The sequence below is a fragment of the Wolffia australiana genome, chromosome 2 (assembly GCF_029677425.1).
Source record: "Wolffia australiana isolate 7733 chromosome 2, ASM2967742v1".
NCBI lineage: Eukaryota > Viridiplantae > Streptophyta > Magnoliopsida > Alismatales > Araceae > Wolffia > Wolffia australiana.
In genome coordinates, this window is record NC_135836.1 from 1562819 (window position 1) to 1634907 (window position 72089).

A 72089-nucleotide genomic window follows, 5' to 3' on the forward strand; every position below is an offset into this window, starting at 1 on the left:
TAAAATTTAACAACTAGATTGGAATTTTGTGTTGTGCTAGTCATAGTATTTTATATTTATAAAAAGTTCAACAACATGTCAAATGTATAAGTTCAAGATTTACAAATAAAAGCTGGATTTCAAGGGATTTTAAAAGATATTAAACTTATACTTGTAGGAATGTCAAGATGAAGCTTTTAATATGAGAGTATACGCATATATTCAATGTGATTGAATCCCAGTCTTTTTAGTGAAATTATGAATACAATAAAGTGAGAGAATGTATTTGGATATTGTAAAATCTTTTAGTGGAAATTTTTGAGCATGTCCAATGAAAATGAGAGCTAAGTGAGAACCTTTTGAATGATAGGTGAAGGATAAATTTTGAACATAATAATTTTTGTAATGGGAATGTATTAAACCAGCGTTGGTGAGGCAAGGTGTTTGCGCTTTAAGGAAATGAACTCAAGATTTTTTTGATTTTTATCTTTTTCTAATTTTAGATTCACGGTATTTTTGGTGTAATCTTTTAGATATTTACCCAGAAAGTTTGTAACGAGTGGATTATATGAAAAAATTTACTTTATCATTCATTATCTTATTTCCTCGTACTCATCTAGTTTTATATCCATAAACATGTATTCATTAAAATGATGGATATTCAAAGAAAAGCTAAAAAAAGTGTTGAAATAATTTAGAACTTCCCAAATTTGTTAAACAATTACACATTATGATGAAATCCCTTATTACTTGAGGGTAAATTGTCCTTTTTTGCAGGCAGTGGGAAATAAGAGTGAACATAATTTTGTGATTTTTATATTGTTTTCATTCAATTTTTTTTAATTAAATGTTACATTTAATTAATTATTTTATAAATATTAAAGAAGATAACTACTATAAAGTCCGCACTTAGTAGAAAAATTTTTAAATGCATAAAAGGTAAATTTAGTGAATGATTTTATCCATAATTTTGAAATAAATTTATGATTTGTAAATATATTTGTGGTTATTGATGATAGATATTGTGTGTCCTTAAAGCCAATCAAAATCAAGTCTCCCGTATTGTTTGATTATGTGTCCTGAAAGTCTTATTTATATTAATCTCTTATGATGTTTATAAGGACACTTGTCACTAAAAAGCTGGCAACTGAATCTGTCAATTGGATTAAATCGATTCATCATTAATTAAATTATATGTTGATGTAATTACTTAATAAGGCTGATGAATTATTATTATTGGACCATTAAATCTATTAAGTACATATAATTTCCCTAAGAGAATCACATTTCAACTAGGCTAAAATACCAAAAATTTGATAATGTCCACAGTGAATATAACAAGGGAGTGCATTCTATATTTTAAAATCCTCTATTCATGGTTAAAGATGACATATTTAGTTAGATAATAACTATGTAGGACGTGCAAAATTTTATTTATAAATGAAGAGAGAATATAAGGGCGGGCACAATATTCTTACTTTGATAATTCCTTAATCATATCTTGCATACTATCTAAATTTGGGTTCTATCAATATCTAATGCGTGAAAACCCAAATCCTGATGAACATAGGCAACACACGACTGCCATAAATATAAATTAAAAGCATTATACCAAGTAGAAACTATATTTTATGCTTCCAAATCTTCATAAATATATCACATTTCATTATTATTTACCAATAATATAATTAAATATTTCTAGTTTCAATAAAAAATAAAGGAATCTTTCTATCTAAGCTTCATTTTAAAGCACTTATATGTCCAGTTTAAGGAACTCTATTTCCAATGATTTTTTAGATAAAAGACTTGAAATTATCATATCTATGCCACTGAAATAGCAGTAAATATATATTATTATTAATACAATATTTACATACATTGATAATATATTTCAAACATATTTCAATAAAAATGTATATTTTATTACACTAATATATTTATTAAATCATATAAAAAATTAAATAAGGTTGAGTTAAAATTTTACTTTACAAATATTTTTTAAAAATACAAAGTTAAATTATTCATATCAAACTAAGATAATTTTTTTTAATATATCATGTTATTTCTATTTTATTATTCGGAAACATAATTTATCATTGTGTCTATTTTGTCTTCTCATCACATATGTATAAGTTATATTTAAAAGTTAATATTAAAATTTAAAATGATTCATTTGTTTTTTATACTATTTATTTTTCAGCTTTGATATTTACTTTTATATCATAAATTTTAACAAAATGTGAATGTTACATGATCAAAGATGATGTGAAGTAACATACGAAATGAAAATTTTGAAAAATCAATCCAAAAGTAGTAATTCGAGAAAGTTTATTTACTTCTGATATTGATTTTTTATTGAAGAAAAAATCCTAATTCTTGTTGGAGTTTTTTTAAAGAGAATTTCAATGTTTTTTATTTTTTATTTTGGAAACTATTTTTTTATCAATGAACACAATTTATTTTATTTTCTGTAAATAAATATCAATTCATACTTAGAGAAAATCAATATGTAAACATTTATCATAAAAAATAACCAAACTCTTGGAAAAACATTAATTCAAACAATATTACATCAAAATATTGCTTGTATAAATGTATTTAACAAAATCTCACATAAAAACACTCCACCAGAATAAGAAATGAACCAAAAACATACTAACATGATAACACACAATTTATTGGATGATTTCTATGAAATCAGTTTTTTATGCACCAAAATAATTATAAATGCGTGTTATTAAGATTAAAATGATCAATTATAATTCAAGAGTGATACTAAGATTTTTGTGGATTAAATGGTATTCAAATAAGTTAATTTTACAATTTGGAATATAATTTTTATGATTTTTTGACATTATATTCATGGAGATGGTGATACATGTGGTGTGCACGTGTACTGTAGCAACTAGTTGTAAACTACAACGATGCTGATGTGGTTCTAAAAACTGTGTCACCATATCACACAATCATTGTGCAATTTATGGATTTTCTGGCACAAATGACACATATCAGTTTGTCATTGAATATAAATAAGAAGAAGAGAGAGATGGTGAGATGGTGTGCGATGATGCGTTGCCACATCACAATGATGAAATAAAATAGCATTTTAAATCTTTATTTTTGTCTTTTTCTTCCACAGGTACACGTAGTTTATGTTCTAGAAAACTACATTCAAGAAAGATGCGGATATTCCACCAATTGAAAATAAGAAATCTCTCGAAATTTTCAACTTCCAACGGAAAATGAGGAAGCATCATGATTGATCCAAATTCAAAGCTTGATATGTAATGATCTAGAAGGTTGATTGAGCTGAAATTTGAGGGATGCTTAGCCTTCACCCCCCTTTTTTTCATCCATACCATGTGATCTATAAATAAAGGAGTGGATTCTAATGAAATTAATCCTTAAAGTTGCGTTATACTCATGTGAGATGATTGAAATCTAGTGAGCTTCTGATATCCATTAAGCTTGTTCTTGATGTCCTTTGTGCGGGGGAAGAAGCAACAAAAAATAGGGGAGCTTACGTGCACTCACAAATTGCCAGGATCCTAGAAGAGTGTAGGGATTATGGTAAGTACCCTTGCCTTACATTAATTCTTCTTGATGTCATCGTTAGCTTAGATTGGTTTCAGTTTCATGTCCCACCATTGCATCATTTCCGGATAGTATCTAACTATGTCTTACTATTTTCACGTCACTGCCTTGTCATTATCTTACTCGAGATAGCCTAAGGGGGGTGAATTAGCCTCTACCCTTTTTCTTTCTGAATCTTATTTACCCTTTAGTGATGTGTTTTATGTAGATATCTTAGACACTACTTAGACTTTAGAGGAGGTGAGGGACAATGCACGATAAGTACTGATAACTTGGATCACGGGAATTAAAGTGTTCAGAGCTGATTCTTTAATAAGAGAGTTAAGTTCAGAGTGATTATTTTAATGTAATTTTTTGACAAGGAACTTAAGCTCAGAGTGATAAAATAGAATTGCTTTCAGGCCAATATTATTGATTTAGATAGTTATAAAAAGATGCAATCAGATTGTTGATTCAAATTTTCAATAGAGTAGAGTTAGTTTGGAAATATATTGTCAATTTAGATTTTAGAAGAAAAACAATTCAGAGAGATCTTGTCGATTTAGATTATCAGCAAAAAAAATGATAAGTTCAGTAATATTTTGTCGATGCAGATTTTTGAATAAAAACGATCAGTTCAGAAATATTTCGACGATTTTGATTTTCATAAACAAACAATCAGTTCAGAAAGATTTAGACAATTTTGATTTTCAAAAACAAACGATCATTTCAAAAAGATTTGACGATTTTGATTTTCAAAAACAAACAATCAGTTCAGAAAGATTCAGACGATTTCGACGTTCAAAAACAAACGATCAGTTCAGAATCCACCAGTTTGTTTGCAGATTCAATGGAATGCAGACTCAAGACTCAGAGCCCTTCACGATGCAGATTACAGTCTTCCCTTCGAGATTCAACACACAAGAACAAGATGATTTCTTCACTGTTGCTTTTGCAATCGCTGTATCTCTTCAAGTTCTGCGTTGCTTGAAAGAACACTTTGATCTCCACACACCTAGCCCGCCACTAAGAATCGCCCCCTTTTCCTTTTTGTTTCTTTCATTTCAAATATTTTCTCCAGTACTGAAAATGTCCCTGCATTCTCTATATAATGGCTATTTTCTTTGAGGGTAATAAGTTATGGATGACACTTCTAAAGAGAATTTGTTAATTCACATTCATCATTGATTCCATTTGTCCTAGTTATGATTTTCATCAAAGTGTCCTAGTGATAATATTGATCACAAGACAAAATTCTTCAAAGAGTACATTATTACTGAAATTCATCAAAACATCACCCCTAAATTTGATGATCAAATTTAATGGCTAAGCATCAATCTTCATGTCTTACCGTTTTCACGTCACTACCTTGTCATTATCTTACTTGACCTTCACCTTATACAACCTGTTCTTTACATCACCCCTGTGTTTGCCTCTTGTTATCTTCACTTCATCCTATCTCTCGCTTTATCTTGTAAAATCCTAATTATCGCTATAGTCTGTCTACTATCTACTACATTCATCATAATCATAGTACTAAATATCACTGTCGCCCCTCACATTTTCTCGTCAACTGATTCCTATATTTTATCTCATCATACTACTTGTCTTGTCACACTAATCACTATTTAATAATAATAATACTTATTTTATTGATTAAATCCAAATACATCAGCAAAGAATTAAAAATCTAACACTATATATAAATAAAATAAAAATAACAAAATAATGTGTATTGGAATGTCTCAAGCTAAGTGTTAATTTTAATGTCTTGATCTAGAAGTTTTAGATAATTTTTTATGTTTGATAAGACATGGCCATTAGTCATTGCAATAACTTATATTTCAAAGTGGGCTGAAGAAGGCATATTCAACCTACTTAAATGATCCATTCATTGCCTAGGTAAAAATATTTTTAACTACTATTTTTCTGTCTCTATAGGTTGGATATTATGTGGCCATCATGCCAGTTACACATCTACTTCATGTTTAAGTTCATTGAAATAAATGTTTAGTCATTATGATTCTGGTGTGATGTTTTATATGAAGTCCTTGAATACATGGAATGTCATAGAAGATTATGATGCGGTCATAATAAATTTATCAGTAATTTTTAAACATGTGTTCTAATATTCCTATTCAAAACATACTTTTGATGGGTATGGAACTATATGCGAAGAATACCAGTATGGATGATCATGTAGCCATTAGTGTAGAGATACTAAAAATGAGTTTTTTGTTTTCTTAAGCGAAATAGTTCACTGAATTGAGATGAATGAATATTTGAATGATATTAAAACTTATCTGTCACATTTGTGCATGTCTCAATGGTTTAAGTGGTCCTCCGACTTGAGACACTAAAGACATATTGTGTTTTGAATACAAATTATTGATTCTTAATCATTGGATTCATGTTAGTGTTAGCTCATACATATTTGGATATAAATAAGGGTGATTGAGTGCTGAAGAGGAGATCGTCTACCCTCAGTATAAGAGAAGACTAACTCGAGGAATAAGATGCATTAAGTTCCGTGATTGAGTAGTGAAGATATTATATAAGAAGTTCTTTAATGATTCTCGTTATGCATTTGTACTAACAGGAATAATGGGTTATGGTTTGAAGGTTAACCATAACTTAAGTCATTGAGCTGAAAACTCAACCTATTAATTGGACTAAATTGATCCTTGATTTTCTATTCTATATGCCATTATAGGTAGTTTGTAAGGTTCTCTTATAAATGTTATTGGATAAGTAAAGTTATTAGCTAGACTGATACATGGGTATAAATGGTTTCACATATAAGATCTATGGATGTTGGTGGATATAATTGTAAGGCATTTTATGAAAAGGTACATAATATGTATAACTAAGGTATTTTTAATCCCATTCAATGGAACAAATAAATCAAATCAATTTCATCCTTTTATTTCATTATAAAACTAGATAATTTAAACCCAATATAATTATATCAAATTATCCTACTTTATTTGTATTTCATATATTTCTTACCAATTAATATTCAAATATATAATCTCATTTTCAATTATAAATTAATTTTCTTATATTTATTGGAATATAATTCTATTTATAGTGTCCTAAAAGTGAAAGTCATGTAGATTTAAATTAATTTTCACATTAATTTTTGAAAAAATCTATTAAAGGGATACAATTTTCACTATGAAACAATAAAATTTTAAAATGAAATCCTTGAAAATTACTTGAATAAATAGTAGCATAAACATTCAGATGACTATAAATAATATAGAGTGAAATTTTTTATAATAATGACTAAGATATAATATATATATATGTATGTATATATATCTTAGGCTCTCTTTGGATTAATGTTTTGCATCTTGTGCTTTTTTCTTCCCATAGGCTGATTGAAATATATGTGGCTGACATGCCATATCTTATTTAACATACATTGATACAACATATTCATTAAAATACATCTGTGGTGCTTATAGTAAATGATTATGTTCAATTAGTAAGTGAATTATGATGAGACTAATATATGAACACTAAAGTGTATGTGGTCATTGGACGTGAGACACAAAAGGCATCTTGTGGAGTAATAGACTGTTGTAATTTGACAATGAATTCCAAGTTTTTAATCATGGAATTCTAACCCATCCTAGCTAGGGTGAAGAAAGATGTTCACAAAGATGAATAGCCGGTCATGATGCGATCTTCTTCCCTTAGCATAAGAGGAAACAACTCAAGGAAGATGATTTGATGAAGTTCTTACTCTAGGTACTGGGATTCTTTAGAAGATATTTTGATGATTTACTAAATGTATTAGTACTCAATTGGATGATTGATTAGGGCTTGGTGGTCAGCCATATCTTAAGTAATTATAAGAACATCAAATGTGTGAGAGAATATACATACACAATAGTTGACAACAAAGGCTCTATGAGAGAGTCATTATAATTATTTGTACCTTTTAGAGTGCGAGGTGTTGCTTGGAACTCCATGGGCTGTAAACTTGACCTATCTATTGGGTTAAACTGATTCTTGATTAATTCCGATATGCCAACATAGATTGGCAAAAAGGTCATTGGGTCTCTTGAATCATTAACTAAACTGATACTTGGACATGAGGATCACACATAAAATAGGGTTTGATGGTCCGAGTTTTTAGTAAGGACCTAAACTGTAGCTCAATTTTGGTCGAATTCTGGTCCCAATCTTGTCATGTGAGTATTCAATCTCAAAGTCAAAGAATAAAGTAAAAGAAATGGGCAGGGACTTCATAAAAGGAATGATTATTACAAAGTAAGCTATAATATCCATCTTGGAAAATAAACAAAGTCCTATCAGGTGTTGCTTCCTAGCTTGCTTCATTTTGATCATCTCACCACATCCAACATAGCATTTCTTAGGTTCCACTTTGCTTCTATAATTTTAAAAAAAGCATAGACATAAATCATAATTGAAGGACACAAAAATAGAGAAGACATCCCAAAATTTTAAATAATAGTAGTACCAAAAGATGATCACAAAATTTTTAGTTTTTCTTGTCGTACTCTAAAATTTCATCTACTTCGCTATCTTCCTCTTTCAACTCCTCATTGATGAACATTGAGAACTCATTCACTAAGAACCAATGTTGTATCTATTTGATATCCCAAGTATGGTGACTCAGTTTGAAGTTGTCTGGGTGTCCATCATGAGCAACTTTGTCAAGTTCAAATTTTCTTGGACAAATGTTTCAGCTATTTCACCTCTTAGAGTTTTGAAACTTGTAATTTATGCATCATCAGTTTGTGCCTACAAGGCTAAAAATTTCTTATACCCTGGATGGTCAATAAGCAAGAAAGGCAGATCCACATTGACATTTAGGTTCGACAAAAGTGCTTTTGTTTCCTCTAGAGATCTGGCGGATCACTTAGTAAGCTTTGCAAAATAACCAAACATACGTTTCATAAGAGTAGGAAGCTTTAAGTCTAGGTGTTCCTTGATATGCCATGCTTTTAGGTGCTTCCATAATTTTGTGTGATCCAAGTCTTATTCATGGACATTATTGATGATATTATGTGGCTGTCAAGTCAAATTACACCACCTTATTTTATTTAAATGCATTGAATAAAATATTACAATTCATTATTATTCTAGTGTGATATTTATAATAAAGTCCATGAATACGTGCAACGACCTAGTGAATTATAATGAAATTAGAATACAATGATTATTAATCTTTAAACATGTATTCTAAATATTCCTATTCAATTGATAATTGAGATGGACATCGACCCATCTGGATACAATAACACTAACTAATACTACTTATACAAGTATATCTAATCCTGTGGCTATCAGTGTGGCAAACCTAAGGACAGATAGTGGGTGCTCTATGGAGAAAGAGTTCACTCAATTGATCCGAATAATCCCTAAAGGGTATTATACCAAAATGTCAATCAGCTTGATGCATGTCATGGTTTTATAAGTGATCATTTAACTTCAGACACCAAGGACATCTCGGGGATGGACACTACATTTTGACTATGATTTATGAGTCTCTCATCACAAGATTCTAACAAGTCATAGCTTGGATGTAGTAAGAAGCTCACGGAGATGATTGAGTGGTCAAGACAGGATCACCAACCCTCAGTATAAGAGGAGATTGAGTCAAGGAAGACAATGCAGAAAATTCCTGGCTAGGGTATTAAGGATATCGGAGAAGGCATTTTTCAATGGTCCCTATTAGACATAAGTACAAATTGAATGATGAATTAGGGTTTGGTGATCAACCATACCCTAAATTGTTTGAGAGTTTCGTGCGGATGATGGATTATACAAATACAGTATTATTTAAGTGGCCAAGGAATAACCTAAGGGGGGGGGGGGAATTAGATTCTCTATCTATATTAAGTTTTATTTTTAATTAGCCTAGGATTTTTCTACCTAAGAAATGAGGTAAAGGAAATAGGAGACACAATTATTATTTAAATAGCTTAATGCTGTTCAGGGGTATCCATCCTGAGGTGAGATGTGCCCTAACCATATTTGTGTGAATGCTCCCATCCAAATTAATTGGAAATGAGACTGAACAAGGATATCAAGAAAAAGAAAAAAATCGATGAAGCTTTGTCGTTCTCAACCCCCAAAGGCCTCCATGTAATGACATTGCTTGATCTACTTCAACTTGGCCCTCAAAGCCTTCTTCTTGTGGCCCCCAAAGACTTAAGATGACTGACCACAAAGATCTAGCAAGAGAAATATATTTATGAATATATTTTATCATCAACAATATTTAGTATGACATTTCCTTGAATAGTATTTACGACAAGGACCAATTTTATGTATTTTAAAAAGAATACTTTTATTAATTCAGAGATAAAAATTCATAAATAGAAATAGTATTAGCTCCTTGTTTGTGGCTGTGCTTTCTTCAAGTCCTCTTCTCCTCCACATTTTTCTTTGGATGAAATTCTTGATTTGTATTTGACCTTTGGTGCTTAAAACTAGAATAGATTTTTCATCCCAGCACAAAATGTGATGATTCCACCTGGAACGGTTTTCTAACACAATTGTTCACAACTGTTATCTCACACAAAGTGTTCAAAATCAAATCAGAGAAATCTCTAGAGATCAATCTTTTCTCATTCTTAGTTTATCGTCTGATTCCTTTGTGTACTACTTCAAACCCCTGTATCTCTTTTAAAACGTAAAAAAATGGTGGGAGTCTAAGTTATTTTGGTTTTGTATGGATGTTAAAAACTATTCATATGTTGAAAAAAATCTCAAAATCAGTATAAAAAGCATGCTAAAATTTGTAAACTTATCACAAGGCCGAGGATGTGCAAAGTTTGGAGGAGAGCCTTCTTTCCTTTGAATCTTGAAACCCTGCACCAAAAACCATGATTCCAAGTTATTTGGACTTGGATTGATGTTAGCAACAAATGATCTGTTCAAAGAATCCTCAAAGACTGTTTAAAAAGTTCTGTAGGGATTTAGAGATCTATCTGGCTTTTGGACTCCGATTGTCGAAGGGCAAAGATAAGGGAGTTTGAAATTAGGGCTCAAAACTGTATATATGGACTTAGAAATCCAAAAGGGCATAATCATAATTTATCATAAGTCCAACAATCATATGTATCGATTATGACCAAGTAATATAAAAAAATAATCATCTAATTTTGAATTTGTATATTGACAATTTTTTCCATGAGATTAAAATACCTTTCTAGAGTTAACAGCAAAAATTAGTCGTTATGTCAAGGATTTGAGATTTAGAATAATAGAAAACCTTAAGGTAGTTTACCACATCATTTTAATCGAGATATCAACATTTAATTGTAATATCTTCATGTAATTAATTTCCATTAAATAATTAGTAAATTGAGCCTTAAATACTGGAAGGTAGTAATTCGAAATTTAAATAAGTTATTAAACAATTCAAATGGAGTCAAGTTCAGAAAAATATTTCAAAAGTGTTAGAAAATATGTTAATCTTCATGTCATAGAAAATACAAGTTGTAAATACGTGATTTGACTTGTTAATTGTATGGTCAAACTAAGTAGCCTTTTAATATAACTAAGGCTACTCTTTTATTTTTGCTTACAATCAGTTAACTAGTTGACTAAGGTCCAATTTTTGCTTTGAAAAAAATTTATAGAGAGGCATGCATTACTTTGAACATTCATCAAAACACAATTAGAGCGTTGTGCTAAAATGCCCTTAAAGCTTAATCTTCATACAGTAACCGATGACGGTGAAGGTTCCATGAGAGTGTTCGAACACTACTCAGTATATTCTAGAGACTGAGGTGTAGCTTGACACCCCGCGGACTGGAAATTTAACCTATCGATTGGGTTAAATCAATCCTTAGTTAATTAATATATATGTTGATTTAGTGAATTAATAAGGTTTACCAATAATTGTTATTGGGACATTAAAGTTATTAACTAGAATGATAGATGGGCCTAGAGGGTTAAGACCATAGGGGATTCGTGAATATATTTTACTTAATGGGTTTTGAGAAAAACTTATGTGAAATCTAAATAGGGGAAGGGGCACATATTTTAAGCACCCAGGCCAACAAGATTTGCGAGCCTCCCCTTTCTCTACTCTGATCCCTTCTCCAATCAACCAAGGAGAGAGTCCTTATGGCGAGAAGATCTCCAAGATTTTCAAGAAGAGTTGAAGAAGAAGTAGAGATCCAAAGGCACCGTGATCGCATGGATACTTCTAGAGGCGGAGCACATGAAAAGCTTCAGAATAATCTCAGAGTGATCAAGTAGAGAGTGGAACAAGTTCCCCACAAGGTACATGTTATGTGTTTTTTAAAGATCGATTGAGAATCGTTAATTGCTTCTGCTTCATGGAAAAAACATGTTTTTCCATGAAGTTGAGTTTGTCTCGATGGAGATGATGATGAGTACATGGAGATACAACCAAAGCCATGAGGGATCATGTTGGTTTTCAAAAAGAAAGAAGGGATGAAATGAGCCACTGTGTGTAGTGGACTGACATGATGGAGAACATGAGAGGGAAAATAATTAGTGAGACAAAGGCCAGCAAGAGTTCACCCCAAAAATACTTAGTTACATTCATCTGAACAAGAATTCACCAAGAGGTACAATAAATGTGGAAATATTTGCCCTTTGAAACATCATTTGTCGCGGACGGTGCAGATGCAAGAAGTCTCATAGATATATTGTAAAAAAATGTTGGACATAAAGACTATACCCTGGGCTTTAAGACCCTTTTGATGAGACATTCTTTACTTAGTGAGCACCGAAGTTGAAGAGGCATTGTCCCTATGAACATTCTTCAAGCTGCTTTTTTTAGACCAAACAACGGAGACAGGGGCTTTGAGAAACAAAGAAGATGATTAATTTTTTTTAGTTTCATATATCCTATTTTTTATGTCTGTGCTGACTGCGATCAACCTCATCTTACAAATTATGGTTTATGAGAAAATTAAACAGTAGCTTCAAGCAATAATCTAGATCAACTGTGAGAACCAATTGGAATAAAATAGTCTATATCACTCCAGATGGAGTGTAGTTCATTGCACTCGAAGACGGACTGATTTCGTTGGTTAATTGTCTATGAGTGAGTCACAACTCATAAATCAAAGTCATTATTCTTCTTGGAGTGGCTTTCATGAGTTTCTTCCTAAATATCCCATGCATAATTAAGACAGAAAGTTTCAATTACAAGTGGACTCGTACTTTCTAGTAATCATAAATGTGAGTCTTTGTCCTCTATGTGACACTAATCATAAATCAGGCCAATAAGAGATGGTCCATCCTCAAGAGGATACTTCATCCGTCAACCTCTCAGATGGACTTTAATATTTGTGCCATTGGAGGAAATTCACACGAATAATACCATCCAAAAGAGTCTAAACATAAGGAAGGCTGCAAGGTTGGCTGATGGATCCAAAGAAAAAGAGATAGATACTGAGTTGGATGAAGAAAATTCCACTTAGTTGACCATGAATTCAACTACCTTGGCACAGTTAACTACCAAGGTAACTAGTCCTAAGAAAATAATGAAGACATCTGGAAGAAACTGTGACATGAATTTAATTGAATTGTGTCCTTGGCATTCAGTGTAGTTAAACATGAATTGAATAATTTCTTTGGCATTTAGGCTTATCAAATAAAGATACAGTTTCCCCTTATTAAGTTATAGAAAGCATAAGATGAGAAAGGTGTCGATCCACACAGAGACACTTAACAAAACCCTGAATCTATACCTTTATGAATTTTGTTTGGTAAAGATGAATAAGCATTTGGTGAAATTTTAGAGTGAGATAGGATAGGTAGGGAACTGAATTTTATAAAAATTCATTTCATAATATACAGAGAGGAAATAGGGAAATCATTCTTGAGAGAGAAAGTAGCAAAAATTGGGGGAAATTAACTTTCTAGAGAACGTTGAAAAAGATCTATGAATCTAAGATACTAATTGATTTGAGTAAAATCTGAAATCCATCACTCTGATTTGTATTTTCTGAGTTCTAAAAATACTTTATTAACAAATTACTTGTTAAAAATATCTAAAAAATACGAGATCCAAAGAAATTTATAAATGCCTTACAGTAATTCTTAAAAAATATTTTATGAATTTGAAAAGCAATATTTAATAAATCTGAAGTAATAAAAATTTATAAAAAATACTTTAAAATATGGAAAACCATAAAATTACATTAAGTTATATTTTGATTAATTTGAACCACAATAATGTGAAAATAATGACATTTTGGTGGAGACTTGGATGTAAAATGTGAGATAGTTTCAAATGGCAGTTTTCGTGTTATCAACAACATATCAACAGATTGCATGGCTTCTGACCCAAGATGTTTCAAGACAATGCTAGCTTTGATCAATCTTATGAGGTGTTAGCTTCTGGTTGTTAGTGAGCAAACCAGAAACAAATTCACAGCCAAGGAAATAGAACAAAGGTATAAAAATAAAGTTCTGCATTCTGGAAATTATAGACAAAAATCCTATTGCATAAGACCATGGCAAGCAAGGAGATAGAACATGTTTGTAAAAATAAAGTTCTTAATTCTGGCATCTATAGAAGTAACTCTCGCTATATATGAAGCACCTATGGCTCTGATATCATCAACAAAACCATAAATTGAAACACATTAATGAGGGAATAACATTGGATCAGACAGATAGGAGAATGTGAAGGGAGAGAGATGTAAAAACTCTGATTGATTCCATAAGTTTACCAGTGGGATTATAAGGGCCACTATACAGGAATGATAAAGTAAGATGAGCTGCACAAGATGGTCATGAGACATTAAAAATTAAATAAAAGAAAACAAGAGAACAAAATATCTTTCATCACAACAGTGGAAAGGCCACACATCTCTAACACACCCAAATCTTGCCATATTCCTTATGGAAACAAATACACAACTGAATCATGATAATTTATTAAGTGAAAGTGAGAAAAGTTAAAAAGCTTGAAACTAAGCAAGGATTACATGTTCGATATCCCTGCACCTACTCTATAAAAGCAGAATATGAGAAGAAAACTTAAACCACTAATACACATTAGCAGGTTTCAAAGCGCAACCATGGGGCAGGAAAAGCGAGGAATGCGAGCGGAGGAGGGGGAGAAGAGGTTGGCTAAAAAAATATTTTATTATTTAGTACTTAATATTTGGTTCCAGTCCAGTTTGACCCTTGCCCCATATCCTACCTGACCGGCTGGTCCACCCTGAAATGGTGGGCCAACAGTCCTTAATTGGTCCTGTCTAACTATTCTCCAGTCATAAATTGCAAACCCTATGTATAAATGATATTTTGCAAATGACAAAGTATAATTTAAGCTTAGGGGTGTTATGGAAAATTTTCATCAAGTATAATTATGAAAAGGCCCTAAACTAAATGCGCCCATGACAGATTTTTTGATATGTATATCTTTCTTTGCCCTTATCTCCTTGGCTCATATCCAATCCTGATGTGATTAGATTAGTCTAATGACAATGGTGCACTAATAGGTGGGATCACAAGGATACATATACAGGCTTCACACTTAAAGAGCTTAATGCACCTCGCTCGATGAGCTGAGAAATCATGAATTTGATCCATCTAAGTTCATTTGATTTTTCAGTTTTAGCATTAGGTATGACTTGTCTAAACTTTTCCACTGCGATAATTGCAAAGGTTTCTTGGAAACCATGGCCCTATAACCCATGACGATGGCTAAATCATTATAAGGTATCATTTGGTCCCAACTGCGATTATAGTGAAGATATTCAAAAGGAAAATATATTGCAATTTTCCCCTCCATGGTTTGTTTACTTTTTTCATTTTGTTCTTATTTCCTTTACACCTTTTCCTTAGCTAGAAATAATTTTTATTTTTTTAATATCTGAAATTTCAGAAAAAATATTCTCATTTAAAGTCAGAGGTAAAAGGAAAAATATAAAAAAAACTAAATTTCCTTTTGTTTATTTTCTTCTCTCCATTATTCTCTTGATTTTGTACTAGCAACATCATAATTTTGGGACAAGTAAAATGAGATATAAGTGATCTCAAAATTTAAATAAAAAATTAATGAAAATTGAAATTATATTAAAAATTTTAAGATTTAATTTAAAGGATTTTTATTTATAATTTTTTTTAATATTTTAACTCAAATCTTTTATCTATAAACTCAAAATATTCCGTTGGGGATTCGTACATTGATTTAAAAAACTAAGTTCATCATATTATTTTTATAAAATATTAAATAATTAATTTTTTTAAAATTAAAAGTTTTTAAAAGACATTATCCACTATAAAAGTGTTTTAATAATCTAGAAAATATTGACAAAATCATACGTACTCACTTGGCTTTGTCACTTGAGTGGTCAATGATAATTATATCATAAAAATATTAATAAATCAGGTAAATTTTGATAATATATGATTTATTTTTTATGAAATATAATACTTGATTTTTATGGTGAATTGTGAACTTTGTTGCCTTAGATGATGTTACTAAGTCATTAATATTGAAATTTTTCACACCATTTAAATTTCCTTAATTTATTCAGTTTCTAATAAAATGAAGACATACAACTGTGTTTTAAATGATTTTAAGATAGTGAAATTAATTTAAAGATCATTTCACCATGCCATTTACGCCTAATTTTTTTTATTTCTTATCAAAATACGACTTAAGCATGTCTAATAAAATGCATAGAATTTTTGTCATTCAATTATTTATTTTAGATGAGAAATTTAGGATTCAATTAATATTTTAAATTTAGAAAATTTGAGTTTTTATTTAGGGTTCCAGAAAGGACAGTGCAACTTATAAACTTAATGTACATATTTTATTGGAAAGCTCGATGTGTTTAATTCCTCCATATGGAAATATTTATAGTTATCTATTCATGCCACTTAGTAGAGGTACCTTGGGTGTAATTATAAGTCATATAAAATAATTTATAAAATTAAAGTTATTTATTATACTAAATAATCAAAGATATATAAATCCATAATTTATTAAATAAACTTATTTGTGAAATAATTTTATAAATTTACCTCTTTACCTAATTCCTTGATTATTTTGAATTAAATTATCGTCAATTTGTACCATATTGAAATTTGAATTATATCGATATTTTATTTGTAATATATTCTTTATAGTTAATCAAGATAATTACATAATGTTGTTCCATAAATCATCTTGGTGTTGTGAAATTTCACTTTGTCATTCCATATTTTTAGAGGGTATTGATTGTATCTATGTAATGTGACTATTAATTCTCATTTGAGTTATGTATACTACTAGTTAACATCATACATTTTACTAAAACACTCTGAACCAAAAATACTGAAAAATCTTCATTAAAAATTTCGTATTGCTTTCTTGTACATGAATATGAAATAAATGTATTTATTAAACATCAAAACAAATTACATTAAATTAGAGGATATGTAAAAATATTGATTTTGCTAAAGTTTCTCAAATTCTTGGATAACCTATTTACGCTCTTTGGTGTAATCATATAAATAATTTTATATGATTACACCAAAGATACCTACCAATAACCCATAATATTTAAATAAACCCCTATCCAAATTTTTATAAACTCAAAATTAATTTTTCTAATGCGATTTTGAAGTATAAGGTGATTACTATTTTCATTCTTACCCAGGTTACTTCTACAATATAATAAATACTAGTACATCATAATGACAATTTCAAAAATCATCAGTTTTAAGGTTTATATTGATATGAAATGATTAAAGTTATGTTATTTAAATACAAATTACTTCTATTTTGAAGTAATCATCAAAACTAAATAGACTTTGGGTCATAAATAAATAATGATACATGATATGACAACATGTTTTTATAAAAAATAAAATTATCAAAAATATAAGACATAATATTTATTTTATCAATTATCCACTTATAATATTCATAAACAAGATACTATTTTAGAGGAACATATGATTACAATACACATTTGACGCATTATTCATATTACTGTAAAAAATACGGTGAGCCTAAGATTTGTTGACAAGGTGAAAAAAAAAATTTTAAAAATAAATTACATACTAATATCACTGATTTATTTTAATATAAATATTTATTTGTTCTCAGAATCTGGTTTTAATTGTCCAAGGGTTAAAGGATAATCTAGATTTTTTTAAAAAATTATAAATATTTAAGAATATGTTTATTTGTATTATATTTTTAACAAAAATTATATAATCTTAATTATAATAAAGGCCGTTTCTGATGAGTTCCAATTATCAAATGTCGAGGTTCATTTCTTCCAGAATTATGGTATGATATTTTTTGAAACTATTCAATGAAGGCCTTAAAGGGATGATAAAAAAATTGAATTTAACAATCAAGTATAAATTATCTATTAAAAATTGAAACAAATGACACTATGTAGGTATAATGGCAGTATTGGCACTATCTGAATTCCAATGAGTCTAATTCCCATCGCCCTAATTATGTGAACATTGCACTTTGGAATTAGGGATTATTGTTTGCAATTGAATCAGGTTTGGATGCATGGGTTAGACATAAGTGAAGGTTTATAGTCTGATTTCAACCAAAAAAAGTCCAATGTTTTGAAGCTGAATGAGGAATGCCTTTCTTTTTTTTAAAAAAAAAAAATCTGTGGTCTTTTTCTTAATATTCAACCATCCCAGAATTTTAACATGGGGTTGAAACTGGTGCGTGCACTTCAACTTTTTCCAGGACTCTACCCAGGGGAGTCAACATAATATCCTGGAGGTCACCCATCCCAAATTTCTTCTTACTTAGCACACTTGATGTCCTACTCTAGATGAAGGGATGAAAAATATGTGGGAGAGGCAGGCAACATCATTTTATCGCTTTTTCTCCATGACCATGTATAAGGATTTAGTATCAAGAAAATATTTATTACATAGTTAAAAATAACAAGAACTTCAAAATTTGGGGCTCACGAATTTTCTAATTAAACATTAAAAATTGAAATTTTAGTTTCATTAACACTATCATGTGATATGTGCGATTTGAGCATTTAATGCTACCCCCAAAAGTGTAAGTAAAAATTATTTAAATTATTAAAAAATAATAAATAAAAAATAGGAGTGAATCTCAAAACCAATAGTGCTTAAGAATGGAAAGGATAGGGTCACATTTTTGTTCTCATTTTGTTATGAGTGGATTATTCTCATATCAGATAATCTAAAATTTGCGAATGGTAGAGTCGAATTGAACCTTGTAACTGGTCCATGAGCTGAATATTTCATTGACATGGAAAGATGGAGAGGGCACAGGACTCTATTATTGTCTTAATGTGACATAGTTTCCTTGATGGCGCATGCCATCAAAGATCGTCGACGACGTCGTCCGTGCCACCTGCCACCGTCGTCGAAGATTGGGTGATAAATGCTCGATTATTGCTTTTTGTTTTCATCGTTATTTCTCTCGTGTTTTATGTTTTCCCGTCTCATCGTTGTGTTTTTGTCGCATTCACAACTCGTCCCGTACGTCCTTCCTCGTCATCACGGGCAGGGGTCCTTAGCCATTTTGGACCCCCTCCCTTGTGCCTTGTCTCTTTGTTTTCTTTTCCCTTTTATTTTAATTTTCCCCTTTATCTTGTAATGAGGGGGCCCATTATATAAGGGCCCCCTTAATGGACCCTTCTCCCCTTTTGTTGACCCGTTTCGGGCCCATTTGACCTTCCCCCTTTATAATAACCTGTTGAACAAAATCACTTGAAAATTCCCCCTTTTGTTCAACAGGTTCTTGGTCTCACCCCTTCGTTCAGCGAAGAATACGACGGAAAGAGTGGACGGGAAGAAGAGGAAGGAGGAAGAAAGGAGGAGGAAGCTGGCAGCGGAAGGGAGATTGGTGAAGGAACGTGGGGTAGAGGGGAAGGAAGAGTTTCAAACTGATTTTCCCCTCTCTCTCGCTCATCCTTCCCGTTCCCATTTTTGATGCCCAATTTGGGGTGGTCGCGCCACCTTCTCTGTCGCCGTGAATGGCGCCCTCCGGACCTGCAAGGAAAATTGGACGGCCAGAGAGCAGAAGAGAGGTGAAGAAGAGAGGAGAAGAGGGTCAGGCAAGCTCCATCGTCTCTCCCCGCTCAATTCTTCGTGTCCCCATGTCTCAGCAATCGCAAGCAAAGTGCCACTGTCGCTGAGAATTCCATCGTGGAAATCGCGGAAAGAACCAGGAACAGTTGACCCAGAAGATAAGGAGAGGGGAATAGACTGTTGGAAGCCCCCTGTCTCTTCCCCCTTGGAAGATAAGGAGAGGGGAAAGGACATGGTGGCCTGCCCGGCCTCTCCATTGCCGGCCGATTCTCTTTGCGCTGGTCCAGCCACAGCCAATCATAGCCGCCGCCTGAACCGTCCCACCTCAACCCAGCCGAGTCGCACCATCTGAACCGTCCCGCTTCGGCCATAGCGAGCTCGTCCATTGCGTACAAGCCTTACGGACTGAGTTCATTTGGCCGTAGACGTCTTTATCGCTCCGTCGAGGTTCGAGAGGCCTCCGTCACCATCACCTGGTAACCCCGTCCAAACTTGGAGCTCGGCGTCTCCCTCGAGTCGGAGCCTGCATGTACAACACGTAGGATGCATCTCATCACGTCATAGTTATATAACCCGTTAGGGTTTCCATCCATCAGACAACGACACCGTCGACGTTTGATACCATTATCCTTTATCGGCACCGAGCCATCATACTCGGTGTCGATCGGACAATGTCCTAGACGATGTCCGACATCATTCCTTTTATATCATCTTTGGTTATCCTTGGCAAGCTTGCATACCCAACTGACATCTCTGGTAAGAGTTTTCAGTCTCAGCATGCCATAAGCCTCATCGATACATTGATGTATCAAAATTCTTGATCTACTAAAAACTATTTTTTATCTAAAAATCAAGAATTGCATGTTTGAAATTGTATATTTATTATTATATGCATGCAAACTATATAAAATCACTGATCTATGAGTTAACATAGATGACTTGTAATTCTAAGACATTTTGGCAATAAGTGTGATACTAAATGTATTAGTTTATGATGCATGAATCACTGTAGGAGTGTTGGATTCATCAAATCTAGATGGTCTGGAGAAATTTGGGCTAGCTAATGAAAAATATACATAGTAGAATGATTGGGAGAATTTGGAGTTTGTGGAAAGCTTTGAGGACATTATTGAGAATTGACAAATATTCTAAATGAGGAGGAATATTGAAAATTATATTTATAAAAAGCTGAATGCACTACCTCATCCTTGGTCATTTTAGCCGAGACACAAACTTGGAGGCTACCATTGCTAATAAGAATAATATTTAACGATTTAGATCATTATTATTCAAGTTGGCTAAAGGAATATAAAGACGGTATTATTAAGCTGTAAGAATTGTTAAAAGGGCTTGATAGCATGAATGATCATCAAATATAAATGTAGAGGGGATGAGTATAGAGATAATACCCCATAAAATATCAGGGTTATGCGAAATGTGTGCTAAGTCATATCTCATTAAACACACATTCATATTTATTTATAGGAATAGATAAATTTTATTTAATATAGGTATCACTCAGTAGCTACATATTATTTATGATAGCTGTGAGGTGTGTTTAATTTTTTATATGTTGTGGAAAAGTGTATCTCAAGGACGTTTTTGTAAGTTGGGGACTGTAATAACTAAGTAGGAGTCAAAAAGACACTTTTAAAAAATTAAATCCATTCCATGTTAAGAAATATTCCAAAATAAATACGCAGTACGAGGAACTAAAAAATATTTAAATAGTTTTAAAAATTGTTGTGATATTGATTTTGATAACTTCAAAATTAGTAGGAAAATAGTAAAAACCTTTCATAGTGGGTTTTAAAAATATTTTGTGGTTTTGTCATGAATTATACAGCATTTGTAGAATAATACCTTCTCACACATTATTATGTGGGGGAAAAGTTTATTTCTGGGGTGAAATATGAATCTGGAAATGAATTAAAAAGGACACCAAGTTCATAAATTTTTATCTAAATGGGACATAGATCACATTGACTTGTTACCCAATGCATATTTCTTCAACATGAATTTATGTACTAGTTTCACCCCAACAGAAAATGTGCATATTCATTCCATAGTTACCGCAGGAGATTAATGATTTGTTTGTGAACATAAATAAAATAAATCATATTTTAGGAATTATAAATATTATATCTTTTATTGATATTGAAATCCTTTTGATGATCATGAATTACCAATGTAATACCTTGTGTCGCCTGTTAATTATTGTTTAAAACACATTTTCCTCGTCATGAATTATTATTCATTACAGGGTTATACCCGATAGTTATGTTTATTATCAGGGTTATACAGGGTTTTACATTGAATCATTGGTTATTTCATTGCCTAATATAAATACAAGTATATTAAATTAAATAAAATTGAATTAAAAATGTTAAAAATTAAAGATTAGGGTTATCGAAATATTAAAATTTATATTTTTCTCAAAAACATTTCTCATTATAACTCTTCAAATTTTAGTTTGAATTAGTGATGAACAGCATCAAAACTTGAAATAAATTATTTTATTTCTGTGGAATATGTTTTGTCTATCGCTTTGGTCTATAATTTGTTTTTTACTTCAGAAGTATAATTGACTCATAAACCATCATTAGTATTGATTCTTAATTATATGACATCAAATTATAGTTTTTAAACATCTTATTGAATGTTTTAGTTTTTTTATGGGTTCCAGTCCTTATATCTTTTTTGCCAAGCACCTACATCAAGTACATTTTTACGGTGTCCTTTGATGACAAAATTATGAAGGGAAAGCCAGAGGTATTTAGTGAGTCATAAACTGCTTCTAGTGTTTTCACACGTGGGGAGTCAAATCCCCTACCTTCTTTGAAAATTTAAAAAGCTGATGCCTAGGGAAAAGGATACACAGAAAAGAATCACAAACCCGACATGGGCTATTGCCACATACCCCAAGAAACTATGGTCATATCCCAACACCTCCCTCAAATATGCCTTCACAGTCATGGTCATTTCCCCAGGAATTTGAATATTATCTTCCATGTCCCCATACTGAGACGCCATAAGTCCGTAGATCGTCCAGGCCACAGGTGATGTCCAGTAGCACCATCGCCACCACTTTGGCAACATCTGTACAAATAGTATAGGAGATCAAATTCCTATTATGAAAGCAAGTGTGACATCATTTTGAAGTACATTGTCCATAGGTTGAATTTTCAAAGAAATGTCCTTTCAAAAAGTTATATCTTAAAAAAAATTTTAATGATCAAAATGCAAGATAAGTTTCTAATCCATCTCTTCTAGCACTAGTAGCTAATTAATATAAGAACATGTATATCTTTCCATACGAAGTATAATCAGTGTCCAGAGATCAACATACCGGTCTGTAGATTAGGAAGCCACTGAAAATGTTCCAAAAGTTGTAGAAGAGAATCATTAGGATGCCAGCAACTGGGTATGCAGGCGTGATAGCAATCGACATCATCCCATGAACCACAAAGTAGAGAAAGCACATAAACACTAGAAATGTGAACCACATGAACTTGCTTGCTTCCCATTTAAATCCGATCATGGAGTAACAAATGAGGCAGTATAAAACGGTTTGAGTGGCAATATAAATTGTTTCCACTGCTACCTGAAGCAAGAAAACCAATAAATATTGCTTTTAATTTGACAAATATAAAAGAGCACAATACATGACATAGTTTGGATATTCCCTTACTTGCCCCATGACAAAGGCCGAGGCCGAGTACATCCCTGCAGCTCTCTCACGATAGAGAACAGACCTCTCGATAGCCACAACTGGCTGCACTGTTGCACCGATTGTGAATCCAAGGAAAAATGTAGAGCAGTATACGGACGCCAAAATGTTGAATATCTCTAAATGGGTCTTCCTGTTTTAAGCAATTCAAAGTAATACAAGATAAATATTACTGTAGGTTGACGATAATGAAGAAAAGTAGAAGATTTTGAGTGACTTACGGCTCCTGGCCTTTGTTCCAGAAGAGAGTTCCAAAGAGGAGACCCAGGACGATTGTTGTGAAGAATCTCATACCGTTGTAAGAAGGGTTCCTCCAGTAAGACCAGTACTGCTTCCAAAAGCAGGCAGTGAACTGGGTGGTGAAGCTCCGAGCATACTTTGTGCCAAAAGAAAGGTCTTGTGAACCCGCTGGAGGACGGCTCAGACTCTCGATCATCTTTTGATTTTTCCTGATTTTGAGACCAAAGATAAATGATCCAGGTTATTCAATTTCACTGGAAGTCAATAATATTTTCTATGATAAGGCTGATTAATTATATGACCCACTTGTAGAGCAAAGATCTTGAATAAATGTCTGAAAAATCCAAGTTCAGGCTGGCCTCAAGAGCAGGCGTACTAATTTCCAACATCCACGCCGCAGGATTTTGGCCATCCATGATCTCGGGAACCCCAGGAATATCCTGAAGAAATATTTACATTGTGATAAAACTACTTTGAGATATTTTTGTCATAATCCATTTATAAGGAATGACGAGACTCACCTCAAAATAGTCCACAAGATGACAGGAATTCTCGCCCAGAGGTCCTGCGTATATCACTTGACCTCCCAACTTCATTAGTAAGAGCTGTATTGATTAAAACAACATAAAATGATTTGGGACTTGGTTTGAACTTGATGCGGTAAAAACTATGAGTTGATAATGAGCAGTTGGAGAAAAAACCTCATCGAAAGATTCAAATATATCAATGCTAGGTTGGTGGATTGTACAGACGACTGTTCTTCCAGTGTTCACTATGTTTTTGACTGCTCTCATGACAATGGCTGCTGAGCGGGCGTCAAGGCCAGAGGTTGGCTCATCCATGAAGATGATGGAAGGATTTGCCACCAGTTCAACCGCCACTGTAAACCTCTTTCTCTGCTCTGTCGATAAACCATTCACTCCAGGCAAACCCACCAACGCATCCCTTAGACTATCAAGCTCGATCAATGCCATCACTTCTTCAACAAACATCTGTCGTGATGGAATGGAGTTAATTTTACTATCCAAAACACATAAATCGAATATCAAAAATATTTTGTCACCACTTTCACCTTTTGTGTTTGAGGCGACACGTCATGGGGCAGGCGCAGCCACGCCGAGAAAAGGAGAGATTCATAGACAGTGATGTTCGGAGAGTGAACGTCATTTTGCTCGCAGTATCCACTTACTCTTGCAAAGGTAGAGTGGTTTTTGGGGTACCCAGAAATGAAGATACTTCCTTCAATGTAACCGCCTGTTTTCCTCCCTGCGAGAACATCCATTAGAGTGGTCTTTCCAGCTCCACTCACGCCTACCAATGCTGTAAGAACCCCGGGCCTAAACGCCCCACTGACATTGCAAAGAAGCTGGAGACGTGTTTCTTGAATCCCCTTACTCGCCATTTCCTAGGACAAAAAAGGGATCTAGTCTTAGGGTTTGCTATTCATTCACCTCAAGGTTTTAGGTCTTCTTTTTTATTATAATTAAAGATCAATTGAATCATTGCAGACCAGAATTTTGGAATCTTGAAACATAAACAGATATGGGGTTTATGGAGAAGGGTTGGACTGTACTAACCGCGGGCATATCAACAGAGTAATTAAGCTGGTCGAACGTAAGGGTAAGCGGCCTGAACGGCAGTACCATTCCACCCTTTGTTTCTTGATTTGCGTTCTTTCCTAGAGAAGACAAAGGTAAAGAATTTACTTGAGAATTTTGAAAAAATGAGAGAAGCGTTCTCACCCTTGGAGTATTTCAGCGCATAGATCTCTCTTTCCATTCCTTCATTATCTGGTATAATCGGCCGGGGTTCTATAACAGCTGCATGCCATGCCGTTGGGAATGAGATTATGCCAATGGACAAGCCTCAGGAAAAGAGAAGTACAGAAAATTTTTAATGTGTGCAAAGTCTCAAATGGGGTATGTCAAATACCAAGCGCAAGAAAAAAATGACATACTGTATTTTAGTCATGCCAAGACTCAAAGACAGAGATGGACGTACAGTTCATAAAACTGGAGCAGGCGAGGAACCCAAGGTTGTAAATGATTGTGAGGAGAAGCAAAGCTCCAACGGATATCCAATACCAGTGACCTTCCACAAACAGACCTCTGGATTTGAGAAGCGCTATCCCCACAGTTGTAGCATTTACTCTGTTGTCATTGGTGGGCTGCTCGACAAGGGAATGGTGCATGTAAGTTATCCGAGTGTTATGAGCTCATTTTTGTAGTTGAAAAAGAAACTAGGAAAAAAGAGAAGTTGATTGAAAAGAACTCATGCCGTGCTCCATCTTGAATCAAGAAACTCGTTGAGAGACAAAGCATTCTGGGCGTACATCATTGGAGAAGTCCAGTAGCCCCATATCCACCATTTTCCAAGTTCATCTTCATACATAAAGCACACTATCAACTTTGGAGGCAGATAAGAAATATTTCACAAAATATTTCAGCATAGAGTGAAGTATACTCCCGTAACTTCTTATTATATGTCTAATAAGAGTAAAAGTTTGATTTGTGTCGCTAAGCTTTATGGGTTTATACCTTTGGAAATAACAAAACCGGATAGGACAAACACGACAACCATGCAGAAGGTGCCGAAAGAGTTTGCAGCTACGAGAGATCTCCCCGCTACTGAAATGAACCGAAAGAGACCCAGAGCTTGTTGGTGTGTAAGGAAAAGCACCAAAAACTGTCGAAAAAATCTGCAGTAAACCATACAACTAATTAGAGTCAACGATCTCAATTCCACGTTCATCATCGCGGAGAAACTTCCCAAATATTTTGAGCGATATCTATGAAAGTACCGGTTGATCTACCCCAAATATTTTAATGCTATCTATCGACAGTTGACGTAGAGTTGATCATCACTGACGATTCACCTTGATGTTGAGGAGGTGGAAAGGGCGGTAGACGCCGTCCACCGTCATCAACCATCAATATAGCTAAAATCTAGTCTAAAAATGGTCATCGATCCGGTTTAAGGTTGACAAGGCTACTGGCCAACATCTTAAACGGACGAACTTGCGACGTTTTCGATTATATACTCTATGATTGACGTTGACGTTGTCATGGACAAAACAGCAACACTCGCTAACGTCACGCGCCGTCGTTTTCAGAACATGCCGAACCTTACTTACCGAATTGGAGAAGGAGCAAAGCCCATGGAGTAGTATGTGATAATAATCCAGATGGCGCATTCTATGAAGGAGACGGGTATTCGGAGGAGGCATATAGGCAGGCCAAAGGCCCATCCAGGATAAAAGAGCAGGTCTCTTTGCTTGTAGTGCACAGGAATCCTCATAATCGTAAGCGCAATCTCCGATACTCCATTGAACATAACAGTCACCATACCGTAAAATAACGCGGCTAAGTGCTTGCTCGCATCTGCAACGGTCTCGTGCGGCATTTGTGATCTTGGAAAAACGCTCGATCCGAGGACCGCCAGGAATATAATCTGACAGATTTTGAACACGAAAACAAAGGAATTTCTCTTCATGAGAAGCCACTCCCTCTCGAAGCACGCTTTAAAGATCTCCCACGTCGGGGCTCCGAACTTGATCTTGGATAACGCTGCTGGGTGGGTTTTGGGCTTGTCGTAAGCCGTGGCGAGTTCTCTTCTAAGCCGCTGGCCTGCTTTGAAGGAGTCAAATGCGTGGACAAACTCGTCTACGGATATGTATCTGTAGGGGTGTTGTTCGTCGCTCCAGTACTGCCTCTGGTCTTTTCTGGAAGTCACTTCTTGGAGAAAGTCAGCGACAGCTTTCCTTTTTGGACACTTGAATCCCATAAACTCGAAGAACTGGACTGCCTCCTCGCGGGGGCCCTGGTAAACAATCTTCCCCTGAGAGAGCAAAATAACGTCGTCGAAGAGATCGAAGGTCTCGGGCGCCGGCTGGAGAAGGGAAATGAGAACGGTCGCGTCCAGCGTCTGGACAATCTGACGCATGAATTTGGTTATCTGAAACGTCGTGGACGTGTCTAAGCCGTTGGATATTTCGTCCATGAACAGGGCTCTCGCTGGCCCGACCAGCATCTCTCCTATATACACAACATGCACTGAATAAACTCCCAAACTAACATCACCCTAAATCATCGATTAGAAAAAGAACAGAATTCTCCACCGATAATATGATGACACAAAAATCCCACCCCGTAAACCGGTCGGAAGAAATCGTCGCGAGATATAATACGACACATACCCCATATGGATAAATAGAAAGGACGATCTAACGAGTAAAGCTACACATGGTCAAGATCAACTCAACCCATGAAACTATGAAGAAGCTACAGAACAAGACAAATAGGTTCCAGCGTAATGTTTCAAGCGCGGGGTTATCTTTCAATAATGCTCGGTTTCCCCGTATGTTCATCTTCTTCTCTCTTCTTTTCGTTTCTTTCTTGATTCCTCACCTTAGTCTGGTGGATTGGATATTTTATTTTGTGCCCATCTTTATATGAAGCCTTTCACAAAAAAATGATATTCAAAAAGTTTACCCGTTGTGACGCGTTTCTTTTGGCCCCCGGAGATTCCCCTCCGCATCTCGTCTCCCACCAGTATATCCGCACATAAATCCAGTCCGAGCATCTGCTTATCAGCAACTTTCGACTATCATCGATGAGTAATGGGAAGGGAAAAAAATAAAGGTTTGTTCTTTTCGGAAGAATGTGAGAGACTTTAAGAATGTACTCGGTGACGAGACGTTCGCCGTGGTCTGGGGACATCGTCAGCCTCATGAAAGCGTCGACCTCGGGGTCTGGCGGCAACGACTGCTCCTTCTCCCGCCTCGCTAGCTCAGACAGCGTCTCGTACCTGCACGAAATCAAAATCCAGTTGAAGTAGAGAAGGAATTGGGAATTGGAGACGAAATCAACGCAAGTTTTTATCTGTAGTTATCATTCGCGAGAGCGCATCATAGCTAATTGCAAAAACTTTCTTTTGTCTCCTTATTCTCTTCAATAGTAAGTACCTCGTTCCCACGCCGAGGCAGCGCCCGGAGAAGTCTAACGTCTCTCTCACGGTCATCTCGCCTAGGTGAAGATCGCGCTGGCCGATGTAAGCGCTGGTCCTCTGGGGAACGAACTCGTTCAGCTCGTGCCCACAGTAAGTGACTCGGCCCGCAACCTAAGCACGGACATTGTAATATCATATGATATTCTTAGATAATATAGATTGAGATTTGATCCTCAAAGTCTTCATGATCATCATACCCGTAGGTTCTTCTCCAGCCTTCCTGCTAATGCAAGTAACAGAGTTGTTTTCCCTGACCCAGGAGGCCCCAGAAGCAGCGCCAGCCTGTTATGTAATAGTCAACCAAAAGCGTTCTACTTAGAGATTTCATTTTTCAAGAAAGAGTTATTTCATTGGACCCACGACATTTTAAAAATATTTTCCCTTTCTATAATTGTTTATACGCTAACTAGTTTCTTGTAACAGAAGCGAAATCGAAAGCTAAATACCATCAAACTATCTCAATTTTTTATTTATTTCTTTTCTCAGGTAAAATGACGCGTTTATAAAGAGAAGTCCGGATATTGGATCGAGAAAAGTTTTAAAACAAATCGGTTCAAGAAAAAAGTCACAAAATTTAGGATAAGCGTGCCTTGAAGGACGAACAACGCCAGAAACATCGGTCAAGATCTTGTTCACCGTCTTCTTCGAAAAAGAAAATCCGGCCAAGTTGATCAAGCCCTGAGGAGCGTGATGAAACCACAAATCTCAACATGCTGCAGATCAAGAAAAGACAAGACAGAAAGAAAACCATACCTCGAACGCATTGACAGCAAAATTTATCAAGGTTGGAAGAGCTCTCGTGCCCAAGAATGCATCAGCCTCCACGAACATATTCTCAAACCGAATCTCGATCTTCGGCATCTCGATCCCCACGCTAATAATCCCATGAGAAAAATTGGAACTCATTTTAAAAATCGTGCTGATTGCATAAATTTTCCTGGTTTTTAAGTAAGAAAAACCTGTCCATCCTCTTCTTCATGCGATGGAGCAGCCGTTCGTTCTCCTCTTGCACAACCTGTAAAACTCGATCAATGATGACACTCCTGTCTACGTTGGACAAATCGTCAAGATCAACTGTAGTCCTCTTCATCGTTCCCGGCAGCTTATTGAGCGCCGCTGCTCGGAGATCTGTCATGTCATCATCGTCATGTCTCCGGGAATTGAAAACGTCTGATGGGTCGCGGCCGAGATCGCGAAAACTTCCAGAAACAAGACCGCCCCAGCTTCTGTAACTGCTATTCGCTGAGCGTACAACGTCATCAGCATAAGCCATTGGCTTTCTACCGTGTGATTGCATGAAGAAACTTTCCGAAATTGGGGAAGAAGGATGAAGAAACGAAGCAGAGAGAAATGAATCGGAAGAGAACGGATGGAAGTTTCTATAACAGAATTATCCTATACATATAATTGCCTGCAAGATGATGATTTGAAATGTTAGCTCTCTATAAGGGGCAAAAAGAGTCGAAGAAACGAAGCAGAGGGTAAGAATTGAAAGGGACAGGATGGTAGGAGGTTTAGAACTGATGGCTCACACTGTAACTACATTGTCTGCTTATAATTGCCCTCGAGGCGATGATTTAAAGAGTTAGGTTGCGAAAAAGTCGCCGAGAGAAATACCTTACAATTCCAATTCTTTTTAAATAGAAAGAGAAACCATCTGAAGTCGCGAAAAAGAGGGATGGAGACAACGTCACTGCAAAAAGAGATGAAAGAGAAAGGATGGGAGGACCGTTCCGAGTGATATTCCATAATATATCCATCGCGCCTACTTGTAATGGCCTTCAAGAATATTAGGGCTCTCAGAGAAGTCTTTGAATTCCAATCAAAATCTATCATTATTGAGCCGAACCTCCGAATTCCCCAACCAAGACGACTTGTGCGACGAACAGTTAATGTGGCGCACGCTAGTAGGGCACCTTCACGTTGGAATGAGGTCATGGGACTGAAAATTATTTTATGGAGAGCCATCATAACATAAATAAAATGATTTTAAATTATTAAATTATTAAAATGTCATTCATTACGACGGGAACGGGCAGTTGGATGTATCTGATTTCGCAACTCTGCCGACTTGTGGTTCCTTCTTATCTCAGTAAGACAGACTTTTTGAAAACATCTCTCAGAGTTCTATTAAAGGGGGCAACATATCCACAGTTTTTTGATTAAGACCTTGTCTGAGACGTTTCTCTCGCATTAAGTATCTTCGCACCAATAGCTCTGTCAATGTTCACTTGATCTGTTGGTCACATAACGTCTGAAAACGTCATATTCCACTCTTTCAGCATTCTTGAATCGTCTGCTCTTCTGTTTGAGGGAATTGTCGGGCGAGAATCATTCAGTGAAGACGTCGCTTTTGAAGCGCCTCAATTGAGGGTTTTAATAATCTTAATACGAAAATCTATGAATGATAGATGAACTTCGAAATTTTCATTAAGGGTGTCGTGGGCTTTGGTGTCTGACGTTTCTTCACATGTCAACGGCTGTGATTATTGCGCAACTTTTCTTGGCGGAAATCTATCGTCTCGAAAGAATGATAATTAAAGCTTACGTTGGGAGTAATAACGTAGTATACCTTTGTATGATGGTGTCGTCATGTATAGTGTAGGAAGGTCTTGTCGAGGATCTTAATTTAATGGAACCTAAGATTTGTATCCAACCAAGCTCAAGAATTCACCAAGAGTTTACGGATGAGAGTGAACAAAACCCACACACTGATTTGGAGAAAAGAACGTTCTTGAATGGGATGATAAGTGTTCACAATAGAGGTCCAAAACAGCACATACAAAAGGAGAAAAGAGAACAAATTCACCAAAGGGACTAACCAACAAGAAGATACTCACTTAGTGTCACCTCCTCCCAAAAGCCTCTTTGCAAGATGCTATGTTGTCCCCAACTCTTCAATTAGCTAATCTTGAACCCTCCAAGGTTGCTCACAGGATGCTCTCAAGAATTCCTTCCAAAACTCCTCAGAATTTCCTCAGAATTCCTCACAACAAGATGAGGTAGACACCTCCTTTTATAGAGCTCCTTGGAAGCTTCTAGAAACCTCCCTCTCTAGAAGGATCAATTAGCTTCAAGAGTAGTCTAGAAGACTCCATAAGATTCTAGAAACATCTAGAATATTCTAGAAGAGTCTAGAAATTCTAGATCATTCCAGAAGCTTCTAGAACTCACAAGTCTCAAACCCACTCACAACAAAGAAGAAAGAAGAGAGGAGAAGAGAGCTACAGCTTCAACTAAACTTGAGATTAAATTCTCGTGTTGAAAAACAAACAAAAGAGTTGCCCATTTATAGAGCAGAAGATGATGGCATCGTCGTAACTACCTTGCCATGAAAGAAGGGAAAAACAACGATAAAATAAATGGTTACTGATGGTGCACGCCATCTGGACCAGTTGAAGCCGTCATTTGAGCCGCCGTCACCATCGTCGACTGCCCACCATCGCATACAGCCGACCGACATGCCAAGGCGCCAACGAAGACAACCGGCACTGACAACCCGGGTGAATTGTGCTCATTTATCGTGTTTTGATCACTTTCACCCCTTCGTTAAGTCGCCATCCTCGTATTCGTGTCCGTCATTTTATCCGTGTTTTGTGTCTTCGTCGTCATGTGGGAGGAGTCCTTAGTCATTTTGGGCTCCTCTCCCTTTTCCCCCATTTTCTGTTATGTTTAATTCCCCTTTATTTTTCTAATGGGGGCCCATTATATAAGGGCCCCCTTAATGGACCACCTTCCCCCCCCCCCCCCCCTTTATGGGTCCTCCTAGGGCCCATTAACCTTCCCTTATAAAGGAAGAGGGGCGCCCTAGGAGAGCATCAGACCAGGAAGAAAAAGGAAGGAGGAAATCAGGCTTTGGAGGAGAATTCGCCAGGGAAGGGGAAGGAGATCGCTCATCCAACTACCATCTCCTTTGCCACAACTTCCCAACATCGCTGGCGAAGACCTGTCAATACTCCACAGGGGTCGTCGCGAATCGCCGCTGACAGTCCCCTTCTCGCGGCGCATCACAGCGTTGTTGATTGGCAATTCATGTGTGTGCGGATCCGTCCTCGCTCAAGTCTTCCCCCACCCCTGAACTTTGCATGGAGGTCCTTGTTGGAACCTATCGGCTCAGGGATCCAACCCCTTCCCTTTCTTTGCATCAGTACGAATGTTGTCTCGCCAGGCTTTTGGTCAACCCGAAGCCCCCCACGAAACCACTCTACGGTGTCTGATGCCTGTCAACTGATTGCAATCTCCTACGCATCATCTGCATGCCGCCATCGGACTATCAATCATAACAGTCCAGACCAATTCATTGGCTCCGCTTATGCCACCCCCCCTTTGGCCTAGCGGAAGCGTGCTGACCCCTTCTTGCGCCTGACAGGTCCGTCGTTGATAAAAATTCAACTGTGGCAGTTCCTATAGCACTTGCGCTAATTCAAGGTCGAAACCGCTTGAGTCACCGCCCTTCATCAGGTCGAGCATTGTCCACACAGGGATTTCGGTCGACGTGTGTGCCAGGATAAGCTGCACTCCTGTCTTCCGACCTCCGTTACAGCTCCTGCGCTGCGCCGCCAATCGAGCACGCTGACACTCTGCGGCTCCTCTCCACCGCAATCCACAATGTCTGACGTCGTTGATGAAGATTCTGCACAACGAGCCACGCGCCGGCGAGGTACGCCGTCCTCTCGCTCGCTCGTTATATTATCCTTTGCAGTATACCGTCATTCGTCTCTATCGCGCTCAGGCTAGATAGGTGAGAGAGGAAACGTTGAGCGTAAGCTAAAATTAGTGAGCGTCTTTACCAGTATGGATGAGCATCTTTACCAGTACGGAGGACCCCTACGGATTGACTCCGTAAGCGCCGTAGTCACCTTCGTTCCCTCCGACGAGGCTCGGGAGGCCACCGTCGCCGTCACCTGGCAATCCCTTAGAAGCTCGGAGCTCGGCATCTCCCTTGAGTCGGGGCCTGCAAGTACGACAAATTGGACACATTCATTTGCATTGTAGTTACATATACCCCGTTTAGGGTTATCTATCAGTCGGACAGTGACACTGTTGACGTCCGACATCACTATCAAGGTACCGATCCATCGATTCGGTACCGACCAGACGACCTCCTTGATGACTTCCTGCATCAAATTGGTATCAGAGCATCGTCTCGATACCGCACGGATGACATCCTTAACGTTGTCCTGCATCAGTAACAAGAAGAGAAAACAAAGGCCTGCTGGCCATCTGTCTAGCTGATTCTTTGGTTGAGTCAGGCTTGAATAAGCCAACATATACGAATGAAGTACGCGCAAAATTCAGAATCAAGACATTGATGTATCCTGAAATATTCACTTCCTCCTAAATCCTCAGTTTGTCGTGAATCAAACAGTAAAAGAAGATGCATTCCAGAGAATGGGCACGAGGAAGAGGAAGAAACTGATGATAGCTTCAGGATCTATTGCCTTGTTCTCTCAAGGATAAATATATGAAGTAACAGAAGAGAGTGGACAGAACACACATCCATGAATATAAAAATGACAAGTAACATACCTGAGTACATTGCGTTATTGATCTTGGGGGGTAGCCTTTTGAGTCAACAAATAGTCAACTTAGTTTTGGGAGTAATTGGAACTCTCAAAGAAAGCCTCACTTGCGAAACCTAGAACTGGCCCTTTGTACAGGATACAGAGCAAATTTTATCTTCTTTAGTCCATCCTAAATTATATGATCATAATTTTAAGGACATACAGTCTCTACACATAATTAAATATCTTACTCCCAAATTTGTTCACAAATTTACCACTTTTCCTGGAGATTAAATTTATATTAATATATATTGTTGTTCATATAAGACATTTATATGTAAAATACAACTCAATAGGAACTGCAACTGACCCTCTTAGACGCAACACGAACTTCATGAACTGGGTGTCTACACTAGTGGGTAAGAGTTTTATTACAACAACTAATACCATGAAGTGGGTGTAGATTTGAAATTCTCCATATGATTTGTTTTTAATATGTCAAATAGAGGCAAGAAAATACGCAACTGTGTTAGAAGTACACATCATAAAATGTATCTAGCATCTACGATATACAAATGTAAAACGGTTTGAATGCCCCTTGAATCAGAATTTAAATCAATGATATAGTCTAAGTACATAAGTTATTATAAAATGTCCGTTGCTTGTTCTATAGATCAGAGATATATCAGATAATGTTTGAATAAGAACTAGATAATGGATGTGATACCTAAGTTTTTAACAGCTATCCTGGATACAATTTCAACCCGTATAAAGGCTTTTGGAATTTTTACATACAATATTGGATATCCAGGATGTATGCATCTAGTGGTCTTTCCCCACAATTTATTTGTTGAAATCAAAATAAAGAAAAAATGTGAAACAGATACTCGAATGAATTATTTGACTGATTGGAAAAGCAAGTAATATATAAAGTGTAGTAAAATTAAGAAATGGACTCAATCAAGCCCATTTTATAATTGAAGCCCTTTTCAACAGAACACACGTTCCATCTCTATTGACCTTAGGATTGATAGACTTGTATCCAGTAGTGTTGATCTTATACTGTCAAGGAAAAGGTTAAAAATATTAAATTTCTATAGAAGGATTGAGGTCATCAATCATACAATTCAGTCGTTTTCTTGCATTTTGATGCCATTAAGAAATAATTAAGTTTGATATGATATTATGATGCCTGTGATAAAAAATAAGAAAAAATTTATAAATAAATTACTGCATATACTTAATGATTTTAAGTCAGCAAACATGTCTTGAAGATATTGTGTTCCATTTAAAGGATAGGCTAGTTATAGGTAGGATTATGGTCATTTTGATAGAGTCTAATATTAATTGGGGGAGATGTAATAGTGGATAGACCATGTGTTGCATAAAATATTATTCTTTTATATAAAATTATTAAGGATTTTATATTTTTTCTTATAATTTTTCATAGTATTTTTGAGTTTGAGAAATAAGGATAGAGGGAGGCAAATAAGAGGCTTGATCTCAAAGAGTTCAATATAATTATTAGATTGATGAAAACTGGATATCAGATCATTCAAATAAATAAATTTGAGATTTTAATTCGTTGAAAATTAGTTTCTTCAAATGGAGTTTCACCTAAATTAAATGACATAGGAGAGGGAAACATAATGTACAAGGATTGTGAGTGACACTTGACTGATATTGTCGAATCTCTTTCATTGAGTCATCTATACAGAGAGGAAGGAGATACTTTTTATTTATCATACCTAAATGATCATGGTAATCAATTAAATATGATAATCAAACTCAGACCAATTCTTGATCAAAATATAGTCTTTCACCTGATGGGTTTGATCTACTATCCAATTTCATGAGGGGACCTAGTGATTTGTTTAGAAAAATGCATTCAGACTAAATATTTTCAGGTTACTCTGTCATCTTTTTTTATCAAATACCTGATTTTAAAAATGATCATGCTGAACACAAAATATGCATGTAAGATTCTTTATTTTTATCATTTCTTCCATAATGCATTCTTTTAACACACTAATAGATAAATTTGCAGAATTTAGTTTGTTTAATTGGCTAGGAATAACCTAAGTGGGAGGGTAAATTAGGTTCTCTATCTATATTATTTTTTTATTTTTTAATTAAACCAGGATTTTTCATGTAAGAAATGAAGTAGAGGAAATGGATTTTTTCATATATCTAATGCAGAAGATCGGCAAGATTGACGTCCATTCTAGTGTCAATTGGGTGAGTGTAATGCAAATGGGTACTTAATGCTAATGCAACATTAAAATCAATGAGATGTATTGATTCGTTGCCCAAAGATACCGACGGCCATTAAATCATAGTGAGGGGGTCCTGGGTATGCCACAAGGTCCCAATGTCCCAGATGTCAGGATAAAGATCGACGTTGTGAGCACACCTACTGTTGCTAGTGCAAACACCTTCAACAGTCCAATCACGGGCATACGGTGAAGAGTCCTATAACTCAAGATGACAGTCCTATCTATCACTACCATAACCCTGACAGTGGAGATGCATTCACGAGGTACTAACAAAAGTAAAGAACATGCAACGGGGTAAGGTGAGCATACCTGCAGACTGACGCCCATTCTTTCATGACAACAGTATTGGTATCAGGCAGCATTAGAGGCGGCGATGATGGAGGTGCAGCGAATCAGTCGCATCGACGGTCACAATGTGACTGGTGCGCACGCAGCACACGGTGGTGTGTAGGCAGCGCAAATGGTTGTGGTGTAGAGGTGTTGCACGAGCGGAGGCAATGTGCAGGTGGAGGCAGCACATTGATGGAGGTTTCGCTCAGGTAGAGGTGGCGCATGGGTGGAGGTGGGACACGGGTAGAGGCAATTGCATGCAGAGGCGGCGCGTAAGCACATGCAATGCGCGAGCAGAGATGACGTGGGTGCGAAGGTATAACGACACAAGTTACGGTGCGTATACAACTGAAACAGGCAGGGCACTGACGACTGAATAGATGAGTGGCTGGGCATCATGGGTGGGCACTCAAGGGGCATGGGCGGGTTGACGGGCAGCATGGATAGGCATGGGCCAGCACAAGCGAGCGCACGGACGCGGGTGAGGCATCGCGGTTGGGCCAGTGTTGGGCAATGGCGATAGCCAGAGTAGAGCACGGGAGGTTGGCATGGGGCGCGAAAACAGGCACGACTGCAGATGCAAGGCAGCATGGGCAAGCGTGATGGGCACAGGCGAGCCGGAGGCAGTGCAAGGCGAGGATGATAGCTGAATAAAAGTACAGGCGACTGGCACGGGTGTGGCGGTCATAGTGATAGATGTGGCAACGGGTGCGACAGCATATGTACCTACGAGTACAACAACAGGCGCAAAGGTGGGCGCAGTGGAAAGCGGAACGACCGGCGCAGTGCATGGTGGTGGCACTGGGCCGCAACGACGGGCGCAGGCAAGTGTGGACATCAACGATGGTAGCAGTAGCGGCTACGACGGGAGCGGGTTGGCCGGAATTAGGGTTTCATACAAGATGCCATTTTCATGTTGGCATTTTCATAAATAACTTGAAAAATGAAAATACACTTAAAATTAAATAAACAAGCCTTGTTTTTCTTCTTTTCTTCTTAGTCCATGGGGTACCCCCCCCCTCCTTAAATAGGGTTGAATATGAGCCTCCCCCCCTTAGGAAAATGGAACAGACTCACATAGAAGAATCCTAAGGCCCCTTCTTATCAGGGAGAGGCCCACACATGGGACCAAACACATCGACCTGAATACATGAATACATGGACCCCCATATGTAGGCCTGACACACAAATGAAAAGAGGACATAAAAGCACGATGAAGATAATGTCAACCTCCTAGGACCTGTTGACTAGGCCGTATACATGAAGGTTGGGTTTCTCCTTCAACCCACGCTTCGCATGCTAGCAGGTCTTCGGTGCTAGATTATCCCCATCACCATCCCAAGGTGATGTTATGCCCTAACTGTGTTTGTGTGAATGCCCCCAAGTAAATCACTTGGAAATAGGGCTGAACAAGGATAGCAAAAAAGGAAAAAGTTGATGAAGTTCTGTAGTCCTCAACCTCCAAAGTCTTTAATAGAACAACATCACTTGACCAACTTCAACTTAGCCCCCAAAGCGTTAACATGAATAAACACAAACTTCTAGCAATAACAATACATTTTTAAACAACACTTACTATGACGAATCCTTAAGGAATATTCTTAGATCAGAAGTTTATTAATTCAGAGATAAAAATTCATAAATATAATACCACCCTTTTTGTAGTCCTCCTTTCCTCAAGCCCTCTTCTTCTCCATGTTTCTCTTTGGATGAAATTTCTTGATTCATGTTTGACATTTCGTGCTTAAAACTCAAATATATTTTCCATTCCTACACAATTATGCACAACTGTTATCTCACACAAAATGTTCAAAATCGAATCAGGTAAATCTCCAGAGATCAATCTTTCCACATTCTTAGTTTACCGCCTAATTCCTGCGTGTCCAAATGTAAAACCCTTAAACTATTTCAAAACTCAACCAAAAGATGTGATTCTAAGTTCTTTGGATATTTAGGATGATAAAAATTATTCATAAGTAGAAGAAAAATCTCAAAATCAATATAAAAATTATGCTAAAGATCTCAAAATCATATTTTATTTCCGTCAACCTTAGTGTTACAAATTAAACACCTAAAATCAACTGAATTTTCTCACACTTTTCTTCGTGGAACTATATAGAGCATAAAATAGAATTCCAAATCTCTATTCAATTTCAACATATTCTTTAACATGAAAGTATGATATTTAAAATAAATTTTAAGGATATGTGCCACCATAGTTCAATTAATATCAGATCCTACGGCAGTCGGCACTATCCCCATCGATCCTAAATAATCACTGTGATATCATATTTGAGGATATTAAATTATTTGGGTAGAATAGCACCACATAATACTCATGCTATGGCGGATGTTATAACCATTAGTGTGGAGACACTAATGATGGATAGTGGGTACCATTTGGAGTAAAACATCATTAATATTACTTCTATGAATCCCTAGTTTTCATTGAAGCTAACTATCCACTATGTTTATTAATGTAATGAGTGTATAAGTAGGCTTTAAACTTGAAACACTGAACACAACCTATGGATGGATGGTAAATTTTGACTCTAACTTATGAGTGCCTAATCATTAGATTACATGTAGTCCTATCACAGATACAACAAGTCCAAAATGATGATTGTGTTATCAAGTTGGGTTCTTTACCCTTAAAATCAGGTGAGACAGCTCAATTAAATCTGATCTTATGAAATCCTTGCCCAATGTAATTAAAATATCATAGATGAAGCCTTACCACGATTTCCTAGTTCATCAGCCCTAATAAGTTTAGACTACCAACCATACCATAGACTATTATAATAATCTCCCACATATGAATTATCAAACGTAAATGATAAACAATAAAAGAATTGTTCAATGAAATGATTCATAAACCTCTTATACATTTAAATCACGTTGTGTTGTTCTCATCTAGCATCAACTAAACCTTTCAGTTTTGGTTCAAGTGATCATTAACTAATTTTTATATATTTTTGATATGATTTATTAATTATATTAGCCAAAAAAAGAGTTATTGGGCTTATGGGTTTAGTAATGAAACAAGTTCATGTACCTAGAGGGTCGTATGCATATGATTTGTGGAAGATAAACCTAAAGTAGAGTGGTTTTTTATGATGCTTTTGATGGAAATATATGTGGCATGATGGGTGATGGGGCTACAGTTTCAATGAATGAAAACTTTAGTGGACGCATTGGATCATTTCATATTGTCCCTAAAACATCTAATGCATTAAGTACCTTTTGGGAAAATGTTTCCACCCTTGAATTGCTTCTAGGGAGAGATTCTTCAACCCGATCAATTGCTCACCTACAGCGGTATCCACACAACTACAAAGTTACTGGATCTTCTCTCCTTGTTCTCCACTCCTTGAAAATTGTGTGATTCTTCTCACCATCAAAGTGATTTGTGGAAAGATTGGAGAAGGCAGAGAAAGAAGAAAAGGGGAACACCCATATTGGGCTTGTTTGGGAACCTAAAATGACTACCCCCCTTATTAATACGTGTTAAGGATTTTTCGCAAAAACCCTCAAAAAAAAATATCTTCCAACGTCCTTTTAGTGTTATGTGTGTGATCCTCAATGCTCATATATCATTCTAGTTAATAACTTTAAGGTTCAATAATACTTATTGATCAATTTTATTAATTAACTATATCAACATATAGAATAATTAATAGATGATCCATTTAACCCAATCAATAGGTTAATTTTCTAGCCCATGGGTTCCAAGCTACACATTGTGCTATAGAAGATATTGACCAGTCTTTGAACTCCCTTATGGAACCTTTTCCCTCATTGGTTGTCGTACATGTATAATCATCCATCTATGTGAGACTCCCGCATGACTTAGGGTATGGTTAATCATCAAACCCTAATCTATCATTTGGTTAGTACTGATGTGTAATAAGGATCATTACATAATGTATTCTCCAATATCCTCACTCCCTTTGCCAGGGGTTTAGATACATACTCTTCCTTTAGTCAATCTCCTCTTGAACTGAGGGTGGATGATCTTGTCTTGACCTCACAATCTTCTCTGTGGGCTTCTTACTATAGCCGAGCTAAAACTTGTTTGAATTCCATGATTAGAGACTTGTGAGCCCTAGTCAAAATATAGTTGTCCATCCCCGAGATTACATTAGTGTCTCATTTCAATGGATCACTTATACAACTTCAGCATGAATAAACCTGATTGATGTTTAGGTATAACATCGTTCAGCGATTCATACAGATCAATTCAGTGAACTCTTTTTCAAAAGAACACCCACCATATGTCCTTAGTGTCTCCGCACTAATCGCCACAAGATCAACCATACTAATCGTGTAAGTAGGAACATATGGTGCTATTATATTAGGGTAATTTGATGCCCATCTCAATAATCCTCAAATTGCAATATTTAGAATGCATGTTTAAAGACTAATGATCATTGTATTATGATTTCATCATAATTCACTAAGTCATTACATTTATTAATGGTCTTCATTATAAACTTCACACTCAAATAATATTTTTATTCAATCAACTTAACTAAAACATGGTGGTGTGATTTGGCTTAAAAGCCACATATTATTCCACTTGCCAATTACAATTTCCACATCTCATTAGTACGATCCATTCATTGTATTGTGTGTATTTGATACCTATAATGAAGTTGATGAAAGCACGATCTTACATTAGCGAATTCTGGTGAAATTGTACTATAGAGATCACTAGTCATTAAGCATGTATTCTAAATGCTCGTATTTCAAGGATACTCGAGAAGCACATCAAAGTATCATGATAGAATAATACTGTGTAGTCTCATTCGTACGAAGAGTATGATATGTTTTGTAGCCATTATCATGGAGACACTAAGGATAGATAGTTAGTGCTCTTTGTAGGAAAAAGTCCCCTGAATTGAGTTTTATGCATCGTTGAATGATATTCTATTATACTATTAATCAAGTTGATGCACATCATAGTAGTGTAAGGATGGATAGCTAATGACCAAAGATACCATAGACATCTTGTGCATAAACATTTATGCTATGACTATGACCTACGAGTTCCTAATCATTGAATTCTAAACAGTGTTTTTTTGGTTCCTCAAGAATTTCACGAAGATGATTGAGTTGTCAAGATGGTATCATCCAACCTAAGTATCAGATGAGACAGCTCAAGCAAGACGACGGGATGAAGTCCTTGCCCAAGGTAGTTGAATATTAGACAATGGTTCTCCAATGATTTTTTGACACATCAGTACTAACTCGGATGAGTGGGTAGGGTTTCATTGTTCACCATACCCAAAGTTCTATTCGGAGCATCAAGCATATGGGGGTACCCCACGGGATCAAGCATCAACCTATCAATTTGGCTAAATCAACCCATCATTATTCCATTTGATTAATTTCGAAGGTCAACAAAGGTTATTAGACCACTAGAGTCACTAGACTAATGCATGGCCCAAGACGGTCACACGTGAATGGTATATTAGATGTTGAAAGATATACTAATATTTAAGGGTTTTTATGAAACATCCCTCTTTGTCTAAATAGGGGATTGACCTGAAGGAATTAACCCAGGCCCTAAACTTTTTATGGTCCCTTCTCTTCTTCTCCATTCTTCCTTTGGCTCCCCTCAATTCTTCATGCACTCAACATGCGGTAATGATAATGGAGGAGCATGAATGAGGCTTGTCATGATGGAGGAGATTTGTGTGCCAAGGAACACGTAAATACATCTAGAGGATGTACACTTGAGCAACTCCACATCTCACTCAAGGGTCCAAGAGATTATGGATTCAATCCATGGCCACTTGATTTATTATTGAACTTTTTCATATTATTTTGATTATGTTTAAAGTCTTCTGCTGAATTAAGTCATTCAGTTCCATCCAAATCAAGGACTTAGAACGAAATAAATTTCACGTTGAGTATAAAGTGGAGGTAGCCCCAAATCAAATATACCCACGTCATTATTTATTTTGGCACCCATAATGCTCTCCTTAGGTTGCCTCCTCTCCCACCTTGTTCAAAATGGCTAGAAGATCATTCCCAAGAAATGATCTTGCAACAAAAACAATGAATTTTGTATCCTATTATTTATATAAATATTAATGACCATTGAAGATAGGACAGTCTCTGATTGTTTTTGTCCAATTTCTTTAACACCAGTCATTGATTATCAATTCTATTTTAAAGAGTGAACATAAAAAATAATTAAGTTTAATGAGTATTTTTTCTCAAAACTTTCCCCTATTAGTAAATCACATAAGCCAAAATGGAAAATCTATAACTTCAAATTTCCAAACTAGTCTTTCATTTCCAATATATTCTTTGATTAAAAAGTAAACATATATTATGTAAAAATAAAATTGACAAATATATGTTTAATTTTTAATCAGAGATTAAAAATTGTAAACAAAAATAAAATATATGTGCCATGGTCTTTTTATCGTGAGATTATGGGAAAATATATATAATCACTTCATGACCCTTCAACTAAAAACCTTGAAATTTCTTTAAACAAAAAAATAAATTGAATCAATCTCCTAATTGAAGAAAATTTACATGCAAGATTAAATTTTGAAAATCTAATAAAACTTTGCAATTCCATTTCAAGTTTATCCCAGTATTTTTACCGACATTTTTTATGTAATTTGTTTAGTATCTATTTCATAATACTTATAAAATGTTATAAATAATTATTGTCTCACTAAGAAAATGTATCTAAATCTAGTAAACCTACCAACTTGTAAACCATTGTAATTTTTATTCAAAACTCATATTTCGTATTCATTTACTATTTGTGTATATTATAAATTCTGGTTATTTCTTATCCATTTAGATCTGGCATGATGATACCAGGTATTAGATAAATAACTTTCCTTACAACATGAACTCTTTTTTCAATATTTTTCTTTCAAAGTTTGTGTTTATTTTTTCAATATTATGGTAAAAAATTGTTTTACTTCAATGATTATGGTGTAAATTTTTGTGTCATGGTAAATATATTCTGACTAAAGCAAATTGGTTTTTAATAACAGAAAACTTGCTCAGATACATATAGTGGGAGTTGGCCATCTCCATAGGGACTGGCTTTTCAGGACAGATTTAATAGTTGAGTTAGATTTAGAGAAAATACGACAATAAGGTGAGTGATTTAAGTAATTAATTATATAAAAAGATGATACAAGATATGAGCAATAATAATAAATATAGTGAAAGAGTGGAAGATACATAATAATTAGGATGGAGTAATTTAAGGATGGGAGACTTTAAAATAATAGGTAAACACATTATTTAATATTTCTATAGATATTAGAGATAGTAGGAAGTTAGGATATTCAAATTTATTTATGGTATTATAAATAAGGATGATATTAAGATAGGTAGTGTAAGAATTATGTTTAGGGTTTTAATTAAGATTTAAAGAAATTTTAGTAAATATACTATGCTTAGTAGGAGTTGTACACAGTATGCGTCTATATTTTGAGTTATATTTAGGTTCTATGTAGGGTTAGATTGATAGATCGTTGTAATAGTGAAGAAGGATGATGATAATGTCAAATTACATCAGTAAATTATGCTTTTATACTAATTTTTACCACAGATTTTTAAATTTTCACTAGCATTATTCACCTTTTAAGGATACAATGATAAATTTATGATTTATTTTCCTAAGCTCGGTTTTTATATATTTTATTGAATTTTGAAACTATCCCCACTAGACTCTTTAGAGTCAAGTAGATTTCTCGCATCTTCTTGGACTTTTATGTGATAAACGTCTTAGGTAAATAAAATGGTGAATTTGAGAGACAAATGGGAGGAAAGTAGAAATCTAATAGATACTAAGAGGAAGCCCAATACACAAGAAGCCTATTCAAACCTCCAAAAGAACCGAGTCAACTAAAGGCAAGAATTGTGGAACTAACCCACAATTTGATATTGAAAGGTCTATTTTTAAATCTGAGAAGGCGGGATGTGGATCCAGGCTTGAAATCAATTAATCATAGCCCTCCAATCCCTTGGAATTAAATCCAATGGCTGGGAGAGTTAGGGCACTTCTATTTATTCTCTTTTCTTCTCTCTTAGCATCACATCTTGGATTTCTGCTCTCAACTTGTTGGAGGCCTAGTGCATCTGATTTATTTTATCCATTATTTTTCTACAAGAATGTGGGAGAGAGATTTGAAGGGTGATAAAGATTTTTAGAGAAAGAGCACCACTTGGCCCTTGGGGAAAGTGACAACAAGGTTCGCGTGATCTCTTAAATGTTTGATTTGAATTTTCTCACCATTTTGTCGAGCTAAAATTACAGAGGACAGCCTAGACTTCAAGCTTTCCAACACATCAAACAGCACTAAAAAATTCCTCTTGTAGCAAACAACCTTTCAGTCTACTACCCAACCGGCGGAGCACCGCCCCCAACAAATTGCAACCGAAGGTTTTCTTCAATGTTAAGTCTTATTTATTGACCTAAAAATTCTCCAAAATCATATTTTATTATTTGAACTTATATAAAAAAAAATAAAAATTTATTTCATTTATTTAAAATAGTTTTGCATAACTTTTATTTATTTCATTGATTTAGATTGTACTTTAAAATCTAGAAAAATATTAATCACCTAAAATAATAATTTAAAAATATATTTCAAACACAATTTACTCTCTGATTACCTGCTCCTTGTGGATTCAACCCTTACCCTATTCTAAGTAAGGAAAAATTTATATATATGTTTGCATAAATCAGAGCCTTAAAATGACTTACTCAACCCAAATTTTGATCTATCAGATGATTATGGAGAAAATTAGGTAATTATACTATTTTATTTCAGTAAGATATAAGAGAGAGAATAAATGAGATTTATGAGTATAACAGTTGTACTAAGATGTCTTTGAGGATAATGATAATAAAAACGGCTTATCTAATCTTATACATCACATTGAAGGAGAGAAGTATTTATAGATAACTCTTAATTACATTATTTCTAACTCTCAGTTAAGTTGATTCATATGACTGTTCATTAATTGATACTTAGACATAAGCCCCAAAGACATCGTGCAGATGGATAATTGTCCTTTGAATATGACCGACGAGTTCCTTATTGAGGCCATATGACCGTTCTTTAAGGGATCAAATTCCTATTCTTCTTAGCTCAAGTGCAACAAGAAGTTGATGAAGATAGTTGAATGGTCAAGATGGGATTGTATACCCTGAGTATAAATAGACAAAGCTTAAGAAAGAGGATGCGATAAAGTCATTATCCAAGGCAAAGGAATATCAGAGAAGTAGTTCTCCCAAATTTCCTAAACACATTTGTACTAACATAGATGACTGATTAGGGTTTCAATCTTAACAATACCCAAATTCATATCAGGGCATTGATAACATGCATATCAGGGTGTTGATAACATTAACGTGACCATATTTACATGTCTATTTGCATTAGATCATTCATATTTGAATGTTATCAAGCTTAAAATGAGTAAATCTATTTTTAGAATAAATTTCTGAATTTTCTCTACATTTTTATTTTTTGAGAATTTTTTTGACAATGTATTCTAACATAATATAATTTTTGAGACTGAATATGATTTTTTGGAATTTTTAGACATTAAATTTGGAAAGATATGATTTTTTATGTTGAAATGTATATTTATACACATTTTCTGGGTTTTTCTTTTATTTAATATGAATTTTTAAAGTTTTTTGGCTTTTTTGGCACAAGGTGGTGTGGCGCGGTCACATCCATTCATTTAAAACAAAAAAAAGAAGAAAGAAGAAAGAGAGTGATGCTGCGCGTTGACACACCGCCACGTCAGCCTCGAGAAAATGTTTTTTTATGCTTTTTCTTGTGTTTCTTTTTCCTTTTTTAGGCACAACGAAATATGAAAAGTGCCAGCACAGAATACGAAAAAGCGCGAAATCTCAAGTGCTTTCATTTATTAACGGACATGGAAAACGAGGACAAGGATGAGAAGAGATAAGGAATCAAGGTCTAGGATTGGCTCAACTTCAAACTGCCATAACTTCTGATCTAGAATTCCGATTGAGCTGAAATTTTCACCATTGCTTTGTCTTCCCCTCCTATTTCCATTTATACCCTCTGATCTATAAATAGATTGCTAGATCATTGTGAAATTTGTCTTGAACTTGCTTCCTACTTGTGTAGGCTGTTTGAAAGATAATGAGTTTTGAGATCCATCAAGTGTGTTCTTGGTGTCCTGGGTGTGTGGGGAGAAGCACTAGAGAAGAGGGGGAGCTTACTGGCACTCATGATCCTGGTGGAACATAAGGATCTAAGGTAAGTGTCTTTGCCTTACGTTGTCTCTTTCTTGACACCATAGTTAACACAATGAGGGTTTATCATCGTATCTTCACTCACATTTTACTCATTTATACTATCTTATATCATCTCTCTATCCTCGTCATCGTACCACTCCACATCCAACCACTATCCTCGTTCATACCATCGTCCATCATTGTGTTTGTCAGGTTCACCTACTCTTTTCTTTAAGTCAAATTAACACATAACTTACATATTTTTAATCGATATCACTAGCTCATATCTTCGAATCTTGACCTCATCTATCCTCTCATTAATCATCACTGGCGTAAGAAATTAATTCCTTAATCATCGTTCCCTATGGAAACAATCCGTACTCATCACTAAGTATTCTAAATTATGGTTAAATTTATTTTTATTGAATAATCTCAATTACCAACGATGAAATTAAAACCCCTGAAATTGAGATTATCAGGTGTCAAGTAGATGAGGGATTATACATACACGGCAACTATTGACAACAAGATTCATTGTGAGAGTTATCCTACTCTTTTGTATCTCATGGGACACAAGGTGTAGCTTGGCACTTTAGCGTCCATCAACTTAACCAATCAGTGGGGTTCAATTGATCATCTATTCCTATAGTTAATAAATAATATTAGCTCAATAATGGTTATTGGGCCTTTGAAACTATTAAATGCTACATGGGTCTAGAGGGTCACACACAAGGATTTTGGATAATGGTGGTTATATTCAAAGTCTGTAAACTTTTAATAATTTTTCTTGAGCACATCGACTTTTGTTAAAAAGTTTCCTAAATAGATGGGGGGCGTTATCATTTGATTCCCATGAAAGTGATTTTGAAATGCCCCCATTCTTTTTCCACTCTTCCTTCTTGGGTGCTGCTTCTAGTGAGATTCGATGATGAGGAAATTCTCTAAGATTTCAGGCAGATCAGTTGTAGAGATTCAAGAGTAGGAGAACATTGTGTAGATACATATAGAATTCATTAAATTAATGGCTTGAATAAAATCATTAGAAGAACCAAGTTCATTGGTTTTTTAAGTTTTATGATCCATTTTTATTCAGTATTCTGTTACGCAATCAATTTTTAATTGTCAATTGCAGCCCAAGCTCCTGATAGTTTCTCCTAGGGTTCTCCCTCTTCTTCTACCTTCAAGAAGAAAATGAGGGGATATAATGTGCCGGGGATCATGTGGAGATGCCCAGAATCTATGTCTGATTTGAGAAAATTGATTTGAGGAGTCAAATGATAATGGTTCAACTCAATGCAAGGAAATTTGTTATCAATGTTATTCAGTTTTGATTTTAGTTTGAAAGCTTTTATTTATTTTTTCTTTATTTTGTTTCATGTATCTCATTGTGGATTGTCATTTTATGGAAAAATGAAATAAAATGGAGGATTATTATAATGATTGATAAAGAAATATGCATTAAATGTTCACTAATGTAGATAAAATTTTATGCTTATCAATTTCATGGTGTATTGGACCTATATAAACCAGACTTGTGGTTTCCTACATGATAGAAGCCTTGGTTTCAACAGTACTTCCTTCTTAAATCCATGATTAAAACACATGATTTTCTGCTAGCATTAAAACACAGATAATGATCTCTATTTTCTATAACACACTCTTATTTAATGTAGATTTTTACTCCATCTAAAAAAGTTAGAGATATCATTGAAGGAAAGTTGTCCTTCAATCCTGATCGTACAACAAGAATAGTTGTGATGTTGGAAAAATAATATTACTCTTTTCACTAAGAGTCTTGGATACAAACCCATATCTATTTGAATCCCAGTTAACTTAGCATGCATTAAGTCAAGTTTTCATTTCCCTTCGCACATTTTTCATCCTTGTTTAGTGCTAGGTTTTTTCCAAGTGTATTTTCTATTATTTTCACAGTAACTTATCAGGCTTACATGATTCTAGATGTTTTATTTTGACATGTGTTGTGCCACAATTTAGTAAAAAATAAATGCATTCAGCTCATAATTAAGTTTGAACCTGGTACTTATCTTTCATCCACAGGTCTAGCATGTTCACAGTTCCAAAGACTTGAGTGTTCCACAAAAATATCTGTATGTTAAAAAAACCTGACTATGAATATAATGGGCCTTGTGATCACTTCCTGTACCTCATCTTGGCGTCTCACAAATAATTCTACTATTGTGAACATCTCCAATGATGTAATATTATTTGATACAATAACTACTATGTTGTATCAAAAACTGTATTGAGTAATTGTGTGCAGTCTTCCAGCATCATCCCCTCATTAAGGATGACTGTTAAAATATGAAGAATTGTGGAGACCAGGAAACTTGTACCAATATCAAGGACATCCATCTAAATGATCAAAATTTTGAACATGACATAATTAGAGTTCCTCAGATTGGCAATCCAATAATATCTTACTTGAATCAGCCTTGTACGCATATTGTATTGATAACAATATTTTTATGGTTTAATAGACATGCAAAGTGTATAACAATGCTCTGACTTGGCCCATGTGCTCTCTAATCATTATTTGTATCCATTGGGTAAAACTTTGATATTGTGGATGTCATCACTACCAAAAAATAAGAGGCTCCTATGTAACTCTGAGTTCCTACAAACTAGCCCATAGAATCAGGCTTAGGCATGTGCCATGCAGTTACATATCTTTTTTCAATGAGCTCTAGATTCATATTCTCAATTTCTCAGCCAAAATAATACCATGCTCTTACCCATCCATTGATTCCCACATCAGATACCTTCAATTAAAAAGGAAAACTTGGTGAGACAAGGATTTTTAAAAACGTCTAAAAAACGAGGTTCTTTTATATGTTTGACACTTGGATGTATTCGCTGAGCACAAGGAGCACAGCTACCTTCATGGCTCCCTCTCTTACTTGGCAAATCAGGTGGATCACAGGTATTACTAGAATGCATAATTACAAGCTTGCATCCACCTAATGAGCTATTATGCCCAGCATTCTAAATGTATTTTATTCTATTTTCCATTTTATCAACAATAAGAGTCATGTAGTGCGCATCATCAGATTCATGAACTATCTTTTTCTTTGCCCGCGAGAATAATATTTACCTTTTATTTGTCAACCTATTTTCACGCAGTAGTTTAATTTCAGCTTACATGGCATGCTGTAATAATTCTTTGGATTCTAGGAGGTCTACACTAATCCAAGAGTATTTTGTTACAAATAAGCAAACACTAAATATCGTATGCATTATTTCACATTTACACCATATTTAATCATGAATCATTGACATAAATTTGTATTTATTCCAAAAACAAGGGTTAATGTGAATTCACTCTTCGATTTCTTATATGCATTATTCTCTTTATTTATTGATACTTTTATACAAACCTCATTTGACTTCATTAATGTTGAGAGCTAAGACTATTGTACTTTCACAAGGTTTTTTGAGTGCAAGGACTGATTTCAGATACTTATATCATGAAATGAATAATGATATGAAATACAATTTGGTTTTGATAATCGTATACAGTTAAGAAATAATTTTAATATAGAAATATTATACTTTAAAGTTAATAGTTTAAAAGTAATGCTAAAAATTCAATTTCACTGATATTTTTAATGTAAAATCAATAAAAAAAGGTGAGAATTGATATATGAAAGTAACATTATAAATTTATGATGTATATCAAACATAAAATATATGTTGATAATTGTGTCCGTTATGAATGAGTGGACTTACTAATATTTAGAAAACATTTCATATAGGAGTTTTGGAAGGATACTTTGGGGCCAATTTATGAAATGTTTGAGACAAAATGAAATAACGGAGATGATTAGGACGAAAAAAATGAGGAAGCATGATAAAGATAGTTTTCTGAGAGCTTAAATGACGAATTGCATTTAAGATAATTAAATGAAACTAAGATTCAGGGAGGTGTGGCCGAGGTCAGAAATTGATTCATTTGATGAGTCATCCATTACCTCTTTTGTCTACCTTTTTTATCAATCCAGGGATGTACGAATGAGGCTAGAGGGTATTTATTTGGATTACCATCAACGACGAGAAGTTCTAATGGGTCCAAAACATGCTATCAGCCCACCTGATATAGCATGCATCAACTCCATGGGAAAGGGGGCCTCCAAGCCTAACCAAGATGTGGGACTCAATCATGGGGTTCGCTTGAGCCAGGTAAAGAGGCCTGCAAGGAGGTGCTGGGCACTTGCCCAGGTAAGTATCTTTTGCTTTTAGGAAAGCTACTGAGCTTCACAATAGCTTAGTGCATCATTCATTGCTTCAGGGCTATATCACCAATATTTCACAAGAGCCATCTTTTTCTGAGTCTCATCTTACCACAATTACACTAGATTCTTGGGGTTACTTCACCAATATTTGTAGGAGTCTCACACTTTATTATAATATGCATTGAGGTTGGACTAAGGCGATATGATACCATCAACGTCATGAGGTGATCCATCAAGACTAGCTACGAGATACCACATTTTGCCTCGGAGAATTCATTTTGCCATGTTTAATGTCAAATACATCAAAATAAAGTCAAGACATGTCAAGTTAGATTTCATATTTTAAAAACAAAGGAAACATACCAATGTCAAGCATAAAAAATGTTCTGGTGAGTTTACAATAAACATGAGATAGTATATGTAAACGCTGATGGAGATAGACTTTTCTTCTCCTCAATGCCTTTTTACCCACCGAGTCATTGTGCGGGCTGAGAGAAAAGACAAACCATTTTAAATTTTCTCATCAACACCAACACTTCACACACATGAGCAGCTTGATATTAGTTTCACCTAGCTAGGATTTCTCATAGGTGATAGTAGCCCGCCCTATCAAGAACAACAATTTTGATAGAGGACTTGGTGCAGACACTGATAGATACTCACAAGCAATCTTTACCAGTGTAGGGTAGATGATAATTTATAGTCCCACCATTTTTTTGCAGTTTCACCACCTCACTGATATGTCACATCTAGGAAGACGTGAAATTCCTCTGGAAAGCAGGTATTGTCATTTGCATTACTGGCTCACTGGTTAGGGCCTTACTAACCCAAGCTCATGATTGTGGTTCTTGATGGATGACAGAATTTTTATCACTTATGCATTGTGTGAAAGAAGTTCCAACAAGGAATATAACTTTGATATAAGACACAGCCTTCAAGTCAGTCGACTCATCAAACATCATGCCCTTGCGAATTGGGTCAAGTAGAGCAGCAACAATGATAGCATCATTGTTTTGAACTATTGCCTCATAGATTGTACATTTTATCTACATGGCTGTCCCCACACTCATCAATGATGATTTCTCTTTTTGAGGCAACCGCCTATGAATGATGTGGAATTAGAGATACATGCCATTACTTCATCCATATGCTGCGATAGTACCCGAACAAGTTGGAGTACATCCCCAACGACCGTACTTCATTGGGGATTCGTGCAAAGGTACTCCGTTTCATGGTTTTATTGATGCTGTACGATTTCACAGAAGTCTTTCGCTGCATGTCGTTTTGATTCCTTCATCCATGTCAAGGCCTCTAGAACCCAACAACTAGATGTATCGTATGTTATCTCTACAAAAACCAACAAGGGAAAACATTATAATAAAAAAATCCATAAACTTTAATTTGATAGATGAGGCAATTTTTCAGTATTCACCTTTGTGTCCAAATCAAATTTCTCCACAATTTCTATGAGGATTTCAACCATAGATACCCCATCATGCTTCCCACATAGCTCTTGAACGGAAAAGATACTCTCACACTAGTGCCAATGAGTATTGATCATGTGAATGCTGTTCCACTTAATAGGCCACAATCATTCTCTACCATTCACTTGTTAGCTATGATTGATAGTCAGTCAACGTTGAATAACATATGCTTGATCTCCACCTTCAGCTTAGCTTCATCACCATGTGTGCTAGGAAGAACTGTTTGTGTCACAAATTCTCATTTTCCTTCCATTCATTGGAGTCCATCCAACACCCTAATAAATCAGTGTGACAAATAAGGTGAGTAATGGCATCCTCTATTTCCTCAATTGTTCAACATCCCAACAGTTGTCTACCCCCTATGAGTTCTTATGTCCTATCATCCAAGATCTCTAAATTGTGTGTGCTAGTAGTGTCCTTGATCACATTTTGCTCTTAAGCGTGGAAAATTTTGAAGTGTCGCCTAAATACACGTGCTATTATCAGATGGTTGCTTCAAGTGGACGATCTTTATCACATTCTCTATGTGAAAACTTTTGTTCTCAGACATGTAATCCCCAAAGAGTGTAAAATATTTAAGTATTGAAGAGCTTTTCAAATGTCTATGGACTTCTGAAAGCATCATGTATCCCACAACTTCCTCACTGATAAATCCCTAACCATTAGGGTAATGCACTTTCCGCCATCAACATGAAAGTTGTTGATAACATGCAAATAAGAGCCGATAAACTGTTAATTTAATCATATTTTGTGGCTTTTAATGCTTATAAACATTCATTTCTAATGCATGTTATCATGTTTTTAGGTTAAAAGAATATTTTTCTTGAATTTCATTAGAAAAACTACTTTGGATGAATAATTAGGTCAATTTATACATTTTAAATGGTTTTAAAATGATGATTATAAGAATTTAAATGCTTTTAATTGACCTATTTCTATAAATAAAATGAAATTAACAATAAAACTTATTTTAGAAGCTATTAATAAAAATTTTATCATTAATAACATTTTTTACGATACATTTCATTTGTTTTTTAAGTAAAAACATTTTTTATTTTTTTTATTTAAACTGGCCCTTATTGGGCCAGTTTTGGTGCTAACCATTGCATCGATTCTCAAGGATGATGAAGGTCGTATGTGAATGTTAACCAATATAAAACATACCTCGATCCATCGCGTCTTCTCTTAGTCGAATCGAACAAGCTTGAGGGAAGGCCTTTTGGATCAATATCGGATGACTTCCTGAAGTCTCTTTGAGTAACGAGATACTCAGGAGAAAAGTCGATTGCCATTTGACCCAAGGACCTGGCCCCTATTTATAGGAAGAGGTGATACTTATTCCTCTTTAGTGTATCTTAATTAATCTCATCATTATAATTATGATAGGCTTAGCCTCTACACAGTTAATTACCATACTTATTGTTATAAATGTCTTAATCCCGTCATTAAGTGAATCATATCTAAATTGGGATTTATAACTGATAGCTTAACAATATGCAATTATACATACACATATATAATTGTCCATAGAATAAGAAATTAATCTAACAATATCCCACTTGGACACTATGTATATATATATATGTTAATAAAATATTACATATCATCACTTTAGGAGCTCAAATTCATGCTATCATTATTAAGACATTTCAACCAATCTTGTCCATCATAAACTGGCATAGAACCATGGGATTTTGTCACAATAGTTGTGATTAAACCCAAACAATGATCACATATACCAATATAATGAATGACATAGATCAAGTATGGATATGTAGCATGGAAATTACACAACATGTGATTCATACGTGTACATTTCCAACTTAGTCCTCCAGATTCTGAATGGAGATCAACTGAAGTTTGTTCAGACATGCTTAAATTTTGGGGGATTATTCATGCATGAAAAGAACTCCATAATGTGTCTATTACTGAATGAGCATCAAAATACAAATCCATATGAGCAGTGTGCTCATGAAAGACCTTTGGCTGCAGTCCTTTCGTGAGTGGATCTGCTACCATGGAGTTTGTCCCAATATGCTCCATAGACAACTGCCCTATCTGAACTTTTTCTTTCACAACTAGGAACTTGATATCAATGTGCTTTGACTTTGTTAAGCTCTTGTTGTTATTCTCAAACATAACGGCTGACTGATTATCACAACAGAGTTTCAGCTGTTTTTCAATGCCATCAACGATTCTCAAGCTTGTGACAAAATTCTTCAGCCAATTTCCTTGATTTGATGCTTCATAGCATGCTATATATTATGCTGCCATAGTAGAAGATGCTATCAATGCTTGCTTTGCACTTCTCCAAGATATAGCTCCTCCTGCTAACAGAAAAATATAGCCTGAAGTAGATTTTCTGCTATCAACGCATCCAGCAAAATCAGAATAAGAATACCCAATGATCTCCAAGTGATCTGATTTCTTGTATGTGAGCATATGTCCTTTTGTTCTTTGAAGGTATCGCATGACTCTCTTGGTTGCTTTCCAATGATCCATACCTGGATTACTTAAATATCGGCCAAGTACACCAACAATATGAGTAATATCTGGGCGTGTACAAACTTGTGCATACATAAGACTTCCCACAGCGGAGACATAAGGAATCTTTTGCATTTCCTGGCTTTCAAAAGTGTTCTTTGGAAACTGATCTTGAGGTTTACAATCAACTGATCTTGTCTCCTTTAGCAATAGGGGTGTCTAGAGGTTTACAATCTTCCATTCCATATCATTTAAGGATTTTTTCAATATATCCATTTCGAGACAAACCTAAGATATTTTAAGAGCGATCACGTTATATATGAATGCCCAATACGTATGAGGCTTCACCGAGATCCTTCATCTCAAAATGACTCGACAAAAATTTCTTCATGTCATGAAGTAGTTTTGTATCGTTTGTGGCAAGTAATATGTCATCAACATATAAGACGAGTAAATATATATTTACTCCCACTAAACTTATGGTACACAAATTTATCTGCTAAATATGCCTCAAAAACCGAAAGAGATAATAGTTTGATGAAATTTATGATACCATTGACGAGAAGCTTGCTTTAGACAATAGATGGACTTCTTTAATTTGCAGACCATTGTCTTTGGATCTCCGAACACAAAGTTTTCTGGTTGAACCATCCATATATATGGTCTCATTAATGTCTCCATTGAGAAAGCAGTCTTGACATCTATCTGGTGTAGCTCAAGATTAAAATGTGCTACAAGTGCCATTTTAATTCCAAAGGAGTCTTCAGATAAAACTGGAGAGAGAGAGTCTCATTATAATGTATGCCTTCTCATTGAGTAAAACCTTTTGCAACAAGACGAGCTTTATATGGTCTTTCTATTCTTCAATTCGACACAATAAAGGGATATTCTTTTTTTATTTTGTCGAATCAAAGAATAATATAATCCTTGTTTTCTCCTGTGCGTGAAAGATAAATGACTTTTTTTTCCTTTTACAAATCTATTAGAACTTTTAAATTAATAAGAATTAGTGAAAAAACAAAAAAGGGCGGATGATTTTTTAAAAAAATATTTGATAAAATTGAATTTCTTCAATCAATTAGTCAATTCCCTAAATTATTTTTTTTAAAAGAATTCGAGTTAAATAAAAAAATTCACAAGTTATTTATCTTTTGTTTTCTTCTTTTTTCTTAGGCTCTGTCATATTATATTGAAAAGTGAATAATTTATACACACATTTTTATTTTCATAATATAATATTATCATAGTGAAAATTTGCTCTCATGTATAAATAGAATTGGATTTGATTTGTATCATCCATAGAATGGATCCACTACTTTTAAAAGTTAAAAAAATAGAACATCAATGATAAGGAGATAATAGAGTAAGAATAGAGATGGGAGCAACTCTCAATCCTCATTAACAAATTCAATTCTTCAAAAATAGAGATAATCCAAATCAAAGGAATCCCATTTTAAAAGTATTAAACTAAAATATGAGAACAAGCGAACTTTTTTGGTATATTTTATTTAAAAGTAAAAATATTAGTGATTGTGGAATGACTAAGTAGCGCAGGGCACATGAACGACACGCACCGCACACAGCGCCGCATGAGCATATCAGAAGAAGAGTTCGCGCCTTCAGTACGTGACATGCACGTACGCGATTTTGTGCGTGTCGTGCATGAAATGGAGCCACGTGGAGGCAAAAATGACCAATGACGTTGCATTTTTCGCTCAATGTACAACGCGAAAAGGAGAAAAAAAATAACGGAATCAGAAGAAGTTTCCGCCTCTACGTGGCTCCATTCCATGCTCGACACGCACGAAATCAGGTATGTGCGGGTCACTCACTGAAGGCGCAAACTCTTCTTCTGATATGCTTATGCGACGCTGCGTGCGGTGTGCATCGTTCGTGTGCCCTGCGCTACTTACCAACCGTTAGCGCCAAAACTGGCCCAATAAGGGCCAGTTTAAATAATAATAATAATGAGTTTGTACTTAAAAAACAAATGAAATGTATCGTAAAAAATGTTGTTAATGATAAAAAAATTATTAATAGCTTCTAAAATAAGTGTTATTGTTAATTTCATTTTATTTATAGAAATAGGTCAATTAAAAGCATTTAAATTCTTATAATCATCATTTTAAAACCATTTAAAATGTATAAATTGACCTAATTATTCATCCAAAGTATTGTTTCACATGAAATTTAAGAAAATTATTCTTTTAACCTAAAAACATGATAACATGCATTAAAAATTAATGTTTATAAGCATTAAAAGCCACAAAATATGATTAAATTAACAGTTTATCGGCTCTTATTTGCATGTTATCATAACCCCCCACTTTACTTATTGCTAGTCCCTTAGCAATAACTGAGATACCAACGATTCGACAAGTCCAAATTTCCCTCGATGCATCATAATATTGGGTAGTTTAAGTTTCCCCTTCAAGTGCCATGCGAATTGTTCTTATAAAGAACAGACCTTATAAGGAAAATATTAAGTAGCCCATAAAGGGTCCTCGTTTTTCTCAACAATAGTCATTGAATCTCAATGCCTATAGAGTAAAATAAAATAGAACAATCATTATCCTTTGGTGTTTGTATTCAGGGTTTAAACCGAACTACTTCTATCTAGTGCCCCAGTGCAAGAATTATTTAAAAATAGATCAGGCTTATAACTTTATGTGGTTTAAGCCACTTATTATGTGCAGAGCACTTGATTCCTCACTGCTGCTAATGACTTTTGTGTGAAGCACTTATTTGCGACCGACGCCACTTATTGCAGCTTATTTCACTCTTTTTTTTTGGTTCTTGCACATGGTCACAAATAGAACTAGAGTGATAATACCCTTAACCTTTCACCATTGGTTATAGGCTACTCTCATGCTGGGAGAATGATTGGATTGAGGAAAGCATTTCAGACTAACAAGAAGAAATGGCCAGTGAAATTCTCCAACTATGTTGAGCTTTAACCCCAAAGGGACTCACCTACTGAGCCACTCCTATAATGCTATTCGATGGTACTAAAAGGTTACCCAATCTAACAATTAGCACAAACTTGAAGGATTATCTTTTTGTCGATCTCAGTTATTCCTATGGTGTAGCAGGGTGAAATTTCCTTATTTATGCAAAATTCTTAAGTGACGAAGAAAATATACTCCTATGAACTCTACCCCACACTTATGTTTGTTCATGGGTATCACTAAAGAATGAAACTACATGTTAATGGAAACAACATAAAAATTCAAACATAGAAATATGTGAAAGCAAAACTTGGGTGTAGAGATGTTATTCACCATGCTTGGGTGTAGGGATGTTCTTCACCTTGTTGTTGAACAATTTGCCTTCTTCCTTATTTAACTGCAATGAAGAAAACAAAAGCCAAAGCTATGCCTAACTTGGATTTTTTTTAGAAAGAATTTTATGAAAAGAAAACTAAAAAAAAACTGCCACTAAAACTTAGATCTCATGCTGAAAGTAATGATATTACTATACTAACACAAGTAATTCTATTCCCATATGGATGTATTTGTATCTCATGGTGGTGTTCATGCCTCTGTGACTCCATATATTTTTGATAGGGAGTGGAATTTTCAACAGATGGATACCAATGCAGTAAAATTCTGATTTAACCCAAATAAAATAATCCATGAAATTCCTATATGATCCCCTTAAAAGATATTTGAAAATATTTTCCTGAAACGATATATCATGTGGTTTTGATGGGATATCATAATCAATGACCGTATGAGAGTTACCTTTGTTTTCCATGAAATGATCATGCCAGTCTGAAAAGAAGCATATTTTTAAAAGAAACTGTGAAATTACAGATTTATTAAGCATGATTACTTGAACATATTGAACTTGAAAACCTATTTTCTCATTATTAAAAAGATGATTATGCCAATCAGTGAAAAAAAGTTTCGTTAGATTTGGCATAACATTTACTTTTCTAATCATTTTCCTTTTGAAATATATGAAATGAAGAGGAAAGTGTGTAACATCTAAATGCTCATTCATCTATATTAAAGGTAAATCATCAAACATTTTTTTTTCAGCTACTTTAATGTCATGCATGAAATCTCTTTCTTGCTCGTCATCATCATACTTACATATACTCATATTTTTATTCTCATATAACTCCTTTCTATCCACAATTAAATATTTTTCAAGCAATTTTTCATCTTCATCCTCAATAATTCTTCCAAAATCTTCAAATATCACATCATATTGATAAGAATTTTATCAAACTCCCTTGTATGACCTTTATCCTCCATAATAAAATCAACTGGTCTCCTTGAAATATCAAAATCTGGAATAAAGTGCTTGTGGGAAAGGGATCGGTGGATGATAATCATCAAAATCTAAAATATTTTCAATCACTAAGTCATTATTTTTCTTATTCTCACCTCCATTAATCAAAATTTTGAAATCATAGACCAAATCAGAAAATGATTCTTCCTCTACCTCATTTGCATCCCTATCATGCATGATATCATTATCTCTGATTTTATACTCATGAACTTCATCAATGAAATTAAATGTTACCTCTCTAGATTCAAGTTCATGAATATAATCATTTTGTGGTATGAATATGATGAATTAGAAATTTGAAAACTTATATACTCCTCCCAATTTGTGTCAAATGGTCGTGCAGATTTGAGTGAAGATTGATCTTCCCTTTCATCAAATGGTCGTGCAGATTGGAGTTGGGCTAAATCTTCTGAAGACTCGTAGCTCCTACCAATTTGCGTCGATTTCAGCATGTCCATATGCACCATAGGGAGCTTATTTTCTTCTTCCCAAGCTTTTTCCTTTTCCTGCAATCTTATATACTCCTCCCATAGTTTGTTTTCATCAATCAAATCCAACAAACTTTGGTTAGTTTGATCATGAGAAATAGATGAAAAGGCATTTGAAGATTCAGAATTGCCATCGGCATATAGATTTCAATCTTCAGAAAAATTAGTGATATTTGAAGCACTTTGCATGTTTTTCTCTATCATCAAATCAAACAATGTTTTATTACCAAGATCGGAAGTAGATGGACAATAATGATTTGAAGATTGAAAATCATAGGAAGAATGTGCATCAGAAATTCTAGAATTTTCACATTCATTTTCTTGCATATTTTTCATGGTTTTCTCAAGCATCAATTCAAACAAAGTTTTATTGCCAAGATCGGAAGTGAAAGGAGAATAATAATTTGAAGATTGAAAAACATGGGAAAGATATGTGTCAGAAATTCTAGAACTCTCACATTCATTATTTTGAAATCCATTCATATTCCCCAAAATAAGCTTATTATCATGAAAATTAGGAGGAATAGGATGAAAATTAGAAGAATCACTAAAAATCTGATCATATGAAATAGAATTTACGGAATAGTATTGACCATTGCCAATTCCCTATCTACTCCCTTGAAATTCACTCAGGGAAACGTTGATATGATTATATGAAGGATTACAATACGAATTTGAAAACTGAGGATTAAGCGGAGCATGTGAGTTATAGTTATTGTAATAATCAGGGAAAATCAGTGTTGACGTACCGATATGATCACAAGAATGGGAAGAATAATTTCCCTGATTATATGGATAATAATTTCCCATATTCTCCATATTTCTGTTATGGAATTCATTAATTTGATCTCAAAGTTGAGCTCGGTTCTTGATTTTAAGCTCTAGGAAAGAAGGCTTAGCTTCCTGGAAGACTCAAGAACGCCCTAGATGCATTTTGGAGCTCAAATTAGACCGGAATTTCTCTGATACGTCACCGTATTCGCCCCCAAATTGAAGCATCAATTCATGGGAAATTCGGTTGTTGGTCGCACAGTATTCATTCAAGTTGAGTCAAAATCATTCCTGGTCCCTCTAGGCTATTTTTACTTTGATTTTTACACCTAATTTTGTACTCAATTAAAGTGATTTTGAAGTTCTGTTCATGTCGCCATTTTCTCCAAAATTCCGATTTCAATCATTTTAATTCTTAAATTGACTCTGCTTTTAATTCAACTAGTATTCCCTGAGGTTAGACTAACCATTTTGAATGATGTTTTGAAAGAAACCTCAGGTTAATTAGTTAATTCTAGCCCTTTATTTCTCGGATTAGCAAATCATATTCACGATTCGCTAATTTAGGACATCTTTGCAATTTCAAAGTAATTATGATAAAATAAAAAATATAATAAAAAGGATATTCTTAACATTCTAAATCCATGAGAACTAAATCAAATAAAAATATAAAATACTAGAAAATATTACCTTAGGGTTTCTAGTCCAAAAACAATTTGGATAAATCCTCATAAAAGATTAGTAATAACAATTGATATTAATTTTCTTCTCCAAATCATTTTTAATTCATTAAAAAAACCCAAAAATATAATTCAAACTGAATTAATTTCTTGGGTAAAATAAATAAGGAACACTAGTGATAGGCGTTTATTTGGAGCTTAATGATTTAAACAATTTAATAAAAAGTAATGCTAGAATTCTAAAAATCTAAGATCAATTGAACACTCAAATAACCTAGTTAGGGGATTAGTTAGTAATTCTCATTAAGAATTGCTAACTAATCATAAAATCTGTTAAATCTGACTAAAAAAATTATCTGTTAAACCTTGAGTGCTACTCCCTAATCTGATAAAGATTGAATTTCCCTATCGCCTCCCTAGGGTTCGACCCCTTACTCAAACACAAAGAGATATATAAATTTTATTGATTAAGTTCAGAAACCCCTTAAATAACGATATATAAGCATGCATTTTGTGAACTTATCAGTTGTCAAAGTGGGAAATCAATGCTAAATGTTGTTTTCCGTTAGGAAGTAGATGCGCATGAGATCAGACATCAGAAACATGAACAAATGAAAAGTATTTATAAATACGAGATCATATCTACATAATTCTAATGAGAAAAAATAATTCTAAATATTGAAGGAAATGTTTGAATCAAGAGAAATTTCACGTGTTTCTTAAAATCACCAGAAGCTTACCATAAATAACATGAAACATAAAGGCATATATCATCATTTTATTTATATTCATCATTGTATCAGAGGCGAGCTGATATCTCAGTATACAACAACAATGGTAGCTACGCATTGGTTAAGTAATTCATCATTTTTACAATAAAGTCAGTTTTATGATAGAATAACTTAGTCAATAAATCGGGGTAGAACTTCATTTTTTCATCATAATTAGTGAAGCAAAGTCACCATATTCCAATTTGACCAAATAATGTAATAATCTTAATTTTTCTGAAAAGCTATATTTTGGTAGGGTGATAGTAATGCTTATATAGAGAAGATCATCTTCATTATGGAAAAAAGTACCTGAAAATTTAGGCTTTAGAACCACCAACACCATCCCAACCACCCCCCCCCTCTAAGTCACTTATTCTCTCCCAGTCAACTGTTCCGTGGCCTCCTAGGGTGCCCTTATCCCCTGTCACCCAACCACAGCTGTCCATACCCACCCCAGTTGCCCTTAGTAGCTGCCATCACTACTACATGTTTGCTAGTGCTATCAGCCTCTCTGCGCTGCCTCCTTCAGCCAAATGTTCTCTGCCGCAGCTACCCTCACTCACTCAAATGACTAGATCCTGCCAAAGGGGCTAAAAAATCAAAGATGACATAAGTATATACTAGAAACTTAGTTATCTTTTCTATCTGATACATGTTCACAATATCACAGATTATAAAAAGAACCCAAAAAAAATTAGAAATGAGTCAAGATAATGGATACAATAAAAGATAACCCATGAAAAAAACATTTCTATTCATTATTGGATAACAATAACAGATAATGGATAATATTACAAGATTATTGATTACAAAAAACCCGAAAAAAGAGCTTTCGATGTCATTTCTGACATCCATTTTGCGTATTAGTTATTTCAAGGTTGGCAGCCTAAAACCACGTCATGGACAAAAGTAGGGACCCAAGGACATAAAAAGATCATTTAAGCTCCAAAGCATGTTGGATTGAGCACTTCAGGCTAACAAAAATAGTTCTGAACTTTTTGAATGAGGCTCAACTTTTGTCATTTTTCTTGCATCCACTTGCCATCACAGTTTTGTGTGCACTTGCTTTGCCTGCCTAAAAGTCTATGTGAAGATATTGTTATCCCCATAGGCAATGCACCAGGCCCCCATCAAGTGCGAATAGTAAATGCTACCAAGAACCAATCCAGGTTTGTAATTATCAAAATAATTTTAATATTTTTAATAGTTTACATATTTTCTAAGAAATTAGGTAAAAATATAAGTTCACACTTATTTTTCGAAAAGGGAAAGTTAGATTTCATGTAGCAATTTACTAATTCCCATAGAATTTCCTAAATTATGTCACTTAAATCAGCACTCTTTATCAACATATTTAACCTTAAATTATTGGCTACCAGTGTCACAAAGACACTGTAAATTTTTTAATTAATGTTTCTTGCTTGAAACATTTTAAATTTCATATTTTAAATTAAAAAATAAAGTATTGTATAAACAGAAGAAATGAAAGTTTGAACTTAAAACCTAAAAATGGATGGCACCCATAAAAATAAACAGTATATGCGAAATATAAATGACTTTATTCCAGAATAAAAATCAAAAGTAGGAAACAAATAGGCCATACACAATGAAATGAAATTCAATTTTCAAAAACTAAAAATATAAGGAAGACTAAGCTTAATGAAAATAAAATAAGCCATATTAAAAAATAATATACTTTAGGAAAATAAAAATTGATAATGAAACAATATGTAATCTATTAAGCAAGACAAATCAAAAACTTTAAAATAACAAATTTTCAAGATCTTGCACAAATTTTCCAAATGTAACAAAAAGATGGAAAATATATTTCATTTACTGGCAGGAAATAAAGCACTGCACGTATAATGATTACGAAAATATTCAAAGAGTTTCTTAAGCCAAAAAGCTTTGAAGTTAAGAAGACATCTAATGCACATATAAAAATAATGTAATAAATTAAAAGGAATGAAAGGGGAAAATAAGTGTTAAATAGAAAGCACTCAAGAGCTAAAAATTTTCGAACATTGAGTTTAAATCAATGTTTTAGCTCCCCATAATTATTCATTATTTTTTCTTCATACTATTTGGTGTTTGAAATTAAGTTATTTTTTGTTATATGAAATAATATATAAATAATTAATAAACAACAGTCAGTCATAGGAAAATTTATATGTCAAATTAAATTATAATAATTTCTTAAATTTAATCAAGGGTTCCCATTGACCCCTTGATAAAATGGAATATTCAGTAAGATTTTATGCATTATGTATTGGTGACCATGTAATCTTCCATACAACATGGCATTACTTGAATGGCTCAAAATATGGGTTAACGAGGGCCGAGGTACCCTTGTACCTTGTCAAGAGAATCTAGGCCTCGTGCCCAGTTGGCTAGGCAATTCAATTTATAATTGGATATTCATTTTCAGCAAGGACACATTCAATGTGGCCCAGGTCACCTAAGTTACAGAATGCTATATGTTCTTCTATAATATCTGTTTCAAAGCATTTCTGTCCTAATATTTGAACTTTTTCCTTTATTTTTAACAACACTAGAGCCAATGCCAAAAATGGCTCAACCATTTCTGGAAGCCTATAAAATTTTTATTAAGGGTACTGATAAACCATAAATTATATTTGAATTTGTTGTTTAAGTTTCTCATTTATCCAACCGTAATTATAATTTCTTTAAAAACACAAATTATAGGTTGAATCCATAGAGAGAAGGTATTGGAAAGGAGATCTTTTAGTTAATTTATATATTCAAGTATTGAAAATTTAAGGCCCTTGAGATCAAGTCAGTGTATAAATTTTGATGAATTTACCTTATAAAGTATGCCATTTGGTAAACCACAGCAACTTGGTCAAGGAATGACCGTTCCATTGTCAAAACCAGTTGAAAACTTGTCTAGAGAGTTTTAGGATGAGTTGAATTCAAACGAATCTCATATATGCACACATTACCTCTGGTCATGGAATGTCCTGAAAGACTGAAATTAGCCAGTAAGGTTAATGGTTGAAACCAACAAATCTTCACTCTAAATTTAGGTGGTAATTCTATACTTCACATATGAGTAAGTAACAAAGTCTTAGAGCAACCGAAATCCATTTGGTTACTGTAAAACATTGACCAACGTAAGGCTTCTACTTATGTGTTAACCCTGAATGATTTAATTAAGTATTTTCTGCAGGAAAATGTATATCAAGTGAATGTTTGATTTTTGGAGAGAAGTTTCTATAATATAAATTAATAATCCAAGAAATCTAGTAGCGATATTTTATGAACATAAATTTAATAGATTGAGACATCAGAATATAAATTCATTTATGCATCTGATTTTCAAATCAAACATGCATGATTTGATTGATTATTTTTTGTTGAATGATATCAATCAAATCAATGCAAGTTGTCTAAATGAAATTCGTGAAAATTTATAGAAGCTTTCTAAAAACATTTTTGATGTTCCTGATGTTTATTCAATGATGTGGTCATGGATATCAGACAGAAGTCTACAATTTGAGTGTTGACCATGCTTCTTTCTCACAATGGTATGATATTTATATTCTTGCTTAGTTGGACCATGTTTTGTCACTTAATGGTCGTTAGAGGTTCTCTAGAAGTTGAAAAAATGTCCCTACATGAATTTATACTTGGTTAGATTAAAAAAAAAGCAATAAAGTTAAGTCTTATCACTTTAATTCAAAAACAATTGCATTTAAAGTTTCCACCTACATTTTCTTAAAGAGGAAGAACATCACCTTCATTTAAGCCTATGTTTTGAACATTAAAATAACTTTCCTTAAGCACTTTTTTCTTTTCTTCAAGAACTTTATCTGAAAATAAGATCTCTCCAAGAAACAAAAGGCATTACATATTTTTTCCCATTGTGATGATCTCTCACAAGGCAACCAAAGGAAGAAAAAGAGAATCCATTCTCCATTCCTGTGGTCATTTCTTTTATCTTTGTGCATTGATTTCAGGTGGATCAAGAAGAAGCCGGATTTGGGAAGAATAAATAAAAAAAAGGCATGGAAAGAAAGGAGAAGATGAAAAGATCTGAGGTTTGAATCTTTTAGAGGGTCACATTTTCATTTTTACGTTTGAAATAATTGTACGGAAATGAATGATGAAATTTCATGGATATAACTAGAGCGATATGGAGAAAAAATTTGAGAAAAGTTAGAGGAGAGTGAAGGAAAAAATGAGACAGATAGGAAAGAAAAAGGAGAGGAGGTTGAGTATTGAAAAGAGAACAGAGAGAAAAAATATTGAATAAGTGAGAGATATGTAAACCAGAAACTCTATGAGCTATACTCTACTTTTTCTTGAATGCATATTTTCTTGAGTACTTACTATCCTAAGTACATATAATCTTGATTGAACATTATCTTTCAAATACTTGTGCTTTACAATTGAAAATCATTGATATACCTTTGTGGGTTTTGTTTGATCATCACTTGAATTCTTATGAAATTTTAGAGGATTGTGGACATTATCTAAACTATGCTATGTAGACCAAAGAAAGAGGACTTATGTGTTCAAGAGAGGAGTTGGAGGACTATCACATCGAACAAGGCTAAGGTGACTTAGGATGTCAAATTCTTGAATGATTTTTTTACTTTTTGATAAACTGTGCATTCCTTTTTACTGATTGTTTTTCTTGGAGGGCATTAAACTTGTGTTATGGATTTCAAGAACTCCAACTAGGATATCCATAGAACAGAAGCAAGGGACAAGGCCAAACCAGTACAAAAATCCATGGCTTGATCTCCTTTCAACTGTACCACACTATATATGTACAAAATTATATAGTGAGGTTAATTAAAATCAGAAAATGCAAATGGCATAATTCATTCTCTCAGTCGTAATTTAGTCATTCTAAACGAACAAGTTTTTAAAAAATATTTTAAATAGTTCAGAAAATTTTCAAAAGGAAAGTAGCTAAAATTTATAAATAATAATTTTACGAATTCAAGAATTTTTTAATCTCATTCATCTTATTATCCTGATTTCAAGGAATTATTTTATGATTGCTTATGGAATTCCTAGCCATAAATAATATGAATCAAATATCTTAACTGATGCTTCGATGGTCTCAGTTACTCAGAATCATGGCAAGCAAGGATGATGTGTCTTAACTAGTTTTGTCAACCCATATTGTGAAGGACAAAATGGTTTTGTCAACCTATATTGTGGAGGAGAAAAATGTTTTTGTCAACCCAGATTATGTTGGAGCTGGTGAGGAATATGTGCATGGAAGTGTCCTAGGGGATGAGAATTACCATTGCTGATTTCTACAAAATCACTGCTGGCTAATGGCGGAGTCAATGGTGGCATGGTGGAAGGACCTGAGTTTTTCTATGGGACAGTAAAATAGGAAAAGAATGTACAATTGAGTCCAAATGAGATAGAAGATCACATTAACCTCATCATGACATGCCCAATGTGCTGAGTGGTGCTTTTTTTTTAATTATCCGTAATTTTTACCCTCCTCTAATCGTTTACTTCTGGAGTTGAAGAATTGACCAAAATGAGATTTTTAATCAGAAAATCACTCCACTAATTGCTAGCATCAACGAATTCCAAAGATTCCCTTTTCTAACTGATGGGGACCTACTTATTGAATTGATACCATGAGTGGATAAAGGGGGTAGATATGGGACAACCTGTACAATTTCGGGTTGAAACTCCTCCTAGATTGTTAGATATCTGATTTTGAAGTTGGAGCAATTTCTGCTTTCTATTTATTCTCTCTCCTCCTTTATCCTAATCACAGGTTGTTATCATGACACGGAATCCTCATATTTCAAGAAGATTTTAGATAGAGACCAGCACTTGAAAATATTATATGTTAATGAAGTGATCTGTGCCCTCTTTTATGACAACGAACATATGAGCTTCATCAAAATCCACATACTCACTTCTGTACAAACATACGTCATCAATTTTTTTCAAAAAACAGCAGTTATTTGCATAGAAGTTTGGGTTCATTCATGAACCCAATCACATTCTGCCATGTGCGCCTACAAAAGTAAACAAATAGAAGGAATTGTGACACTTATAATGTATTTTTCCATCGTTAAATCACATAATTCCATGCATACATGGCACACTTAAATAAGTAGATGCATTGACTTCAAAATAAGTCAATATGTCTTCTCCATATGCGACGTTTTGCATGCATTAGATGACATTTATTAAAAATACATATGATCTAAATATATATGTCATTATCACAAATAATGTATTGAAAATAAGAAGTTTCTATTCTAAATAAAAATAATGCATTGCTTGAGAAACACAACTCAATAACTGGCTGCAGCCAATAACTATATGTCATTATCAAAAGATAGAGAGGATTCAATTCAAGAACGACGAGGGAGCAGATTGATTATCACAAATAATATGCCATAGTTAATATTACTTTCATGTATTTTACTAGAGTCATAAATTTCATTTAGAAAATCACCGGTTTAGGTAATGATATCCAAAGAACTTATACAATGATGCTGGAAGAGTAAACAATTCAATGGTCGTTGTGTTTTATTATCAGCTCTCTTAACTAAAAAAGTAATGATTCCTCATCCAAGAATGCCATTTTTATCTCCCTGATTTGATGTCTCTTCAAATACTTTGATAACACACAGAACTTGAAGTCTAAGTATTAAAAAAATTTGGCCTTGGAATATCTTTGCACCAATAAGATTTTTGAAAACCAAATTTTAATGTCACCTTAGGCTTTGAGACTTTATGCACAAAGCATCTAGCTTAGATGAAAGACTAGAGAAATGAATAGAAGCAGTAAATCAGAATATTCATTCTCCAAGTCTTCTCCGGTTAGTATGGATTAAAGTACTTTTTTGAATCACACTTTTGCTCCTGTATATATGAATAAATCATTAACCACCACTCATAAAGTGTTAAGGCCCTGTGTTCAAGTGTTTCAATTCCTTCTTGTGTTGTTATAAATCTTCTTTTTAACCAATTCAAACTAGAACATGCGTCTATTTGACTACTGTTCTTAATGATCAAATGAGAAGAACTTTAAATACTTCACAAACATTTTCTAAAAGTATTCTCCAAGAATTGTGGGTTTCATAATAATTTTATAGAAGTATTTTCTTCACCCAACGAAAGTTATACCATTCATTTCGGCAACAGATTTCTCAAATCCAGAAATTAAAGTGGCATATCTACTTTGTGGCATGATGGTAATGTATTATTGGTTCATTTAACACTAGAATGTCTTAAAAATGAAAGGATCCTTCCAAATTTATTTTTCAGCTACTAATTTTAGAGCATCCAAGAAACACTGACTAAGATAAAAAAATTTGAGGTTAAAACAATATGAGATTTCTCTAGAGCTCATGGAAAATTCCGATTTCCTGGCCTCACCAGAGCTGCTGAAATGCACTATAGTATGATTTAGCAGCATGTTTTAATATATGTAACAAACACAAATAAAATAAAATTTTGAAGTAGGAAAAAGAAGACCATTCTGTCAAGCATTCATGTCCCTTTTTCCATTTCCTGATCAATAGAGGAATGAAGGCACATAGACAGAAATAAACACATTAACCATATTAAATGTCATTTCCCTAGCTCTTATAGTAATGAAAGACAATTGAATTCAGAAATGATTGGGTTAATCATCTCTGAATAGAAACACTCATATGCAAATATTGAGATACGAAGTCCTCATTGAATGATCGGTGTACCTCTCTCATCTCTTTCCCTCTCTCTCTGTTTCTCTCTTGCTCTATCCCTCCCTCTCTCTCTCTCTGTTTCTCTCTCGCTCTATCCCTCCCTCTCTCTCTGTCTCTCTCTCACACAACCCCTCTCTCCCTATCTCTCTGTTTCTCCCTCTCTCTCTCTGTTACTCTGGCCCTCTCTCTCTGTCTCTCTCTATATCTCTTTCTCCCTAGCTATCTCTCTATCTGTCTCTCTCTACCTCTGTCTCTCTCTCTCACTCCCTCCCTTTCTATCTCTGTTTCTCTCTCTCCCTCTGTCTCTGTCTCTGTTTATCTCTCTCCCTCTCTCTATCTCTGTTTCTCTCTCTCCCTCTCTCTCTCACTCCTTCCCACCCTCTCTATCTCTCTCTATCCATCTCTGTTTCTCTCTCTCCCTCCCTCTCTATCTCTCTCCGTCTCTGTTTCTTTCTTTCTCTCCCTCTCTCCCTCCCTCCCTCTCTATCTCTCTCCGTCTCTGTTTCTCTCTCTCTCCCTCCCTCCCTCCCTCTCGATCTCTCTCTCTCTCTCTCTGTTTCTCTCTCTCTCACTCCCTCCCTCCCTCTCTATCTCTCTCTCTGTCTCTGTTTCTCTTTCTATCTCTCTCTCCGTCTCTGTTTCTCTCTGTCTCACTCCCTTCCTCTCCATCTCTGTTTCTCTCTCACTCCCTCTCTCTCTGTCTCTCCGTCTCTGCTGCTCTCTATGTCTCTGTTTTTCTCTCACTCCTTCCCTCCCTGTCTCTGTTTCTCTCTGTTTCTGTCTCACTCCTTCCCTCTGTATTTGTCTCTCTCACCCCCTCTCTCTCTCTCTCTCTCTCTCTCTCTCTCTCTCTCTCTCTCTCTCTCTCTCTCTCTCTCTCTCTCTCCCTCTCTCCCTCTCTCTCTCTCTCTCTCTCTCTCTCTCTCTCTCTCTCTCTCTCTCTCTCTCTCTCTCTCTCTCTCTCTCTCTCTCTCTCTCTCTCTCTCTCTCTCTCTCTCTCTCTCTCTAAAAATATATATCTCTATCTCTATCTATCTATCTGTCTCTCTAACTGCATCTCTCTCCCTCTCTCTCTCTATCTCTCACACTCTCTCTCCATCTCTCAGACAAAAACTAGCATAAAACCAAAAATCATAAACTGACAACAAAACTAGACATCAACTCTGAGATAAACACATTGGCAATGAAAAAATAAGCCTTCAAAAACGACAAGTAAATTACTCACCAGAAGTGGTCTAAACCTCCATGGGCTTCAACCCTGAAGAAGACTTCTCCCCTTTCCTCTTCTTACTCTTCTCCCTCTTCGCCTTATCGTTCTTCGCCAGCCGAGGCGGCTGGATAATCTCCAAATGTCGTCGGATGACTTCAGCCGGGTTCGACTGGAAGGCGGGGTGGCTCAACACAGCCTGAAGCTGCTTTCCCTCTCTATCTCTAAAAAATAAATAGATAGTGAAAAATTAAGACCCAACTCATTAAGAAGTAAAAAATGTAATCTTTAATAATTGTCAGTCTTTCGTCTCGTCCTTACTGCAACTTCCTCCTGGACTTGTAGCTCAGATTGGATTTGGCATGCAAGAGACGCTCTCGTGATGGCGACGAGGCGATCTCAGCTTCGTCTGGTAGTGTTGCGGTGAGAGACGATAGATCGTAGGCCTTGAGCTTCTTCTTTCGGGCTCGTGTTTTCTTGTTCTGTGCCTGTAGAGAGAGAAGTAAAAGGGCTCAACATAAACTTATGAAAAGGGTCTTCTGCGTGCATCTATATTCATGAGTAGCCAAGGGAAGCATATTAGTGGATACTCTCTCTCTCTCTCTCTGCCATAGAGAGAGAAACAAAAGGCCTTGACATAGAGCAAATGAAATAATCATATGCCAAAGGTTAGGTTCATAAGTAGGCGGATGAAGCCTTTTTTAGACTATTCTCTCTCTCACTCTCTCTTTCTCTCTCACTCTCACTCTCTCTTTCTCTCTCTCTCTCACTCAATCTCACTCTTACTCTTACTCTTACTCTCTCTCTCACACAATCTCACTATTTCTCTCAATCTCAGTCTCTTTCACTCTCACTCTCTCTCATTCCCTCACTCTCACTCTGTCAAAGAAAGAAATGGAAGGGTTCAGCCATAAACTAAATGAAACCATCATATGCTGAAGGTTAGGTTCATAAGTGGGTGGATGAAGCCTGTTTGAGACTATTATCTCTCTATCTCTCTCTCTGCCGAAGAGAGAGAAAC

At 34.9% G+C, this 72089-nt stretch overlaps 2 protein-coding genes across 2 annotated transcripts in view; both read right to left on the reverse strand.

Annotated features, from left to right (window-relative positions):
• Positions 1-22327: 22327 nt before the first annotated feature.
• Positions 22328-30235, reverse strand: LOC144716505 (pleiotropic drug resistance protein 2-like). Its single transcript, XM_078591636.1, has 21 exons — positions 29512-30235; positions 29306-29426; positions 29142-29230; positions 28750-28834; positions 28509-28663; positions 28216-28351; positions 28036-28126; positions 26679-27579; positions 26083-26243; positions 25823-25926; positions 25547-25712; positions 25288-25365; positions 25123-25223; positions 24618-24950; positions 24247-24537; positions 24067-24150; positions 23852-23985; positions 23527-23754; positions 23267-23438; positions 22925-23179; positions 22328-22674 (listed from the first exon to the last, which is right to left on the reverse strand). The coding sequence occupies exons 1-21, from the start codon at positions 29847-29849 to the stop codon at positions 22405-22407; spliced, it is 4293 nt and encodes a 1430-aa protein (XP_078447762.1). The 5' UTR covers positions 29850-30235; the 3' UTR covers positions 22328-22404.
• A 40747-nt stretch (positions 30236-70982) lies between these two features.
• Positions 70983-72089, reverse strand: part of LOC144716506 (ribosome biogenesis protein) — a 3544-nt gene continuing 2437 nt past the window's right edge. Inside the window, exons 5-6 of the mRNA XM_078591637.1 lie at positions 71390-71556; positions 70983-71292 (exon numbers count right to left, since the gene is read on the reverse strand). Coding sequence (XP_078447763.1) covers positions 71097-71292; positions 71390-71556 — 363 coding nt within the window. The 3' untranslated portion in view covers positions 70983-71096. The remainder of the gene's footprint in view (positions 71293-71389; positions 71557-72089) is intronic.

Bases quoted from the DNA above. Each gene is read 5' to 3' on its own strand.
- LOC144716505 (XM_078591636.1), bottom strand. From the start codon at position 29,849: ATGCAATCACACGGTAGAAAGCCAATGGCTTATGCTGATGACGTTGTA. The intron at 28,352-28,508 runs GTACTTACTATT...GATTTCGTGCAG, and splicing joins TGCCTCGGCGTGGGAACGAG to GTACGAGACGCTGTCTGAGC. The intron at 25,713-25,822 runs GCATGAGTTCTT...CTTGTCGAGCAG, and splicing joins TTGATTCAAGATGGAGCACG to CCCACCAATGACAACAGAGT.